The sequence below is a fragment of the Pseudophryne corroboree genome, chromosome 5 (genome assembly GCF_028390025.1).
Source record: "Pseudophryne corroboree isolate aPseCor3 chromosome 5, aPseCor3.hap2, whole genome shotgun sequence".
NCBI classification, from domain to species: Eukaryota; Metazoa; Chordata; class Amphibia; order Anura; family Myobatrachidae; genus Pseudophryne; species Pseudophryne corroboree.
In genome coordinates this window covers 271,754,322-271,826,410 of record NC_086448.1, presented here as the reverse complement: position 1 = coordinate 271,826,410, position 72,089 = coordinate 271,754,322, and the positions used below count along the sequence as shown (strand labels likewise).

The window sequence follows — 72,089 nt, the reverse complement described above, 5'->3', positions numbered from 1 at the left end:
AGGAACGTCCCTGTGTTGTGCACTTGGCTTCCATTGTGGACCCTTTTAACACGGGAAAACTTCCTAAAATGCTCCAAACACAGTAGTCTACCGGTGGAAGTCCTCAAAGTTCTCACGTGTAGCCGTTGCAGGCCCTACTTCGGCCTATATCCCCTGGGCCTTTAGGAGTAACTTACCGTACCCAGTGAATATCTGCCTCTGGAGATTTTCCTGAGAGACCAGCGAAAACTCCCTAAACCTTTATTGTACACAAATTACACTTGCATGTGCTTCACACAACGCGTATGATGACAAGATTTACGCACAAATATGCAAAACTTCTTATCACGTTGCGCCACGTATTGCCCACACAACCCTGCGGTCCAATTGTACCACTTATAGACACTTGCTATCTATAAGTTGTAGGATCACTGGAGTCTTCACACTGTGCTCCAAAACAGCCGGAGTGTAATACCACGAAAACTTTATCACACTCCGTTGCACGTATTCACCTAGACCGTGCTCACCACGTTCACCCAGTTTCACCAAGTTTCACCGAGTTCACCAAGTTCACCAAGCGGGGTTCAATACAGTCATACCTTTTTCAGCCCACACTAACACTCTATAGTTTTCTGATCAGAAAAATATCTTTTCCTGTTAACTGATAGCTTTCCCCAGAGGTAATACAGTAGAGAAGGTTTTATTTAAACTAAATCTTGGACACTGAACAATTTGTGCTATTATCACGTGGCTACCATCCCGTGCCTAAACTAAAGACAGCTATTGTGTAATTTGTACTTAGCGGTCGTACCCTTACGCACGTTGCGTAAACACGCCACGTGCGTATGTCTTTACGTTGCGTACGCAGTCCGCACTTTGTCCGAGACACTTGTACAAAGACTGTACATCCCCAATAGCACAAATCCCACACTTCTATCAATGTGAGCAATGTTAACTATAATCGCTCACTTAACACAGCACACAGCTTCTTCTGTATAAACCTTTACAACTAGGCCAGGCTGCGTGTGCGTTTTACACTTATTTCTTAAATATTTACTCTATATTTTAACTAAATAGCAACAAATTTCTCAGTACAGGTCTTTATAAATCTAGTAATCACTACTTATGGCAACAATGCGAGCAGGTATACAAAGTACAGGGGTACAGGTGTATGCGTGTGTTGTGTGCGCATTTGGCGCCATACAGAAATTCACAGACTTTAAAAATAGCTTTGTATATTTACCTTACGGATCCCACCAGCATCCCTACAAACCATGCAGAGCAGACGCCATCTAATCAGCGCTAAATTTAGGGTTTTCAGTGTATCCACCAACCAGGAGAAGGCTTACGTGGGATACCTTTCCGCCCTTTGCTGATAAAGTCTGCGTAAACCTGCTAGGCTGCGGGTACGAGGAAAAACCGGACGTTGCCCCCAATTGATAATGTCGATATTATCTTAAACCATAAAGCTATACCTCTAAACACACTCTTACCATTGAGCCGCTGCGGCCGCTAGACTTAATACACACGCTACGCACTTCATACGCTATTTGCGTACAGAGTCCCGTACCGCGTACGTACTTAGCGTACAAAACGCTGCGCTGGGGGTACAAAGTACACACAGCGCGCACACAATCAGTTGATAAACTTTAAACCTTGTTAGTGATACAATGCAATGATATGGTTACACTTTTAACCTTTATGCAGCAAAGCACTGCAATGATGTTATACCTTAAACCTTACACAGTGCTGACGGTATAAAGTACCCGCAGTGCGTACACCTTACCAATACACTCTTAAACCTTATACAGTTAAATACGCTTTAAACCCTAGCAGGGAAATGAGGACACAACACCGATATGTAGTTAACCGCTGGGTTCTAAGGCCACAGTGGATTATTTGAAAGGGGATAACAATACAAATTATACACTACAAGGCTAACAAGATAAATCTACAACAGAATAATGGCTACAGTCAATGTACATACGTGAGAGTATTCGCAAGCGCAACCTGGACCTGTCCTCCGCTCATCAGGTAGATAGCGTTCAGAGTCTGTGACAGTGACCTGGCCTGCAGCTCGCTCTTTATTCAGTAGATCAAAACATAATACAATAGACACTGTGTGCTCTTCTTCCATTGGTTAGTGGGTGGGACATATCCTGTGCACCGGGGACCATTGGTCAGCTCAAGAAGTGGGCGATGGCTAGGACTTGTGATGTGGTTTCTGTTGTTTGCATCTGAGTTCCCGCCCCATGACCAGTTAAACCCATCACATTAATCATACATAAATCTGGAATTATTAATAACTTAATGAGGTAATATTTAATAATTTTCTTATTCCCACCAGATTAATGTTTACGTGACTCTGAACAATATGATCCCACACATGATATGATTATCTATTTCAATCCTCAAGATATACATATATCCACATATCTCCATATATATATATATATATATATATATACACACATACTCCTGCTATTACAATTTGTTAGGAATTTATATATATATATATATATATATATAAACACCTACATCTCCATGAGTTTTAGACTATGAATGTTAATATCTTAGATTTCTAACTGTCTGGTCTTGTGTTTTGGTTAGTTATTGTTAATTGATTTTCTAAACAGCTTCAGTTCCTGGGTATTGTCTCTTCGTTTGTTTTTGCTTTCAGGTGAGACAATGACGATTCAGTACTCATTGTTTTAAATAGAAACTTGGCTATTTTAGTAAACAAAGGTGTTTGCCTTCTTCATAGAATTTCAAAGCTTAGTGTAAATAAGGCCATTGTATTTTAGTCTCTGGGAGTTTTAATTTATGTGTGACTGATTTTCATGCTATTTAAAGGTTAAAGCAGACAGTGTGGGATTTATACAATATATATATATATATATTAGATTTAGGATATGTCTTTGTGGCTTTTCCATGAGAGTACAAACTCCTCTGTAATTACTCATACCACGCTCAAACCGCGCAGGACCGCGGGAGCGACCATACACAATTTGCGAATATGTGCATGCACAGCCGAACACGCACGCACACGGAGGTCACGTATGTGGTGTTTGTATGTGATGTGTGTACTGCAATATTTTTCGTCTTTGACACCACATATGGCCCTTTTGATTCTATTTGATAATAAGTGGATTTGGGCCGAAGCCCTGAGGATGAGAATTCTTTATTAATTTTCCAGTTACTAATGGGTGCTTCTGATTTCCTCAAGAAATGTCTTTTTAAAGTGAACTTCCTCACAAATAGATTTAGATCTACATATAAGTCAAAATTATGTGCACCTTTAGAAGGTGCAAAAGACAAGCCCTTTTTTAAGACTTGTACTTCAACAGGATTAAGTTCCTTTTTTGAGATATCAAAGATGCCTTTTGTCTCTACACTATTCAAACATTTCTCATTTTGAAGTGGAAGGGGCCTACACACTCAGCGATGCTTGCAATTTTGACGATGATCGATCTGAATGATGATCGATCATTGTCCAAATTGACTTGCAATACAAAGCGATGGAGAACCAATGATGAACGACCGCGGGGCCGCGCATCGTTCATCGTTGGTACATACACACTGAGCAATATGAATGATTTCTCGTTCATTACTGAACAAGATCGTTCATATAGCCCGCACACATCGGCAAGAGTGTAGGAGCCCATAAGAGTTCTCATGCAGAAACCGGTGTTATTTAAAGTTTTGCTTTCACTCCTTCAGTAGTCATGCATTTCCTTTATAGCGATAGCATAAACATTCGCATGCATAGGCAGATGTTGTTAAAGTTCGCTGTTAGTAATCATGCAATTCCTCTATATCAGTCACATATAACGTTCACATGCATATACAGATGTAAGGCTTGATTTCTATTTAAATTCAATAATTTTTATTGAAGTTTTAAGTTTTTGCTTTAACAACTTACACAACAACTAAAACCAACAAAAACATACACTAAAATCAGCTTACAGACAGCTGTAGAGAGGAAAAAGAAAAAAAAAAGGTACATAGTACAACAAACGAATGAGAATTCAGATATAGCCATATATCCGCATAGCACTGGTGACCTAGCGCAAAAAAGTCCTAGTATACCACATCCAATTTAAGCATATGCTTGGCAGAGAAAGCACAATACATCATATTATAACGTACCGTGGCTGGCCGCGGGCTATCCACCTCTGAAATATCCCCAAAAGGGAGAAATAAATACAAATGTGAGCTTTATTTATCCCTGAAATATCTAGAGCCCATCCACTTACCCCAAACTGTAAATAATTTTTTTCCCGCTTTCCTAGCCAGGAACACAAATTTTTCAAGCGCAATGGTTTCATTGACCAAAGAGATCCATGCCTGAGGTTTCAGGGCTTCCCCAGCCAACCATAGTCTAGCGATGCAAACCTTAGCCAGAGCACATAGACTAATGACATACCGCCTACTGGGCGGATCCAAAGCCTCGTCGTCTATAGCCAGTAATACACACGTTACAGGCGTAAGTATGGGAGAGGGGATACCTGTATCCATTACAACACGCATAACTTCTTTCCAGAACACCAAAATCGTAGGGCATGACCAAAGCAGATGCCAAAAGTCAGCTCCCAGGCTTCCACACTTAGGGCAACCTGAGCCATGAGATCCCCCAATATGCGCCAGCCTCACTGGGGTCATGTACACCCTATGCAGTATAAATAATTGTATTTGCTGGTATCTAACGGAAAAAGTGGAGATTCGATGGGACCCCAAAGCATTCTTCCATATATCGTCCGACAACAGACCCACATCCAACTCCCACCTACCCCGAAGAGAAGCTAGAGGGTTGGTATGGTGCATCTGGAGTATGCAACCATATATCCTAGAAACCAGGTGGCCAGATTCCAACGTCTGCAACATTAATTTGACTGGAGAATCAGCGAGGATTGGAGGGCCATAAGGAAATTGGGCAACCAAGGCATGTCGCAGTTGAAGGAACCGAAAGAAAAACCCTGAGGGGACATTACGCTCTTGTTGAATCTGTTGAAATGGTATACCTTTGAAAAAGCTGCAAGGCATATGCAGCGAAACGCGTCAGGTTTCTTACCCCTGGAGCAGGATTTTTTCTCGAATTGGATCCGGACCAGCCCTTACCAATCTTCCAGCAATCCAGAGGAGTCCCAGAGAGGCACCATCCAAAACCACCGCATCGCATGAGGTACCCACTGCACATGGGACATTGCATTCCATCTTTAAATCCTCTAGCGGTATATGGAACTTACAAAGGACTCTCTAAATATCAAATAGAAGGGACTCTCCACAGTGGATCATAACTGGACTTTTAACACCCTTGGGCAATATTTGGAACAGATCCTATAGAGCATATATGATATATGTCCTGAACCATTATTCTGGGTAAAAAAATTCCTTTATTCTTTCATTGTATGCACATAGCACATTTAATTGTACGGAATACTACTGTTTTTTAATGAGATAGTACTTTTAATAAATTTATCAAATTGCACACATTTAGTGGATTATTGTTCTTTCCTCTTGAAGCGCAGCCTCCTCTCCTTTTTTCCTCTAGTGTTAATGTATTGGGAGTGACTTCCCTCTAAATTTGGCTGCTGCTTAGCCGAGCATCTCGTCTCATAGCGCCCGAATACCCTTGGATATATATTATCTTTTTCTGCATTTACACATTACTGAAATCCCCAAGGCAAATAACAGATATACCGGGAAACGAGGCCATAAACCCAGCAGCTTTCTTAAGGACTTCAGGGGAGTAAGGGGGAGGCACATACACGGCTAGAAGGAGTACAGGAAGATAAAATAATCTACAGTTAAAAAATACACATCTCCCCCAGGGATACGTTTGTACAGATTCCAGCACAAAAGGGACGGTCCTTCTAATAAGAACCGAAACTCCACGAGAGGCAGAAGTAAGCCCATCCCACCCAGGGTCTCTTCAAAGAAAGAATCCTACTACCCACTAAGTGAGTTTCCATAAGACAGACAATATCAGCGGTATAGTGCCTAATTTGACGAAGCACCAGGGACCTCTTAATTTTATCATTGAGCCCCCTCACATTACACGACATTACATTAAGCCCAGCCATAAGACGTCAGAGAGCGGAATAATCACCCCACCCCGCAGCAGCCAATTCCGCCAGGCAAATGCGCAAGTACCGGACACCAGTGCCTAAAAAACACAGCAACAATCCACAAACAGTGAAAACAAAAGCTTCTATACATAAAACAATTACAGCCCAGAACATCCCCCTTCCCCCTACCCTGTATACCACCCCCAACATGCAGCATACTTGGATCCCAAAACAAAACACAAACTTCTAGAGAATAAAACAAACAAAAATTTGTCGCACCATTAACTAGTGCAGACACACCCTAATCGGGGCCAAGAATATAATGGCTCTTGGGAAAAATTAAGGAGGTAGCTTCCAGCCACCAACCATAACACCCTTGAAAAAATTAAGGGTGAATCATAGAGATCCACCCCCTAGGCCTGTGTAATACACAAAATAAAACACATACGGATATTACAGGACCATATATATCAACCCACATATAACCCCCCCCCCTCAAAAAAAATATATAAGAGAGATGATCTAGTATACAGATATACCAATAGCGTATCTAAACAGTCGAAGCAGAGCAGCAGAGAATGAAAAAGAAACCAGAATCAATTAAACACTCCCTCATCATGCCACCCCGCAGTAAATAACATATATTCACAGCCGACACAACAAAAAGAGTCCTGCATCCAGAGCTATACGGAAAAGTCAAGGATCAGAAAGAGCACGTCTTGCCGGGAATCGTCTGTCCAGCCACATCATGGCCTCACGAGGAGTCGCAAATAATGTTGTTTCCCCATCAGCCACCACCCGCAGTCTCGAAGGAAAGAGCATGGCATACGGCAGGTCAAGTTCACGGAGCCTCCTCTTAACAGGCAAGAATTGAGCCCTATCTTTTTGTACATCTACCGCGAAATCCGGGAAGACCGATATAAGCGACCCATTCCATTTTAAAGGGCCTTTCGTGCGAGCAAGCTTCAGAACAACGTCCCGGTCACGGAAATGGAGGAATTTTGCAATAAAAGTGCGGGGTGGAGCCCCTGGAGGCAGAGGACGCATTGGAACTCTATGAGCCCGTTCCACGGAGAAGTAAGGCGAAAATTCTTCAGACCCAAAGGCGTCCCTGAGCCATTTTTCGAGAAATTCTTCAGGGGATGAGCCCTCCTCTTTCTCCGGTAAGCCAATGAAACGGACATTACTGCGCCATAAACGTCCCTCCATATCCATCAGTTTTTTGCGCACATCAGTCATCTGAGATTCCAACGCATCAGTACGGTGGCCCAGCGGGGCAACAGAGTCCTCAACATTGGAGATACGGGTCTCTGCCTCTCCCACCCGCTCCCTCACACGCTGGAGGTCCTGATGAATAATGGAAAGATCCAATTGCACCTGCCCGATTTTATCAGCCAAACGCGCCTCACTGGCAGTTACCGCATCCAATACTCTCTGTAAAGCAGCATCTGGTGGGTCAGAGGAGGCAGAACTATATGCAGGAGATGGAGGTGATGTCTCAGGTCGTACAGTCTCTCCCCTCTGCTGCTGAGGGCCAAGGTTACGAACAAACTTTTCCATCGCGCCCGCCGCAGCACTATACTGGCGGCCTCTTACCATTTTAGACAACACGATGCCGCTCCACCCGGCCAACAGGATATATCAAAGCAAATGCAGACAAAGAGGGGGGGGGGTGTTCCCACCAACACACTATGAGAAGGTCAGCGAGTATAGGAGAATATGTAGAGGAGGAGAGGAGAGGACCAGAATTCCCAGTGACAATTCCAGTTATCTGCTAAAGGAGCTTGCGGAATATGGGCTGGAGCAGGGAACCAGGCAGTATGACCCCAGGCAAATTTTGTGAGGCACGTAAGTTCTTCAGTACAGTGTCCCAGGCGTGGCAGGGGAGCCTGCACCCTGTAACAGTATGGGCAAAGTCAGAGTGTCTTAAGTGTAAAGCAGGAGGAGGAGGGAGATGGTGCACACTCAACTAATATATCCAGTATTGGCTCCCAATGTTAATCTTCCCCACAGCAGCAGACCCACGCTTTGTGTACCTGTATAAGTGCAGGCTTACAGCACAGCAGGGGGATCCAGGGGGGGTGCTGGGAGCGATCCGCAGGCAGGCAGCAGTAGCTGGTGCAGGGAGAACAGGGCGGCCGTTCAGGGGACGCTCCGGGCGCTCACACCGCCAGACGGAGCGGCAGACGCTGTGTCTCCTCTTCTCTCCCGTTCAGCGGCTGGCTGAAGTGGGCGGCGGCGCGTAGCAGGGAGACAAACTTCCGGTTGTGGAGCGCGAGCCCGCGGGCCCAGCACGCACCAGGGCACCCACACAGGAACGGCTCCTACAGCACAATAGCTGACAGCAGCTGGTCCAGATCCACTTCAGGGAGGGGCAGCAAACCTTTAGAAATCCGTGGCCCAAGTATCAGACCCAGGGGGGAATACAGGATATCACCTCAGGATGTATAGGCTGGAGAGCTGCACGATATAAGTGCTACTCCATGCCCTTCCTAGCCACGCCCCCTTGATTTCTATTTAAGTGCACAACATGGCCATGTTAGTATATATTATAAAATCTTTACCACATCCCCTCTCTGTAGCAAGATACATCCTGGATTCCCGACTCTGTAGCTTAATCCTGTTGTAAAGCCGTATCTGGACATGCAAGGAAGATACCAGATGCTTTTGCAGGGGTTGGGTACGCGTGACCGGCGGTCAGCATACCACCGCCGGGATCCCAACAGAGGAATGCCAGGGGGTGGGGTGGTGAGCGTAGTAAGCCCCTTGCAGGCTCGGTGGCAACCTGCGGTCGCCACAGGTTCGACTCCCACTCTACGATACCCACAAATGGGAATAGTCCCTGGTGGTCAGCATGCCGACAGTCGGGATTTTCAGGGGGCGGGATGTAGAGGATGTAGGGGGAGGTGTTGTGACCGCTGGTCAAATAACCGCATCCCCTTTTGCGGTATTCTCATAGATGTATAGCTTCAAATGTGCACTGAAAACCCAGCTCATTACTGACTGACACATTTTAAAAGATTAAGAGCAGGAGCTAGTTATTTCACTTCTGTAATTTTGTGAGAAAACCTGTTAAACATGCACTGTTTGGGGTCCTGAGGACCAAGTTTGAGAACCTATGCTATACAGAGCTTCAATTCTCTCAGTATTTCCTTTAGCACAGTGTCTCCCAACCTCAGTCCTCAAGGCACACTGATGCTGGGTACACATTAGTAGATATATCTGCAGGTCAATTGATCTGCAGATATATCTATGGGCGGACCGGTCAGTGTGTTGTGCATACATACTGCCCAATCCATCAGGACTGATGTCACGAACTGGGCGGGCGTTTACATACCCCCTCCCAGTTCAGCTGTCAATCACTGCCGTCTGCTGCATTATGTGTACGGGCTGTTGGCTGACCGCCCGTACACACACAGCAATGCACCAATATATTGGTAGATATATTGGTCATCGGCTGTGCTGCAGGGCCGACGCGATATGTCTGTGAACGATGGCGTTCACAGACATATCGTTCATACTCACTGGCCCGCGATATTCAATAGAACAGCCAATATATCGGACAGTGTTTATGCACCAAAACAGTCCAGTTTTAATGATAGCCGTACTTGAGCACAGGTGTCTTAATTAGTACTTCAGTTATTTTGATTTACACATCTGTGCTCAAGCATGGAAATCACTAAAACCTGGACTGTTAGTGTGCTTTGAGGACAAACATTGGGAAACACTGCTTTAGCAGTAGTGATTCTCCATACTTGTCTCATGTAATCCAAACAAAGCAACATGCCTTCAGCCTGTGTTTCAGAAGGGCTTGTGCAAGAGAGTTTATTAAACATGACAGGTCGGTTTACCAAATTCATCAGATTTTTCGGAAGGGTCGGAACTCAGGTGGCACCTGAAGAAGGGGCGGGGGGAGAAACTCCAGCACCCCTCCCCCCAAAAAAACATTGTGCTCTCTGTTTTTTTTAAACACAGGCTGTCTGAAGGTGTGTTACCTAATCCGGAAGCTTTCATTTGTTTGCAGAAATGTATAAAAAGCTATACACTAAATGCTTAATCTGAAATATATGTTAAATGATTTACATATCAATTAGTTACATAGGATTTCCCGCAAAAGAGATTACGGAACATTAAAAAAATTATAAACTTCAAATGTGTTTAGAAGGATCTAATTAAAGGTGAACTTTACATTTAAACGCATTTATTGCTGGGATTAACTCTGGACCTCAACTACGAGAAGAAATGGATGCATACTCAAATGCATCAACACTGTCTAGGACAGAGTTTCCCAACCACCGTCCTCAAGGCTCACTAACAGTCCAGGTTTTTGTGCTGTCCAAAATGGAGCACAGATAGTTAAATCAAAATAACAGAGGTACTAATTAAGTCACTTGTACTCAAGTATGGCTAACCTTAACACCTGGTCTGTTAGTGTACGTTGAGGACTAAGGTTGGGAACCCCTGTTCTAGGGGGTCTGTGCAGCACTATCCAGTATGCACATTTTTTTTGTTTGTTTGTTTGTTTTTTTACTCAGAAGCTTAAATACACATAGGTGCCATTTCACCATCTGCCCTTATCCCACCAACTCCTCCTGTCTATCGCTGTATGCAGGGCCGGTTCTAAGAGTTGTGGCGCCCCGGGCAAAATATGGGGGCGTGGCTTCAATTGGGGGCGTGGTCACGACGCTGCAAGAAAATAAATAAATAAATAAAAAGAATACTTACCATCCCCGTTCCTGATCCAGACCCCCTCCGCCGGCGGCACCACTCTTCTCCCCTCTCTCTTCTCTTCGATCTATGGGAGAGACGTTATTACGTCTCTCCCATAGAACAGCATAGACACTAGAGGTCAATTATGACCCCTAGTGTCTGTGCCACTATGCTGTGCGGTGCGCGATGACATCATCGCGCATCGCACAGCAAAGGTCCTCTACACGAAGGGAAACTAGACCGTAGCGTCTAGTTTCCCTTCATGGAGAGGACCTTTGCTGTGCGGTGCGTGATGACGTCATTGCGCACCGCACAACTAAGGTCCTCTCAATGAAGGGAAACTAGACGCTATGCGTCTGGTTCCCTTCAAAGCGGGGGGGCACAGCAGGGCACTGCGGGGGGCACAGTGGCGGATCTTGCCCTGGTGCGGCGCCCTCCGGAAGGCGGTGCCCCGGGCAAAAGTACCGCTTGCCCGTGGCAAGAACCGCCACTGGCTGTATGGCCAACTAAACCATGTGCCAAATCTAATCGAGTGAGAGTTTCAAAAAGTGAGAGATTTGGTAAGGTTTTGTAGTTTTTTTTAAGTGGCAATCATTTACACAGCAGGATCAACCTGGTTTTGCAGTGTAAATGATTGCCACTTTAAAAAAAGAAAAGAAAAACCTTACCAAATCTCTCTCTTTCTGAAGCTCTCACTCTATTAAAGGCCCTACACACTGGCCGATAATCCTCAAAGATATGAACGATCTCATTCATTATTGAACGAGATACCGTTCATATCTTTGAGTGTGGAGTCACCAGCGATGAACGATGCGCGGCCCCGCGCTCGTTCATCGTTGGTGCCCCGTCGGCTGTGCATTGCATGCAGGCCAATATGGACAATCTCGTCCATATTTGCCTGCACTTGTATGGAGCAGTGGGACGGGGGAGTGAAGAAACTTCACCCCCCCGTCACTGTCCCCCCGCCGCCGGGTCGCCCGTCTGCCGTATCGGCGGTCGGGCAGCTCGGCGGGGTATCGCCGTGTCTGTAGGGCCCTTTAGATTTGGCCCCTTATGTCTTAAAGGGCCCCATACACTACAACGATATGTCTGAGGTTGAAGTCGGATGTAATTTCCCTTGACCTTCCCGGGAGTGATTCCATATGATTTGGTACTTTTGTGCTATTTTTGCATAAGATATATCGCATGCGATTGATGATGCCACTATACATCGCATGCAATATACAGTATCGTACGGCATACAATTGTACCATGAGATATATCTGATGGGCTGGATAGAGGGCTATGGGGGCTGGAAGTGTCCTGAGAATGCCAGTCAAACTTCCCTGTGATACATCGCATGCGATATATCACATGTACAAAAAAAACCACACTTTTTTCATCCAATTCCATCCAATTCCGATATATCATTGGTGCAGCACCAACGACCTAGGGGATCCTATCTGACAGCCACGGGGACGCGCATCAGATTGGATACGATCTAAAACACATACGAATGTACACAATTTCATACAATATATCAGACGAATATATCGGAATTGTATGAAATTGTGTAAAATCGTCCTAGTGTATGGGGCCCTTAAGTCTGTCTCCCTCCGCATTTTCAGTTGGGGTCGGATTACCAATCAGCGAGTCACGGAATGGGGCGGCTAATGTATGGGGCCTTTACACTGTGTTACACTTATTTTATAATGTTTGTGGGCTTTGAAATTCAGATATTTTATTAGTATTCTTACCATTGATACATAGCTTTTATTTATTGTACACATTATTTTCCGTCTGCTCTGCACTCTTGCTTGTGTGCGTTATTATTATTTTTTTGTGCTTTTGATACAACACAGTAATTGAACATGATAACATATCACTGATTATATATTTGCTGAAGCTGTTTATTGGTTTCTTAGGATATGGACCACTAAATTGTATGTCTTGCTAGATGTGCAATGCCTGCTAGTGTTTCCTTGTGTGCTGCGAGTGGAGAGGTGTGCGTTTGGTTCTGGAGTGTGCACAGTATGAAAACACACACACAATAAGCTCAGCAGACAAACTTGAGCTCCACTCTGCATTTTCCCCATAAAGGGCAGCGCCAATACCAACACACAATATAGCCAGTCTCGCTGACGTTTTAATCCCTTTTTTTTTTGCATCTTTTTTTATTAAGTTTTTACACAAAATACATACAGTAGAAAACTCCAGTACAAATGCGTACATCCAGAAGATCACTTATATAGATCAAGTCAGCATGACTATGGAACAACATAGAGGAAAGTGACTCGCTGAACTGAACGAAGAGATAGTAGCATATTCCTCTTTTTCTACTAAAGATAGATGTATACATATTCTTAGAAAGTTGTACTCACTTTATCAAGTAAGAAAGAAGAAGAAAAAGGAAACAACCACCCTATTGCTTCATGTGTCTTGTGTCTTTCCTAATCAAAAACACACTATAAGCAAAAGAGATTCTGCTCAACCTCTCCTCAGAATAATCGGACATCAGTAACACGCCTGTGTACAGGTCAATAGAAGACAGACATTATCCAATAGCAAACAACCCTACAATTTCAGGGCATTGTTTGGTTGTGGAGTCAAACACTTTAATTAGGTCCGTTTGTAATGACTTATCAAGATGCATGATATAAACACACCACCTCTTGTAGAATTTACTTACTCCAGATTCTATGTCTGGATAGACTATGCGTCTGGCAAAATACAGAAGTTCCAACAATTGGTTTTGAACGTCAAAAAGGTGTGGAACTACCTGTTTTGCCCACTTTTTTAAAAGCGCTTTCTTCGCCACAGTCACAACAATTGTTTAGAAACGGGAGTAAATCATATTCAGTATGATCCCGCAGAAGAGGCACCCATATGTCTAAGTTGCAAAAAGGAGTGGGTAGCACATGCAGCGTACACACTAGACAATATAGTGGACGATGTGCCCAATTCCGACACATTGTTCACGATATCTAGTGTGTATGCACTATGGGCCTAACCGGATCCCTGTTGTGTGAAATCGCGTAGCGGGCAATTATCAATCGACTGCACATGTGCACAGATCACAATACATAGGCGCGAGGCCAAACTGCAAAAAAATCCTGCGTCTTTTTTGATCGCTAGGCGAACGTAGATTGGATTGACAGGAAGTGAACATTTGGGAGTGTCAAGAAAAACAGAGGCGTTTCCAAGCGTTTTCAGGGAGGGTGTGTGACGTCAGCTCCGGCCCGATCAGCCTGTTTTTTTCCACACTGTAGGAGTAAGTCCTGGGCTACACACAGACTGGAAAAATTATTTGATGGTGAGTGAGTTGTGAACGGATTTGCAGCTGGCCGGCTTTTGCAAAGCTTTTTGAACGGCGTATGCAGACTTGTACAGGGCGGATTTTCACTGTGGCTGGGCGGCGACTATCTGATAGCAAGACCTCTGCAAATTTGCAGAAGTGTGATCAGATCTAAATTAGGCCCAATGTCCCTCCACTTGGGCTCTCAATGAGTATAGGCACAGAGCTGGTACAATGATGTGTGGACAGAGAACCAACACAAACTGTGTTGTCATTTAGTTGTGTTAATATGTAAATGGAAACAGAACTGCCCTAAATTATCTAACAGATCATGCTTAAATATGAAATGCATACGAGTATGCAGAAAATAGGATGCTTGCTTGTGGGTCCCTCGACCTGGAACAATACCACTTGAGCTTCTTGTTGAGGCGAGAGGATATCATGTCGATTTGTGGCATTCCCCACTGACGTGTCAAGCACCCGAACACCTCCGGGAGAAGGCCCTACTCTCCCGGGTGGAGGTCATGTCTGCCGAGGAAGTCTGCTTCCCAGTTGTCTATTGCCGGAATGAAGATCGCGGACAACGCAAGAGCGTGTCTTTCTGCCCAGAGGAGAATCCTTGTTACCTCTGACATTGCTGCTCTGCTCTTCGTTCCGCCTTGTCAGTTTATGTACGTTACTGCCGTCACATTGTCCGACTGAACCTGAATTACTGATCTTGTAGAAGATGCGATGCTTGTAGAAGGGCATTGTATATAGCCCTTAGTTCCAGAACGTTGAACGGAAGAATGGCTTCCTGACTTGACCATTTTCCTTGGAACTGTTCCCCCTGGGTGACTGCTCCCCAACCTCTGAGGCTTGCGTCTGTGGTTAACAGAATCCAATTTTGAATCCCGAACCTCCGGCCTTCGGTCAGATGAGAAGTCTGAAGCCATCACAGAAGAGAAATCCTGGCTTTTGGCGACAGACGGATCCTCTGGTGCATGTGAAGATGCGATCCGGACCATTTGTCCAACAGATCTAGCTGAAAGGGCCTTACGTGGAACCTTTCGTACTACAGCGCTTCGTAAGCGGCCACTATCTTTCCCAGAAGGAGAATGCATAGACGTACAGATATCCGGGTTTTTGAGAGAACATCCCGCACCATTGACTGGATCACCAATGCCTTTTCCAACGGAAGGAATACCTTCTGTGCCTCCATATCCAGTATCATCCCCTGGAACGGAAGTCTCCATGTTGGTTCCAGATGAGATTTTGGTAGGTTCAGAATCCACCCGTGATACTGGAGTAGACGGGTTGAGAGGGCAATGTTGTCTAAAAACCTTTCCCTGGAAGGTGCTTTTATCAGCAGATCGTCCAGGTACAGAATTACAGGCAAACCTTAGATAAGTCTGATGAGGCGGCCAAATCGGAATATGAAGGTACACATCCTTGATATCCAGAGACACCGAGAATTCCCCCTCTTCCAGACCTGAGATCACTGCTCTCAGAGGCTCTATCCTGAACTTGAACACCCGTAGTTACGGGTTCAACGACTTGAGATTTAAAATGGGCCTTACCGAACCGTCCGGCTTTGGATCCACAAACAGGTTGGAATAATAACCTTGGCTTTGCAGCTGAAGTGGAACTGGAACAATGACCTAAGTCCGTACCAGTTTTGAATTGCTTCCTGTAAAGTCATACTTGCTTCTTGAGAAGCTGGTAAGCCTGATTTGAAGAATCTGCGAGGCGGGAATTCCTGAAACTCCAGTCTATAGCCCTGGGTTATAAGATTTATGATCCAGGGATCCTGGCAAGACATTGCCGATCTGTGACTGGAGAATCTTAAACGGGCTCCCACCTGTCTGTCTTCCAGGCAGCGCGGTCCACCGTCATGCTGAAGGCTTAGAGGAAGCAGAACCGGGGTTCTGTTCCTGTGAACCTGCAGTTGCTAGTTTTCTGGGTTTACCTCTATTGCCTTTGAAGGCCATAGAAGAACCCTTGGTCTTGTTCTTAAGCTTCGCTGTCCGAAAGGACTGCAGAATTGGAGCAGTGTAGGATTTTCTAGCCAGGGGAGCTGCGGAAGGAAGGTATGTAGACTTACCCGCTGTAGCCTTGGCTATCCACATATCCAGTTCATCTCCAAAAAGGGCTTCTCCTGTGAAAGGTAGGCTTTACACGCCTTTCCTGGAATCCGCGTACGCAGTCCACTGGTGTAGCCACAAGCCCCTGCGTGCCGATACTGCTATAGCAGTGGAGCGTGCATTGAGTAAACCAATTTCCTTTATGGCCTCCACCATAAAGTTAGCCAAATACTGTATATGCTGAAGGAATAAAATTATCTCCCCCCTGGATAAGGAATCTAACCCCTCAATTAGTTTACCTGACCATTTTGCAATGGCCCTAGAGATCCATGCACAAGGTATAGTGGGTCTCTGGGCCACCCCCACAGCTGTGTACAGAGATTTGAGAGTGGTCTCAATCTTGTGGTCTGCAGCATCCTTCAAGGAAGCTGCCCCAGGAACAGGTAAAACTATCGTACGTGACAGGCTAGAAACCGCTGCCTCAACAATCGGTTAGTTTTCCCATTTCTTTCTGTCATCCTGAGGAAACGGGAAGGATGTGAGTAGCCTTTTTGGGACCTGAAACTTCTTGTCAGGGTTCACCCAAGTTGCTTCAAATAGGGAATTTAGGCCCTCATTCCGAGTTGATCGGTCGCAAGGCGAATTTAGCAGAGTTACACACGCTAAGCCGCCGCCTACTGGGAGTGTATCTTAGCATCTTAAAATTGCGACCGATGTATTCGCAATATTGCGATCACAAACTACTTAGCAGTTTTAGAGTAGCTCCACACTTACTCTGCCTGTGCGATCAGTTCAGTGCTTGTCGTTCCTGGTTTGACGTCACAAACACACCCAGCGTTCGCCCAACCACTCCCCCGTTTCTCCGGCCACTCCTGCGTTTTTTCCGGAAACGGTAGCGTTTTCAGCCACACGCCCATAAAACGCCGTGTTTCCGCCCAGTAACACCCATTTCCTGTCAATCACATTACGATCGCCGGAGCGATGAAAAAGCCGTGAGTAAAAATACTTTCTTCATAGCAAAGATACTTGGCGCAGTCGCAGTGCGAATATTGCGCATGCGCACTAAGCGCAATTTCACTGCGATGCGATGAAAAATACCGAGCGAACGACTCGGAATGAGGGCCTTAATTCCTTAGATGCAGGGTAAGTAGCTGACGATTTCTTTTTTACATTAAAATAAGATTCCTCCTCGTCCTCTGACACCTTATCAGGAATGTGCAGGACATCTCTAATAGCTTCTATCAGGGCTTGTATCCCCTGTGATAAAGCTGCATTCCCCCCATTCTGAATCCACCTCACCCTCCTCTGGGTCTGATACATCATCATCGGTATCAGCCTGCATAATTTGGGCCAGAGTGCGCTTCTGTGGACAAATAGCAGGGGTCTGAGAAGCCAGAATGACCATTGAATCTCTATTCATTAGGTCATCTACAGATTGCCTTTAATATTGCGTCTCCTTTTCATTTTGGGATAATTTGTTTGAAATATTTGAAATCATCCCTTTTAATGACTCTAACCATACTGGTTCAGATCCACTAGCCTGAGAGTGTGTACTATCCTGAGTACACGGCAGTGAGCCCCCAGATTGAGAAAAACACTCTGCTGTGCATGATACACACGCCTTTGACATAATAAATGTGAAAGAACACACAGACACATACAGTGATGAATAGGTTAAAAGCACAGTTAACCCACACAGAGCCCTTCTAGGGAGACATAGAGTATATTGGAACCAGCCACACAGCGCCCCTATAGCTAAAGTACAAACTTAGCTGGGTCGCAAACTAAGTACCCCAATAGGGCTTAGTACACCAAAATATTGCCTCCCCCCTTGCTATGACCACCTGGTACCGCTGAGGTGCTCTGCAGTCCATGTGGAGGAGCTGCGCTTCCCTGTCAGGCTGCCTGTGTAAGCTGCAGATGGGAAAATGACGCTGGTGAGCTGCTGCGTCCGCTCATAGTGAAGGCCCCGCCCCCGTAATGATGCACGGATTTCCAGGATTTTATACTGGCTGAGGTGCAGAATAAAGTCTACAGTGGGTTAAAACCCCTGTAAGGTATGCCAGTTTGTGGGTAATAGTAATGGCTCCAGCCGCCCCTCACAGCAGTCACACCGTGCATCTGAAGCCTGGAGCGCAGCGTGCATGCAGCGCTGAGCTCATACCCTTATGCTGCCATTACAGCCAGCAACTCGCTAACTGGGACACCGGCCATCTACTCCCCACTCTTCAGTTTTCTGGCTCTGTTAGGGGTGGTGGCGTGCTGCGGGTCTGTACCCTCGCCGTGGGTGGGGCTTGCGAATAGGACCCTCCGGAGCTCAGTGTCTTGTCAGCGGGGAACGGGACCATTAACCTTAGGGAGGTTGAGCACCCCCTATATGTCCCATGAAGCAGGCAATCTGGTGCCAACCAGACCTGCCTGAAAATAATAAAATAGAAAATAAATGCAGAAAACTCTTCAGGAGCTTCCCAAGCGTGACCGGCTCCTCCCGGCACATTTTCTAAACTGAGTCTGGTAGGAGGGGCATATTAAATTCTTAAAGTGCCATGGCTCCTAGTGGTTCCGTCTATACCCCATGGTACTAATGTGGACCCCAGTATCCTCTAGGACGTACTGCAAGAGAAATTTTTGTGTTTTTTTTTGCCCACAGACACAGTTTCTAACGTATATAACCCCAGGCGTGGGTCAAACATTGTTCTATTTTTGTGATTCCACAATTTCAATACAGTAAATTCATACTTATTTCCCATGAACAAACTATGGTATAGAGCATTTGTTATCTGTTTAGCATACAAGCCAATTTTACAGTGAATTTTATTGCCTCTTAAAATGAATATACAATATTGTAGAGACTGATGATCAGTGTTGGTAGAAAGCAGCAAATAAATGATTATTATAAAGGCACGCTTTCACCAACCCTATCCTTGCCTTGGTACTAGTGTTCCCAGTTACACCCCCTTCAGCCGCAACAAGTGTAGACGCTGCCAATTTGTGTATGACTTTGGATCGCCCATAGTAACGTGCACTCAGCTTTGGAGCATGCGTAGAAGAAACACACGCAAGATCTGTTTAACTGAGTTGAGTTAAAGTCTGCACCTACTCCTATGGGGGATATTCAATTACCCGCACTCGCTGCTCGGGTGTAAAAGTATAGCTGGAGGGGGGGCTATTAAATTAGCCCTGATCAGCCAGCGCATGCAAAATCCCAGAAAACAGCCCTGTTTTCACCCAAAAATGGGTGTTTCTAACGAAAAGACAGGTTCTGCTGAACCTGCGTGTTTTTTGGTGAAAAGGATGTTTTTCACAGGTAAAAAAACATTGATGAAACATCAGGGAAAATCGCCCGAAGCTTCAGCGACAGTAATTGAATATCCCCCTATGTCTTTAAGTCAAAAGGCAAAGTTACATGTTCAGCACTTGTAATGGGAGGGGCTCAGGGCTGTCGTAACAGCAGTGTAGGCCCCTGGGCACTGCAAATGCACTGGGTCCCCTACCCATCCATCAGCAGTAGGGGTGGGGGTGTAATCAACGGCAGCTGTGATGTCTGGCGGGTGGTAGGGGGTGTTCTATCTTCCGCTCAGCATGTAGGACCTGGAGCAGTAAATTTCTGCTATTTACTCCTTAACTGCACAGATGGTGGGAGATGGGGCGGGAGGGAGATCACTAAACTGTAGAAGAGGGCATTGGGCTGAATGAAGGGGCCCTGGTACATGACTTCCAGGGTGGTAGGGGTTGTTTAATACTTAGGGGAGGGGTGGATAGTGAAGTGGACTTTATATTTATAATTTTCCGGTGGGAGGGCAGCTTGCTTGACTGCTGGGAAGAGCAATTAACAGGTTTGAAAAAACAGCTTTGAAGTCGGGTATCTCCAGTTCCCCAGGGCCGATTTTCAAAAATCTGGTACCCACAGAAAGAAGGGAACCTTACACTACTGGGGCCCTTGTGCAAGTGCCCAGTGAGCCCATACGAATAGACAGCCCTGGAAGGGCCTAATTGTCAAACACTCAACCAGCCACTCACTTAACATAAAAAGTTTTCACCACCCAAATTTTTTTCTTAATATACTTTTTAACGATGTAATGCATGGTCTCGGATCTGTGTAGTAGCAGTATGAATCCATGGCAAGATGCTTTGATGTCGCTACATGTACTCTGTGGGTTTTTGGGTTTATTTGCACCACTTTGCCCAATAAGCAACCACTAATACAGGGCGGCTGAATGTAGTGAGCAGCAGAGAAGTTTATAAGAGGAGAAATATTATATGAGAAACACTTAAGATATGTAAATACAAACCTTATCTTTATTTTATCTTTTACATTTACCCAAAATAAAATAAAAGATTCTAGAATAAATATATATGTTAAAACTGTAAAACTACTGAGACTACTAAGAAACTGCAACTCATCCGTCTTCTTGTACTTCTTGTATAGCCTCTTTTAATCTATTCATGATTGGAATTGGGCCTGAGTAGTTGTTGGTTTCTAGGTCTCTTAACATCTTTTGGTACTGAAGAGGTAATCTGTTCTGCTTTGCTCCCATGCACATGACCTGTGGATACACAAAACAAATTAGCCTATGCCCCAGGGACATGCGGTGAGCTAAATGGAGCTATACAAAACACAACATTGTCTATTAGCCAAGAACAGAATCAGCAACTGAAAAGACAGATAAATAACATTTACTTGCAAACAAAAGAAAAATAATCTAGTATTTTATGAACTGTCAATGAATAACATTAGTGGTTTTTCTCAAGAGAAACATGCTATCAATTATTTTTGGATGCTTTATAAAAACGATCCGCACCCTCTCACTGAAGGTCCTAGTGAGTCAAGCGGTAGTCGTTGCAGCCTTTTAAAGGAAGGACAGCGTTGCAGAATCTTTTGTTGTAACTTTGGGATAGGAAGGATCCTTTTTTAGCACAGGTTCTATCAATTGAAAAGTCAATACCATGTATTATAAATGGCTTCAAAGTTTATGTAAAAATTCATCACAATAGGTTAAAATATTACAGTGGTGAAAAGGGAGCATCAACTTGCATGAGGCATATGGAAGTATTGCATAAACCAGTTACACATTTTTATGGGCATGCTGCCCACTGCTTCAGCCTTGTTTACGCCAATGTTTTTCCCAAGTAGTGCTTTCTTAATTTTTTCTTAACGCAATGAAGACACTGTATAGTCATAGTGATGGCATTCCATTCTTTATTTTATTATTATTTATTTATTACTAGTTATTTATATAGTGCACACATATTCCGCAGCACTTTACAGAGAATATTTGCCCATTCAGATCAGTCCCTGTCCCAGTGGAGCTTACAATCTATATTCCCTTCCACGTGTACACACAGACACATTCACGCTAGGGTTAATTTTGTTGGGAACCAATTAATCTGCCAGTATATTTTTGGATTGTGGTAGGAAACCGGAGTACCCGGAGGAAACCCAGACAAGTACAGGGAGAATATACAAACTCCACACAGTTAGGGCCAAGGTGGGAATTGAACCCATGACCTCAGTGCTGTGCTATATAAGAAATTGTTAATAAATAAATAATACACAAATAAATAATTACAAATACAGTAGCTTCAAAATTTGTGAAGGAGAAGGTGAACTATATAGTCAGAGCAGCAGCATTCCATTCTTTGACTGTGCGTGTCAAAAGTCAAAAGGCATTTTGGCTTTTGACACACACAAAGAATGGAATGCTACCGGCTATACAGTTCACCTTCTCCTTCATAAACTTCAAAGCCATTTCTAATTATTTATTTATTATTTATTTATTTAACAGTTTCTTATATAGCTCATTACATAACATTGGAAACAACAATGATAAAACTAAACTGGGTAATAACAAATAGAGTTAAGATAGGTACACACTATACAATTATCTGTCAGATAATCTGCCAGATCTAGCTGGTTGGAATGAAAATCTGCTAATAAATGAGAGCAAATTACAATCCATCATTTGTTCCCAAACACTGCAAAACTGTTAAAAACAGTCATTCATCCAAGTTGGTTAAATTTGTGTTTAACCAATTTGTATGAATGACAGGTTCTGTTCGTTTTCCAGTGTTTGGGAACAAATGATGGATTGTAATTTGCTCTCATCAATTACCAGATTTTCATTTCAACCAGCCAGATCTGGCATATTATCTGCCAGATAATTGTATAGTGTGTACCTAGCTATAGTGGTAGGAAGGCCCTGCTCGCAAGCTTACAATCTATAGGGAAATAGGCACTGATACACAAGGATAGGTGCTATCTATGGAATAACTGTCCACCAGATTGCAAAGGTTATTGGTGGGCTGTATGATATGATCAAATAGTGATGTTGGCCAGGGGTCAGGAGGATGGGAAAGTGAAGAAAGAGAAAATATGTGAGGATATTTGTGGACTGTACAGCGGGGATGTAATTGTAAATGGTACTGGATTTTCAATCAGTAGAACCTGCACCAAAAGGATCCTTCCTTTAGCCTAAAAAAACATAAGGTGTGGATCGGCACACCTTAAGTGTCTTTGGACCATAAAATGTATACTATATTTAGTAAGAGTAGCCGCATTGTCACTACACATTCCCATAGTTAAATAATAGATTGTTAAATAATATACCATATCACATCTCTTATCATAATATCAGAAAATCTCAATACAGTAAATTACTGTATACAGTGTATCAAACAAAATAAAATACATTTAATATTAATCTGTATATCAAGGAACATAGATATTGTATATTGTAATTCCATAGTAACAATCTAGCCATACAGACTTCTGTAAACGGCGGTGTTCAATAGATTGGAACTCAATTCTGTCCCATCACATAATCTACATGGATGGGTCATGTGACCCGTTGGAGGAGATTGGATTCCCAACAATGCAGTACAGGGGTTGAAAATTAACTATTACAGAATGGATGAGAGATTAGACAGGTGAGAAAGTTGGGTGAGAGAGAGACAGAGAGAGAGAGAGACAAATAGCCAGAGAAAAAAAACAATTAGGTTAAAGTTAAAAAACACTAACTTGAGTAGTTAGCAATGAATTCCTCAAAAAATAACAACTGAAAAGTGTAAAATCCTAGATAGACTCTAAACTTCTCAGATCCTAATTACAACAGGAAAATTACTGGAATGTTCAGGAGCAGGTGATTATATACTAGGTGGATAGGGTCATGGTGAAGGGTTCAGGTTTCTTGTATTACTTTCTTATTTTATAGAAAGGTCTTACTTTTCTAGCTACGTTATTAGAATTTAATGTAGCGATTACCTGCTTGTACTGAGGAGATGTCAGTCCATAAACATATTTATTCATCTGATAACACCGGCAGACAAGATCTCCTTCTGATGTCTGAACGTTGATCTCTATCGGTTGATAAACCCCACCTCCAACACCCTCCTGGCTAGAAAGTATAAAAATAAGAATTGTAATGTACGTTCAATAGAGGCAATATGTTTAAAGCAACATGCTATTTAAGCAAAGTAATCAGAGGAAAGTATTGGAATTCCTTGTAAGTAAAGATCAGTAGAGTACTAAGAGGTGATAAACTGTTATATATAGCAATTTAAGACATCAACAGTATCAATAACTCAAGTAACTTTAAAATAAGGGCAGTATTGTGAGTGGTCCCTGTAAGTGGTCCTTACATGTCCAAAGAATCCAAGCTGGAAATGTCCATTTTCCACACAACTCCCCAGACTTCATCTCCCTTACTCTCAATGACAGTAGCTACTCCTCCATGCCATCGAGAGTTCCGGTTGCCATTGTGGGTGCCAAATGCAAGCTTGTGGTCCTGAAATATAGAGATGAGAACTGTGAAATATGATTCCACCATAGTATGCAAATACTGGATGACAGCAGCTTACAATCCATTCATCAGACATGGTTCCAATACTTCTTTGGCCAATAAATCATATGCTCAAAAATTAGTCTTAATTTATATTAGCTTACTAAAAAGAGAAGAGTGCTGTACTTGTCTTGGGTTCTACAAATTAACAAATGCAGGGAAAGCGTTCAGATCTTTGGCATAAATTGTTCCCAGTGCTACACCAAACACTCTATACAGTAGAATGAATTGGGTGCAGTCATCGTAGCTCTCTCCACAGCGGCATATTCTTCATCAGCTCCATGTTACAGGCTATGTTTGAAAAATGGAGCTTGTTGGTTGTACTTTATCTCTCTCTACTCCACCACTCAATGAATGATGCATTCCGCCCTGTAAATTCCACAAAATGCATAATGGCAAAACAACACCGGTACTATCAACAGAACTTTGCCCATATGTAAAATGCCTATTCTGCCAAGAAACTAATAATTAAGTTGTAATTTAGGGCCTGGTTGTGACGGGATGCCGGTCACTATAACGACGCCGGGATCCCGACCGGCGAATAGCCCTTCAGGGACTATTCCCACTCATCGGCATCCATGACACCCATAGAGTGGGAATAGAACCTGTGGAGAGCGCAGCGAGCCACCGAGCCCGCTGCGTGGCTGCTGTTGCGCTCGCCCCCCCCTCCCAACAGCCACCTGAAAGTAGGGATGACATCGGTATGGTGACCATCGGTCTCTCAACCGCCGGTCACTCAAACCTATCCCTGTTCAGACAAGGGCACAAATGCCATTGTCGCTGTGATTCCGCACGCAGTGGCTGTGTGAAAGCATGCCTCCAGGATTTGGACTGAGATGTCTCAGATCTGCAGCTTTTCCACCAAGACGCAACCATCAGACACATCGGTAGATGACCAATCTTCTATGTAACCGTATGGTGGCGCAGAACGGCCATTGCAAGTAAAACTCTGGAGCCATGTTTACTGCATACAGGATCGCAGTCACATGCTGTAACACCCCCCCAAAACGGTCATGACATGCCTGCATTTGAGTTGCCACTCGCCCATTATCTCCCACAAATGCTCCCTGTCACTCACTTTGTGAATATAACCTCACTCCGACCACAGTCGCAAGACCATTGTGGCACATGCATAGTGCATACGCAGTGTCAAGAAAAAAAGTTCCACAGCATAAAACACCGACATTGCGTCCACTCTGAATCCGCCCATAAGATTCATGTAACGATGTGACCAGCTCTCAATATGGATGGTAAAAGCAAGTCTGTTTTTACCTTAGATTTTACTATTTCAGCATTGTGATTAATGTTACAGTATCAAATGTTAATCTAAATTACTACAATACAAAGATTCTGTATAAATACAGTAGTGCTCATAAGTTTACATACCCTAGCAGAATTTGTGATTTTCTGGCCATTTGTCAGAGAATATGAATGATAACTCACAAACTTTTCTTTCACTCATGGTTAGTGGTTGGGTGAAGCCATTTATTGTCAATCAACTGTGTTTACTATTTTTAAATCATAATGACAACAGAAACTACCCAAATGACCCTGATCAAAAGTTTACATACGCCAGTTCTTAATACCGTGTATTGCCTCCTTTAACATCAATGACAGCTTGAAGTCTTTTGTGGTAGTTGTGGATGAGGCTCTTTATTTTCTCAGATGGTAAAGCTGTCCATTCTTCTTGGCAAAAAGCCTCCAGTTCCTGTAAATTCTTAGGCTGTCTTGCATGAACTGCACATTTTGAGATCTCCCTAGAGTGGCTCAATGATATTGAGGTCAGGAGACTGAGATGGCCACTCCAGAAACTTCACTTTATTCTGCTGTAGCCAATGACAGGTCGACTTGGACTTGTGTTTTGGATCACTGTCATGTTGGAACGTCTAAGTACGTCCCATGCGCAGCTTCCGGGCTGATGAGTGCAAATTTTCCTCCAGTATTTTCTGATAACATGCTGCATTCATCTTGCCATCAATTTTGACCAAGTTTCCAGTGCCTTTGTAGCTCACACATCCCCAAAACATCAGCGATCCACCTCCGTGTTCCACAGTAGGAATGGTGTACCTTTCATCATAGGCCTTGTTGACTCCTCTCCAAATGTAACGTTTACGGTTGTGGCCAAAAAGTTCAATTTTGGTCTCATCACTCCAAATGACTTTGTTCCCATAGTTTTGAGGCTTGTCTATGTGCTGTTTGGAGTATTGTAAGCAGAATGCTTTGTGGCATTTGCGTAGTAATGGCTTTCTTCTGGCGACTCGACCATGCAGCCCATTTTTCTTCAAATGCCTCCTTATTGTGCATCTTGAAACAACCACACTACTTTTTTTCAGAGTCCTGTATTTCAGCTGAAGTTATTTGTAAATTTTTCTTTGCATCCAGAACAATTTTCCTGGCAGTTGTGGCTGAAATTTTGGTTGGTCTACCTGACTGTGATTTGGTTTCCACAGAATCCCTCATTTTCCACTTCTTAATTAGAGTTTGAACACTGCTGATTGGCATTCTCAATTGCTTGGATATCTTTTTATATCCCTTTCCTGTTTTATAAAGTTCAATTACCTTTTCCCACAGATCCTTTGACAATTCTTTTGCTTTCCCCATGACTCAGAATCCAGACACGTCAGTGCAGCACTGGATGAAAGATGCAAGGGTCTTTCAGGAGTCCAGAAACTCACTGACCTTTTATACACACAAGCTGATTACAAGCAAACAGATCACATGTGAGGATGGTTACCTTTAGTAGCCATTCAAACCCGTTTGTGTCAACTTGTGTGCATGTTATCAGGCCAAAATCTCCAGGGTATGTAAACTTTTGATCAGGGTCATTTGGGTAATTTCTGATGTCATTATGAGTTAAAAAGAGTAAACACAGTTGTTTGACAATAAATGGCTTCACCCAACCACTAACCATGAGTGAAAGAAAAGTTTGTGAGTTATCATTCATATTCTCTGACAAATGGCCAGAAAATCACAAATTCTGCTAGGGTATGTAAACTTATGAGCACAACTGTATAATAAGAAAATAGCATTTTCTTATATTTCATTGAACATATTACTACAGAACTCATTGGCTTTGTTGGGTATTGCTTTCATAAACATGGGGGCTTATTCATAGGTGGACTCCTTTCCGACTGTTACACAGAAAGGCAATGTTTTGAAGACTGCACATGACGTAAGTAGCAGTGCGCTGTAATCTGCAGCATGACTGACATGTTGCTGCTGTTCTGGGTTGTGGAGTAGGAGCATTGCACAAAATGAAGATATGTCGCCTCCATTTTGACACCTCCTGCGGTATTTAAATACTGTCGCACAGCCACTGCGCAGCAACATTTGTGTTAACCTCTAAGTCTGGCCCATGGTTCAAGTACTTGATATTTTGGGCTATGTTTCATAAACATCTCCATTCATGTCACATCACAACATTTTAAAGCTGTACTATTGGGTACAGTGAAACGAGCCTCACCAATTGATGCCCTCAGAGGAGCTGTGGGGTCTGCCCCATGCAGCAGTTTATCCCCATTACTTTACCATTCATCAACTTGCCCAGGATGAGAATCACAGTGAGGCTACAACCCAAGGAGAAGCTGCAATCACAGAGACTGCAAACTATTATTGCCCATCACACCCTCAGCCCCCACTGCAGTTCATTTTAAAGATTTGTACAACCATATTAAAAAAGGAAATAATCTATGTAGTCTTATAGGCCCTACACACTGGCCGATCCGCCGCCGAGCTGCCCGACGGCGGATACGGCCGACGAGCGACCCAGCGGCGGAGGGGCAATGACGGGGGGAGTGAAGTTTCTTCACTCCCCCCGTCACCCGGCTTCATTGAAGTGCAGGCAAATATGGACGAGATCGTCCATATTGGCCTGCATGCACAGCCGACGGGGGACCAGCGATGAACGAGCGCGGGGCCACGCGTCGTTCATCACTGGAGCCTCCACACTGCACGATATGAATGTTATCTCGTTCATTAATGAACGAGATCGTTCATATCGTGCAGTCATGTCGGCCAGTGTGTAGGGCCCTTTACGCTATAGTAATAGAAGAGCAGCAGAGAAAACTCTATGAGCATGAAATACCAGGCTCCAGTAAGGGGATGCAGTGGGCCAATGAAAACTGACCGCATGCCATGGTCAGGATGGTCAGGTCTAAAACTGTTATTTTTTTAAATGGAAAAATGAATAATGGTGTAAAATTTTCTTTGGGTATTTGAAAAGGCCCAAACTAGACATTAAATCATATTGTTTGTAAAATTGGATTTTATTTATACAACTTTCAGATAGAAAAGTCTGAAAGTCCCGGCAATTACCCGGCATTTCAATCCCAGGTAGTTTTGCCGGTCCCTGCCTGACCCCCCTTTCACACAGACAAGCAAATTACCGGGTCGAGAATTTCGACCCAGTAATTTGCAGATCAACACAAGTATTTTGTCTGTGTGAAAGAGTGAACCCGGGTCAAAATTCCAGGGTAGAAGTCCCGGGAATTTAAACCTGGATCGACCCTTTCACACAGAAAAAGGACCCGTGTTTTTCATGAAATTACCAGGTGGAACCGCTTCATCCGGAAATTTCACATTCTGTGTGAAAGGGGTATCATTGTTCTTCCCATTGAAGTTTACCTCCTGCCAGAGCTACACCCATTCACCTTTTCCTAATGATTGCACAGCTGGCTCCATTTGTGTCATTATGGCCATTTATGAAAGGTTTTTGTGACTTAAAGTATTCACAATTATAGAACCCGGATGCGTATACTTGTGTGCTGCCCCCAGTGAGTACAAAAATGGGTAGGTATCAATGTGAAAAGCACCTGCAATAGAAAACTAATGCTGTGTAGGCACGCCTGAGGCAAGTCTGAACTGAAATGCCCACTGGCAGTTGGCCATCCCATTCTGATCTCAAGTTCTGTGACTGCAGTGCAGAAGCCAGACCTCCAAATGTTTTGCTTAACTCTGAAGACATGCAATCTCCTGGGGGGTGTAGTATGTTATGCCGGCGGCCAGCATACCGGCGCCGGATACCCGACCGTTGGCATACTGACAGCTGGGCGAGCGCAAATGAGCCCCTTGCGGGCACGGTGGCGCGCTACGTGCGCCACGCTATCTATTCTCCCTCCAGGGGGGTCGTGGCTCCAGGGGGGTCGTGGACCCCCAAGAGGGAGAAAAGCTGTCCGTATGCCGGCGGTCGGGATTCCGGCACCAGTATGCTGGTCGTCGGGAGCTCGGCCGCCGGCAAACTGAAAACCACCCCTCCCGGGAAACCTAGGAGGCAAAGTGCAAAAATTAAAGCATAGACCTATAACAGCAGGAGGGGATCAGTATTAAATACCTACAATCAAAATCCCGACATCAATTGACCGACTGTCAAAATCACGACAAGGTCAAAATACCAACAAGGTGAAATACCGACATATAAAATTCAGACAAGGTCAAAATATCGACATTTTCAAATGTCAAAAAGTCGACAAGAGTTTTTCATTTTTTTTTTGTGTGTATGTTGACATAGGTCCACATGGACACCATATAAATGTACCGCGTCCCCTCGCTCGGCACACTATTATATTCCCCTTCCAGGTCCACTGGGATGGTAAAGTATAAACAAGTCGGTTTCAATGAAAAAATCATGAAAAATGAATGTTGACTTTTTGACTCGTCGACATTTTAAATGTCGGTATTATGTCCTTGTCGGTATTTCAAATGTCAGTATTTTGACTGTCGGTCAATGGTTGTCCGCATTTTGACCGTCTGGATTTTGATTGTAGGTAAATTGACCGCATCCCATAAGGAGAACTGTCGGCATTGGTTCCTGGTGCCCAGCATCCTGGAGCCAAACAACCTGAAGAAGGCCCTAGGGAGCACTTCCTGGGGTTCAGAATGGATGAGTGTAATAGCTAATAGCTGGCAGTACAGATTAGTGGGCATTCCATGCCATGGCAGTAAATGAAATGTAAATGGCAGAATCCAAAATGCTCCTCATACAAGACAAGGATAAATTGGATTGGTAAAACCAAAACCATCCTCCGAAACATTGTGGAAACCTATAAAAAGCAGGGTTGAAGCCTTAATCCCATGTAAAGGGTCTTAAGTTTAACAACACCACTACCAGCTGTACTATGGTGTGAAAAAGATTTGCCACTTCCTGATTTTCTTCTATTTTTTTGCATATATTTGTCATACTTAATTGTTTCAGAAGGTCTAACAAAATGAGTGGTGTCAGCATTCTCATATGGGTGGTCATTCCGCGTTGATCGCTAGCTGCATTTGTTCGCAGTGCAGTGATCAGGCTAAAAACGGCAGTTCTGCGCATGCGTATGCGGCGCAATGCGCACGCGCGTCGTACGGGCACAATGAACGATGTAGTTTCACACAGGGTCTAGCGAAGCATTTCAGTCGCACTGGTAGCCGCAGAGTGATTGACATGAAGTGGGCGTTTCTGGGTGTCAACTGACCGTTTTCAGTGAGTGTTCGGAAAAACGCAGGCGTGGCTGGGCGAACGCAGGGCGGGATTGTGACGTCAAAACAGGAACTGAACAGTCTGAAGTGATCGCAAGCGCAGAGTAGGTTTTGAGCTACTTTGAAACTGCACAATAAATCTTTGTAGCCGCTCTGCGATACATCCGTTCGCACTTCTGCTAAGCTAAAATACACTCCCAGTGGGCGGCGGCATAGCGTTTGCACGGCTGCTACAAACTGCTAGCGAGCGATCAACTCGGAATGACCACCATTGGCATAGCCACTGTGGATATACTGACAACACACCAAATGAGGGGTTCTAAGGATAGGATCAGTTTTGATCTAGAGGGGATGGAATTTACTGATACGAATGAAATGCAGATAACAGCTGCTTCTTACTGACATGAGAAATTCTGCTTCCACTCCAGGTGTGTCACCTGCAATTTCTAATCACAGAACACAAACCAAATAATAAACATGTTGCATTTAGTAGATACAATTATTACATCATAGTAACAAATGCAACTCATGATGCTGTAGTTACAAGTAAAGAAGGAAATAGCAGCTGCTGAGTCATCATGAAGGCAGGACAGTCACTTCCTTCATCAGCATGGGGAGAGAGAGAGAGAGAGAGAGAACGCTGCACCAGATGGCAGCCCACACACCACAGTACACTGCAATCTACATCAGCTCAATGGGACACAGGACTACACAAGCCTCTACTGCATTAGAAGTGCAGCGCTTGTAGAAGAGATGTACAGTATATAACATTTTAATGGCACCTTGAGCATGGCTATGGAGTGGAATGCAGCAGACGGGTTGTCTAGAAGGATCCGCTCTTTTAGCAGGTTGCTCCCATAAGCAAAGTAATAGAAGTGGTCGCCCCCTGGCTGTAGACCAGCTGAGCTCTTTCCTTCCATTGCCGCTTCTATGTGTGTATTAGGAGAGGTTGCCTTGTCGACATCCAGCGAGCTTGTCATTCATTACAGCTCCCTTTGCACGGTCAGTGTACTTCCAGGGGCAGGATCGCTGTCAGGCGCCACCTAGTGGGTCAGTGTTAGAATTGCACACACCTCCTGCTGTTCAGGTGACTGGTATCGCCTCTAAAAACAAGAGGGAAAAGTCTAGTGCTGTATATAACAATAAAACAGCATGATGAATAAAACTAGGCACAATGTGATACACATCGTTCCTGCTCATTCATGAATTAACAAATGCTTTCAAACTTTCTAAATCAATGGTTCAACTTGTTTTATTTCTGTTACATCCTATTTATAAAAGGCAGAATCCGATAATTGGTTTCAGTTGCATCATTTGTTATTCAAAAACAAAACAAACACTAATTAATTAATTAATTAATCAATTAATTAATTGAATGAAGGGAATAATAATATAATTTCTAGCACAGCATTTGAGTCTGATTTGTCTGGTGACATACCACTATTGCACAAGTCATGACACTAAATCTATTCTTACAGCCTTACATGTGAAAAAAGCATTTGTGGGAGTCACATAAGAAATACAGTATGCACCACATAACGGGATGCAGTCAATTTACCTCCAATCAAAATCCCGACGGTCGAAATCCCGACACCAATTGACCGACGGTCAAAATCCCGACAAGGTCAAAATACCGACATGGTCAAAATACCGACATTTAAAATACCGACAAGGTCAAAATACCGACATGTAAAATGCCGACAAGTCAAAATACCGACATGAGGTTTTCATTATTTTTTTCATTGAAACCGACTTGTTCATACTTTACCATCCCAGTGGACCTGGAGGGGGAATATACCAGTGCCCGAAGCACGCCGAGCGCAGCGGTACACTTATATGGTGTCCATGTCGACCTATGTAGACATACACACACAAAAACAACGAAAAACGCATGTCGGTATTTTGACCTGTCTGTATTTTAAATGTAGCAAACCTACTATCAAGTAGCAAACCTACTATCTCTCTTGGGAGACACCCCCGCATACTTGGGAGACACCCAGGCCCGGCGCTACCCGCTCAGCAAAGGGATGCAATGCAGGTAGGCGCCAGGGAGGAGAGGCGCTTTCCCTGTACTGCATCCCCGCTGCTGCGCCGTCCTGTCCCCCCCCTGCTGCCGGCTGCTGTGCCTGTCACTGTATGACAGGCAGCGGCGACGGCAGATTAAAGCCTCCTCTCCTCTCCCTTTGACATTCTCTACGGTAACAGTTCTCCTCCCCCAGGCGGCGCTAACATACGCTACCCATTGTTTTCTCCCCGGGCCTCCCCTCGCTGGAATTACACTTGTTCCGCCTCTTTTCGGCCGCGGCCACTCAGACATCCCAAGCTGTGGCATGTGCGCATGCACAAGAAAATAGCAAAGGGGGAGCGCGGCATCAGCGACGCTGAGACCTGAGTTGCCGCTGCGGAGCAAGTGTAATACCAGCGAGGGGAAGCCCAGGGACAAAACAACAGGGAGCGTATGGCAGCGCTGGCTGGGGGAAGAGAACTGTTACCATGGAGAATGTCAAAGGGAGCGCAGTGAAGGCAGCTGAGTACATCCTGCCCTGACTAATCGGACGAAGGGGGCGGAGCTTCACGGGCGGAAAGGGGGCGGAGCTTCACGGGCAGAAAGGGGGCGGAGCTACACGGAACCAGAAGAGTAGACTGCAGTACCACAGAGGAGCGGGAAGATCCTCTACAAATGTAAGTAGTCTCTCTCTCCCCCCCTCCCTCTCCCTTCCTCCCTACCAACTTGACACTTGCCTGCCGTACTGTATAAAATGGGGACACCTGCCTGCCGTACTGTATAAAATGGGGACACGTGCCTGCGTAATGTGTAAAATGGGGACTCTCGCCTGCGTAATGTGTAAAATAGGGACACTTGCCTGTGTAATGTGTAAAATGGGGACTCTCGCTTGCATAATGTGTAAAATGGGGACACTTGCCTGTGTAATGTGTAAACTGGGGACTCTCGCCTGCGTAATGTGTACAATGGGGGCACTTGCCTGACGTACTGTGCAAAATGGGGACTCTTGCCTACTGTAATGTGTAAAATGGGGACTCTTGCCTGCGTAATGTGTAAAATGGGGACTCTCGCCTGCGTAATGTGTAAAAGGGGAACACTTGCCTGCCGTACTGTGTAAAATGAGGACTCTTGACTGCGTAATGTGTAAAATGGAGACTCTCGCCTGCGTAATGTGTAAAATGGGGACTCTCGCCTGCCGTACTGTGTAAAATGGTGACTCTCGCCTGCGTAATGTGTAAAATGGGGACTCTTGCCTGCCGTACTGTGTAAAATGGGGACTCTCGCCTGCGTAATGTGTAAAACGGGGACTCTTGCCTGCTGTACTGTGTAAAATGGGGACACTTGCCTGCCGCACTGTGTAAAATGGGGACTCTTGCCTGCCGTAATGTGTAAAATGGGGACTTTTGATGTTTGTTTTTTCCCCCCTGTGGTGGCCGTGATGATATCAGATGAGACCACGCCCATATCAACGAGGCCACGCCCCCTTGCCGGGAGTGCGCCCATGCTTTTTCTTTTTATAGCTATGGGGGGGGGGGGGGCGCTTTTTTAAAATGTAAATGGGGGGGCGCATTTTGAAATCTCGCACTGGGAGCCAAATTGGCTAGAAACAGCCCTGGACCACATCCTTTTATTCAGCGGCGCTGTCCCTTTGTAAAGTATGGGAGGGCGCAAATTTATAGTTTGCAGGAGGGCGCCGAACACCCTAGCACCGGCCCTGGAGACACCCCCACATACTTGTAGTGACTCTTCTTATCTTCAAAAGAAACAGGGTGCAAAAGTGTAAAGGGTATATATATATAAAAAGTCTTTAACGCATGTGTTACAAACAGTACAGCATACCTCCCAACTTTTAGCTCAGCCGAGAAGGGGGCGTGACCTAAAGGAAAGGAGGCATGGCCTCACGGGAAGTGCCACGATCACAAGCCACGCCCCCATTTTCGTCATTATGGGGGCATGAACAGCGCTGTGAGAGCTGCTGGTCATGCCCCCTGTCCCTCTCTCTGGCATGCGCACAGCATCTATTCACCACTGCTCTGCTCAGAGCAGCGAGTGACAGGGGGGGATCTCCCAACTGCGACCCGTGGGTGGGACAGCGGGACAGACCATGAAAAACGGGTCTGTCTTGCCAAAATCGGGACAGTTGGGAGGTATGGTACAGTATATGCCCCAAAGTACTGTTGTGAGATGCACTGGTGTATCTATAATGGGTGCAGTGTGTGTGGTGCACACCAGACCCTGGGTCAAGGGGGCCCACATCACACACTCTGCACCCATGTTCAATTACTTATTTGTCCCGTGTTGGCACTGCAGCAGAAATTACCCGGAAAATGGTGCGGCAGCTGTTTTCCCAGTGATTTGCACATAGGCAGCTATTTTCCCGGTGATTTGCACCATGTTCTCAGATTAGTCACTGAGAACATGGTGGGCGCCATGTTTCAGGAGACCTGCACGTGTGCAGTAGACTCTAGCACAATGGGAGTGCCTACTGCGCCACAGAGAGGAGGAGGTCCGCACAGAGTTTGCACACAGGCCTCCTACTCTTTTAAACTGCCCCAGATCTGACGGTATCAGAAAAATCATGGGTGTACCTGGGCGGTGACTGGGAGGTGGCTAGTAGTGCAGGCAAACATGGTCCATTCAGTGGACGTTTTATTAGGCCTGTCAAGGCAAGTGGCTACATTTGCAGACCCATGCATAGGAGGCCATAGTCAGATGGAGAAATTGTATCTGCAAAGTGATGGTGCAAGTTTCAATGGTGCAACTGATAGTGGAATATAAGAGTGACCTAATCAGTATCACTGTAAGCACGGACGTTAAAAGTGGGTGTTTAAGGCCTTGCACATTCAGCCAAATGGATGTACACAAGGGACGGAGTTTGTAGTTGAATTTGCATAAAGTCACTGATGAGGCAACCGCCAATAGACACTGCTGCATACTGTTTTCTGTGCGGCTCAGAATCTGTCCCATTATGTGCAATTGGTAGGGAATATCGGTCGTAAGATGCACTGAGGCAGGGTCTGATGCGTATACTCTGTAACGTGCTGCAGAATATGTGTGTGATATATATATATAAAGTTATTATTAATAATAACATTAATAATAATATGATATAAACTTAAAAAAAACTTGTGGTGACAAAAAGACATAAGACCTAACTCGCAGTACAGTCTAAAACCAAAAATAGTGTGGAAAAGAACTGCTATCCCAATAGATGGCGCTGTTGGTTCTTACAGAAGCAAACCGTTATCCCAACAGTGGCATCATTATAGTCTACATTATGGCCCTCATTCCGAGTTGTTCGCTCGTTCTTTTTCATCGCATCGCAGTGAAAATCCGCTTAGTACGCATGCGCAAAGTTCGCACTGCGACTGCGCCAAGTAACTTTACTATGAAGAAAGTATTTTTACTCACGGCTTTTTCTTCGCTCCGGCGATCGTAATGTGATTGACAGGAAATGGGTGTTACTGGGCGGAAACACGGCGTTTCAGGGGCGTGTGGCTGAAAACGCTACCGTTTCCGGAAAAAACGCAGGAGTGGCCGGAGAAACGGTGGGAGTGCCTGGGCGAACGCTGGGTGTGTTTGTGACGTCAACCAGGAACGACAAGCACTGAACTGATCGCACAGGCAGAGTAAGTCTGGAGCTACTCTGAAACTGCTAAGTAGTTAGTAATCGCAATATTGCGAATACATCGGTCGCAATTTTAAGAAGCTAAGATTCACTCCCAGTAGGCGGCGGCTTAGCGTGTGTAACTCTGCTAAATTCGCCTTGCGACCGATCAACTCGGAATGAGGGCCCATATTCTGAACTGAGCGTTCATATATATAATTCATATACACTTTAATGGAAATAACTGTAACGCTTTTCTTTTCAGAATAAAACTGAGAGTATCAAATATTTAATTTATTTGGTACTCTATTTTCATATATAAAAAAAGAAAAACCCATTGCTTTTATTTGTGGAAACTTCTACAGTGCCTGTTATCTCCTGCACAAAATCCTCAGAAATATGGAAAGGTCAGTGACTGGGTCACGTATTGTAATGGGTATAGATAGACAGTGTTTAGATAGTCAGCCAATAGGTTGTCACCATATGGTCAACATGCATTAGGTCGACAGGTACAAAAAGTCGACAGGTTTAAAATGGTGACATGACATTTGTCGTCACACATATGGTCGGCACAATTTGCCATTTTTCAAAAACACTTCAACTTTTGCTTGACTTACCATCCATGTGCACTACGAATGGGAATAGTAGTCTGTGCCGAGTGCAGCGGCAGCAGAGCCAGGCACCTTGCCCAAAGCACGGTGAGCCCACAAGGGTATACGTTTGCACTAATTGTGGTCAGATATGATGAGGCATGCAAAAAATGATAACCCCAAAACTAGTGTCAAACTTTTTTATGTGTCGACCATTTCCATGTCGACCTTTTGTACATGTTGACCTTTTATACTGTCTGCCTTTTGATCCTGCCGAACTAATGCATGTCGACCATATGGGCTTAGACCTATTGACTGTGTCTAATTACTGTAGATATTTTATACCACACCCATTGTTATGGGCACAGATACGCCACCACTTCACTGGGTACAAAAGATCCGTTTGAAACAGGCCTCCTGACTCAATCCATACACTAATGATCTCGGCTTTCACGTGCAGGCCCGGTGACAGGGGGGGTCAAAGGGGACACCAGTATTGGGCACCGAGTGCAAGAGGGGCCCCAAGAGTCATGGAGACAAGACATGGGCCAGCAGGCTATCAGCAGCATCAATTAATGTTTTTCATAGTGCCCGCTCCGCGTAATCGTCCGGCCGCACTAAACCCCCCCCCCATTACCTTTCTCTTGGTCCCGTCAGAATGGGATCCTTTATTGCGCAGCACCTCTCTCCTCTCCCAGCATCCAGCAGAATGGTTAGTGCATGCTTCAGCCTCACTTCCTGCACAATGAGGCCTCTTGCTGTCCCCGGGGACTGGCACGTGGTAGTCCCAGAACCTTCTCCTCATGCGCCGGCTCCAGTGGGTATTTCTGTCTTTGATAGTCCACTGTCTCCAATGAATGGTGCATGGTTTGCAATATACCCCACTGTCATCAATGCCATACAGGGTACACAATATATTTATAATCAAAGGCACACCACATACTATATAATAATTAATAAAAATGCTATACAGGTATGGATGGTTCTTTTAGTGTGGTGACACACAGGTAGCGTGTGTGTGTGTGTGTGTGTGTGTGTGTGTGTGTGTGTGTGTGTGTCTTGGGGGGCTCAGGGGTCTTTGTCAGCTACGCACACACACACACACACATATATATATAATGCATGCGTACGCTGTGTGAAAACCACATAAGACAGCAGACATCTAAAAATCCGTTTGCGACTCACCATCGAATAATTTTCCCAGTCTGTGCAGTCTGTGTGTAGCCCAAGACTTACTCCTACAGTGCGACAGAATCAGGCTGGTCGGGGCCGGAGCTGACGTCACACACCCTCTCGGAAAACGCTTGGTCACGCCTGCGTTTTTCCTGACACTCTCAGAAAATGGGCAGTTACCACCCACAAATGTCTGCTTCCTGTCAATCACCTTGCGTACGCCATGCTATTGAAATTTTCACACCATCCTGTCGCTGTTTGGCGATGCGCTGCGCATTGTGGTGCATACGCATGCGCAGTCATTCGATAATCGGCCACTGTGCGATTTACCATAACAGCGATCAGGTCTGAATTAGGCCCAGTCTGTCTGTCTGTCTGTCTGTCTGTCTGTCTATCCATCTATCTACAATATCAATTTCAAAACTATTGCTCTTTGGGGTTTATCCTGGAACTACATGCTTTAGGTGTTTTGATGCATGAATTCAGTGGGTCATTTTATTTTTCTCTGACGTTCTAGTGGATGCTGGGTACTCCGTAAGGACCATGGGGAATAGACGGGCTCCACAGGAGACTGGGCACTCTTTAAAGAAAGATTAGGTACTATATCTGGTGTGCACTGGCTCCTCCCTCTATGCCCCTCCTCCAGACCTCAGTTAGAATCTGTGCCCGGCCAGAGCTGGATGCACCTAGTGGGCTCTCCTGAGCTTACTAGAAAAGAAAGTATTTGTTAGGTTTTTTATTTTCAGTGAGATCTGCTGGCAACAGACTCACTGCTACGTGGGACTTAGGGGAGAGAAGCAAACCTACCTGCTTGCAGCTAGCTTCTGCATCTAAGGCTACTGGACACCATTAGCTCCAGAGGGATCGAACACAGGGCCCGACCTCGATCGTCCGTTCCCGGAGCCGCGCCGCTGTCCCCCTTGCAGAGCCAGAAGACGGAAGATTCCAGAGAAAATCGGCGGCTGAAGACTCCGGTCTTCAATAAGGTAGCGCACAGCACTGCAGCTGTGCGCCATTGCTCCCACAGCACACCACACGCTCCGGTCACTGGTGGGTGCAGGGCGCTGGGGGGGGGGGGGGGGGCGCCCTGGGCTGCAATTTGTATACCTTACTTGGCAAAATGCACATAATACAGTTCTAAACTGTATATGTGCCTAATCCCCCGCCATAAATATTATTAAAAAAGCGGGAGAAGCCCGCCGCTGAAGGGGCGGGGCTATCTTCCTCAGCACAGCCAGCGCCATTTTCTCTTCACAGCTCCGCTGGAAGGACGCTCCCCAGGCTCTCCCCTGCAGTATACACTACGGAAAGGGTAAAAAAGAGAGGGGGGGGGCACATAAATTTAGGCGCAATTGTGATAATAAGCAGCTATTGGGGGAAAATTAACTTTGTATTAGTGTAAATCCCTCTGTTATATAGCGCTCTGGTGTGTGCTGGCATACTCTCTCTCTGTCTCCCCAAAGGACTTTGTGGGGTCCTGTCCTCAGTCAGAGCATTCCCTGTGTGTGTGTGCGGTGTGTCGGTACGGCTGTGTCGACATGTTTGATGAGGACGCTTACGTGGAGGCGGAGCATAAGCCGATAAGTGTGATGTCGCCCCCTGCGGGGCCGACACCAGAGTGGATGGATATGTGGAAGGTATTAACCGACAGTGTCAACTCCTTGCATAATGACGTAACAGCTTTGGGACAGCTGGCATCTCAACCCGCGCCTGCCCAAGCGTCTTAGAGGCTATCAGGGGCTCAAAAACGCCCGCTACCTCAGATGGCAGACACAGATGTCGACACGGAGTCTGACTCCAGTGTCGACGAGGATGAGACAAATGTACAATCCACAAGGGCCATCCGATGCATGATTACGGCAATGAAAAATGTGTTGCACATTTCTGACATTAACCCGGTTACCACAAAAAAGGGTATTATGTTTGGGGAGAAAAAGCAGCCAGTGACTTTTCCCCCATCTGATGAGTTAAATGAATTGTGTGAAGAAGCGTGGTGTTCCCCAGATAAGAAACTAGTGATTTCTAAGCGGTTACTAATGGCGTACCCTTTCCCGCCAATGGATAGGTTACGCTGGGAGACATCCCCTAGGGTGGACAAGGCGCTCACACGCTTATCAAAAAAGGTGGCACTGCCGTCTCAGGATACGGCCGCCTTAAAGGAGCCTGCAGATCGAAAGCAGGAGGCTATCCTGAAGTCTGTGTATACACACTCAGGTACTATATTGAGACCTGCTATTGCTTCAGCATGGATGTGTAGTGCTGCCGCAGCATGGTCTGATTCCCTGTCAGATAACATTGATTCCCTTGACAGGGATACTATTTTGCTAACCATAGAGCATATTAAAGACGTAGTCTTACATATGAGGGATGCACAGAGGGACATTTGCCGGCTGGCATCTAGAATTAATGCAATGTCCATTTCTGCCAGGAGAGTATTATGGACTCGGCAGTGGACAGGTAATGCTGATTCTAAAAGGCACATGGAAGTTTTGCCTTATAAGGGTGAGGAATTGTTTGGGGACGGTCTCTCGGACCTCGTGTCCACAGCAACAGCTGGGAAGTCGACTTTTTTACCTCAGGTTCCCTCACAGCCTAAGAAAGCACCGTATTATCAAGTACAGTCCTTTCGGCCCCAGAAAGGCAAGCGGGTCAGAGGCGCGTCCTTTCTGCCCAGAGGCAGGGGTAGAGGGAAAAAGCTGCACCAGACAGCCAGTTCCCAGGAACAAAAATCCTCCCCTGCTTCCACTAAGTCCACCGCATGACGCTGGGGCTCCACAGGTGGAGCCAGGTGCGGTGGGGGCCCGTCTCCGGAACTTCAGCGACCAGTGGGTTCGCTCACAGGTGGATCTCTGGGTTCTACAAGTGGTATCTCAGGGATACAAGCTGGAGTTCGAGATGTCTCCCCCTCGCCGTTACCTCAAATCAGCCTTGCCAGCTACTCCCAAGGAAAGGGAGGTAGTACTGGCGGCAATTCACAAGCTGTACCTCCAGCAGGTGATAATCAAAGTTCCCCTCCTTCAACAGGGACGGGGTTACTATTCCACAATGTTTGTGGTACCGAAACCAGACGGTTCGGTGAGACCCATTCTAAATTTGAAATCCTTGAACACTTATATAAGGAAGTTCAAGTTCAAAATGGAATCGCTCAGGGCGGTTATTGCAAGCCTGGAAGAGGGAGATTTTATGGTATCACTGGACATCAAGGATGCTTACCTACATGTCCCCATTTACCCACCTCACCAGGAGTACCTCCGATTTGTGGTACAGGACTGCCATTACCAATTCCAGACGTTGCCGTTTGGTCTGTCCACGGCACCGAGGGTATTTACCAAGGTAATGGCCAAAATGATGATACTCCTTCGAAAGAAGGGAGTTATAATTATCCCGTACTTGGACGATCTCCTTATAAAGGCGAGGTCCATGGAGCAGTTGTTGGTCGGAGTAGCACTATCTCAGGAAGTGCTACAACAGCACGGCTGGATTCTGAATATCCCAAAGTCGCAGCTGGTTCCTACGACGCGTCTGCTATTCTTGGGCATGATTCTGGACACAGAACAGAAGAAGGTGTTTCTCCCAGAGGAGAAGGCCAAGGAGTTGTCATCTCTGGTCAGAGACCTCCTGAAACCAAAACAGGTGTCGGTGCATCACTGCACGCGAGTCCTGGGAAAGATGGTAGCTTCTTACGAAGCAATTCCCTTCGGCAGGTTCCATGCAAGGATCTTTCAGTGGGATCTGTTAGACAAGTGGTCCGGATCGCATCTTCAGATGCATCGGTTGATCACCCTGTCCCCGAGGGCCAGGGTGTCTCTGCTGTGGTGGCTGCAGAGTGCTCATCTTCTCGAGGGCCTCCGAGGTTGGGGGGCAGTCACTCAGGGAAGAAACTTCCAAGGACAATGGTCGAGTCAGGAGACTTCCCTACACATAAATATTCTGGAACTAAGGGCCATTTACAATGCCCTAAGTCAAGCAAAACCCCTGCTTCAAAACCAGCCGGTGCTAATTCAGTCAGACAACATCACGGCGGTCGCCCATGTAAACCGACAGGGTGGCACAAGAAGCAGGATGGCAATGGCAGAAGCCACAAGGATTCTCCTATGGGCGGAGAATCACGTGATAGCACTGTCAGCAGTGTTCATTCCAGGAGTGGACACCTGGGAAGCAGACTTCCTCAGCAGGCACGACCTCCACCCGGGAGAGTGGGGACTTCATCCAGAAGTCTTCCAGCTGATTGTAAATCGTTGGGAAAGGCCACAGGTGGACATGATGGCGTCCCGCCTCAACAAAAGCTAAAAAGATATTGCGCCAGGTCAAGGGACCGTCAGGCGATAGCTGTGGACGCTCTGGTGACACCGTGGGTGTACCAGTCGGTTTATGTGTTCCCTCCTCTTCCTCTCATACCAAAGGTACTGAGGATAATAAGAAAGAGAGGAGTAAGAACTATACTCATCGTTCCGGATTGGCCAAGAAGAACTTGGTACCCGGAACTACAAGAAATGATCTCAGAGGACCCTTGGCCTCTGCCGCTCCGACAGGACCTGCTACAGCAGGGGCCCTGTCTGTTCCAAGACTTACACGGCTGCGTTTGACGGCATGGCGGTTGAACGCCGGATCCTGATGGAAAAGGGCATTCCGGTTGAAGTCATTCCTACGCTGATAAAAGCTAGGAAGGATGTGACAGCAAAACATTATCACCGCATATGGCGAAAATATGTTGCTTGGTGTGAGGCTATGAAGGCCCCAACAGAGGAATTTCAGCTGGGTCGATTTCTGCACTTCCTACAGTCAGGAGTGACTATGGGCCTAAAATTGGGATCCATAAAAGTCCAGATTTCGGCCCTTTCTATTTTCTTTCAAAAAGAACTGGCTTCACTGCCTGAAGTTCAGACGTTTGTTAAGGGAGTGCTGCATATTCAGCCCCCTTTTGTGCCTCCAGTGGCACCTTGGGATCTCAATGTAGTGTTGGATTTCCTAAAATCACATTGGTTTGAGCCACTTGAGACCGTGGAGTTGAAGTATCTCACGTGGAAAGTGGTCATGCTTTTGGCCTTGGCTTCGGCTAGGCGTGTGTCAGAATTGGCGGCTTTGTCATGTAAAAGCCCTTATCTGATCTTCCATATGGACAGGGCAGAATTGAGGACTCGTCCCCAATTTCTCCCTAAGGTGGTATCAGCGTTTCATTTGAACCAACTGACAATGCTAAATTCCTTTGTCGTATAAACAACCCTTTATGAAGCTAAGAACACTGTACGCTGTTTACTTAAGAAGTACCGTAATGGTACGCTAGTTGCGTAACGATCGCTCAGCCGTAGGCGAGACGCTCAAGCGTCACGTTCGCTCACGGCCCAGTGATCACAGGACACGTTATTGGCTATGACTAGAGTAATGATTCGCTATGGCGTAGCGGACGCTCGAGACCACGAGGAGATCACTAGCGGCGCAGACGCTCACAACGCTATACCTTTATGTTAAAACCTTATACCAATGAAATACACTGAATACCTTAATGTGAGTACAGGGTGTAAGTGCAACCTTGTGTAACCTGACTAACTACAAAGCTGCTTGAGCGTCACCGACGCTCAAGTGAACACTTAACACTATAGAAAATACACAGATACTGGTTTAGGTTCCAAAGCCTATTAACTGTATTATATCTAGTATACTTGTAAAAAGGGGATAACAGTACAAATGATACACTACAATATAACAAAGACTTCCTAACCAAAATACAATACTATCTAATACAATACAATACTAGTCTAGGGGAGATACGAGAGAAAGAGAAGGGAAAGAGAGAGAGAGACGGAGAGAGATGAGAGAAATTGGCTCACAGAAAGACAATGATTACGGAGAGAAACTTACGCACAGGGTAAACGATCGCATGCGCCTGGACATCCAGCACCCGATTCTCAGCGATGAGAACCGTTGAAGAGTGAGAGCTGGATGTGGTCGGCCTGCCTATTTATGCCCCACACACAATGCAATCTCATAGTCCCTACAATCCCATTGTCCATTGGATGAAGGAATTCGACCCTGTATCACAACAAAAGGTCATAGGTTGATTCATACAGGTGGGCTGTGACGAATTCAAACAGCTCAGGTGGGTGGGGAACTAAGTTTCCCGCCGCATACCTGAGTATGAGTAAATAGTAGAAATGGACATAAACTTCTTATGTCCATAACTATTCGCACGAGCGATTAATACGCTCCAAACCAACACCGGAATATTGCTAATTAAATACTCTTCCGATGGGTACCAAACACTGCTGTATGATTCCTGTTAGACCCTTCGTACAATACAAAGAGGGATTACTTTAAACAGGGACCTTCTATATTAACCAAACTTTCAGAAACTATCAAAGGGATCATGATCTATAAACTACATTAATTGTGAAAATATGTAACGAATGAGTCGCACGCTACGACTACATAAACTCTACCGTAAATACGCATACCGCGCCTGCGAGTGCACGCTATTGCGGGTATGCGCCTTCACGGGAGAGCGTACGCATGCGCAGCACGGACCAGTGTGCGGTGCAAATATGGCAACGTGTATGGGGATATTTTTCTGACTTTGACAGTCCACCCTTTGGCAGTCAATAATAACTGCCACCTTCTAAAACATTTCAAAAGGAGAAAAATATATGTCAGGGGTTAATTCATTTCCATGGTTGGGTGAGGGAGGAGAGAGGAGTAGGTGTGAAGAGGGTATGACCTAGTGTGATAGCAGAAGCATGTGTGTATGAGTCCATGTTTGGAGGGTCATGTATCATCGTGCCGTACGTGTTGTAAATCAAGCTTCGAGGTATTGCGAAGTATACATTTGAATTCCTTCTTATCCTGTGGTACAGGTCTGTGGATGGGCTGTCAAACTTTACCGAGCTCTTTTCGGATTTTGAACAAAATGGGGAGCACATTTTAGTTGATGATACATGAATGGGGGAGGTATGTGGTTGCTGATATCTGTGCCTGTATTCCCTATCGTCTATGTGTGTCATTACCTGAGGGTTGTAGAGATGAAGATAAAGAACACTTACGAAAAATGCAATGATATTCTATGTCAGGGAAATGTACATCTGTTGTTGAAGTTGTGTTCGGTATCTGTTGAGAGTCGTCTTCTTTGCGCTGTATTGCTCCTTGGGCATGAGCAAATAGCTTTGTCTGAGCCATCAGATTTACAAAAAATGTTGGGCTAGCGTGAGTTTAAAAGTACTAGGGAAACTGGGGATCCATGGCAAAGTTCATCAAGTGTCCATATTTAAAGTTGTCAAATCTTCTTCTTTGGTCAATCCGTTGTCTGTATACATCTCGTCTCGTCAGCTTCCTCGTCCAAGGGGGTCTTTGTATCTGGGAGAAAAGCAGAAAAACAGGTGAAAGAAACGGACCGTATAATCGCATTTTCATCACATCCTGGTTTCTATCATTGGGTCATAAATCAAATCCAGGTTAATTACGGTTTCCTCACTCCTCAAGCTCATCACTTTTGTACTTTGTTTGCACCTCATTAAAGCCTGCCCGCATCTAAATATCAATCCAATCGATATAACGACACCCAAGATACATAGTAGAAACTTTCCAACATTCATTATGACTCCTTGAGCCCAGTCTCCTAAACCGGAGAACCAATTTCGCGGGTTCAACCATGACACCCAACCAGTCAGCTCATTACCTACAGCAGCAAGGGTGAGATTGTGTTTTCGACGAAATTCCCACTTCAATTGGAGAATATCGTCCATCTTTTGGTCTATGACCTCTACCGGATCCTCGGTGCTATTTGTGATATACGTGCAACACTTTATGCCGTACTGTGTTGCCAATGTAACACAATATCCGCCTGTTACTGCTGTAAGATAATTAAGAACCATCCTATGCTGAACTAGTTCTGTTTTGTACGCTTGAAGTTCTCTTCCAGTGTATCTGAACGTGTCATCATACATTTCAGTGATATTATCTAACAAATTGGCGAGTGCAGAAATGTATCTATAATTCATCACTCCTCGAGCGGTGCAAGTGAAATCTAACGCTACCAGAACCTGAATCCCGGTGGATTCATGGATAAGATCAGAGGCCGGATGCTCTAACCTTTCTGACAGTTGTCGTTTAACTCGGTGCTCGTAATGAGTGTGAGTATAAGGAGCTTGGGCACCACGGTGTATGTCTTTCATTTTGTCATGTGTTACAGTCATCACTTCAGGCAATACTTTTCCAATATAACACAATCCTTCAGAGTTTGGGGCAAGCCACTTGTACGCCTTTCTCCCGCATATGAAATATGCATCATCGGGGAGAACATAAGGGACGGAGAAGGACATGACCATGTTACAAACCTTCCAGGTGAAATCTCCTGACCCTAATTCTTCCATCTGCTTAATGCACGTATCAGTTTGTACGATATGTGCACAGTATCCTGGTGATACCTCTCCAACTCTAGTAATCCTATTTCCTAAGGTATATCGATACCGGAAAGATTTTCCTCTACTGGCTATGTGGCGTACGAGCTCTGTATCTGTAGGCATTCTATCTGCTCTGTGTGAAAAGGTCATGGTAAGGTTGCTCCATGACACTTCCCAATTTCCCGGTTTTCTGGGATTGGAGATGTTAAAACATATGAGGGACCTATCCACATGGTATTGGTGGAGCTTCAAACTAGGAGGGCTGGAGATGTTAAACCTCCGATCCACCGGTCTCCCACCACTTAGCTCAAGTACCTCCCCTAACGTTAAAGGAAATGGTACTAGCCCTGATTTGCTGTGACCCTGAGGTACTTGAGAGCATACCCAACAATCTGTTTTGTTTAACACATTACCCACTAAAGAGTGATAGTCACTCAATGGATGCCGGTCCATATGGATATTAAAACTGGATTGGCATTTCTTTATGCATCCATCTTCAATTAGATTATCACAGAGCCTACAGATACAATTTTCTTCAGCTAACAATCCATCACAATTTCTTCTATCGGATCGTTTCCTGATACTCGCCTTTGCTTGTTGGTTTGGTTGATCTTGGAAAACTACGCCTCCATCATCATAATCGGAACCCATTCCAGATCCTCTCTCGACCTCTATGGTACTCTCGCCGGAACAGACTGCTCTGGTCAACATCATGGTTAACATCAAAATCCGGATCACAGTCTCTTGGGGCAAGTCCATCTTTGAGGAGGAAATAGAGAAGAATGAGAAGGGGGAAAAAGAAATTTTAAGGGAGAGGGGATGGGAAGTGGAGAAAAACAATAAAAGGGAGAGGGGAGTCGACAACTGCTTCCGGTCTTCAAGGCTCAGGTGCCGCCTCAGTCCTCCTGGAACAGACACTCCAGTGATACAACCTCTACCGTCTGTTCCTTATCACGGGACTTCTCTGGATCAGCAACCTTTTTGCAGTGGGATGAATGGACCCAAGTCTCTCTCTCAGCAACCTTCAATGCTGTGGTGCTAGTCAATAAGACCTGGTATGGTCCTTCCCATCTATCAATAAGACAACCTGAGCGTAGAAAATTTCGTATCATTACATAATCCCCAGGTTCAATGTCATGACAATTACTATCTGGTAAATCAGGAATCACCAACTTCAGATTATCATTTTGATTCCTCAACTGTTTACTCATGTTAATCAAGTACTTTACAGTTACTTCATTGTTACATTTCAAATCATCCTGAGGGTTAATCATGACATGCGGTTGTCGACCAAACAAGATTTCAAAAGGAGACAGATTAAGAGGGGACCTGGGAGTGGTTCTGATGCTATACAAAACAATGGGCAAAGCTTCTGGCCACGTCAATCCTGTCTCTGCCATTACTTTACTCAATTTATTTTTAATAGTGCTGTTCACTCTTTCGACCTTCGCGCTCGCCTGTGGACGGTACGGAGTGTGCAGCTTGCTATCAATTCCCATCAACTTACACATTCCTTGAAAGACATCACCTGTAAAATGGGTACCCCTATCACTTTCAATGATTCTAGGGATACCATATCTACATACAAATTCCTGCACAATTTTCTTAGCTGTAAACATAGCGGTATTTGTAGCTGCTGGAAAAGCTTCGACCCAATTCGAGAAAACATCTATACAGACAAGTACATATTTCAAATTTCGACATGGGGGTAATTGAATGAAGTCGATTTGTATTACCTGGAAAGGGCCGCCGGCAGGTGGGATATGGGATGGTTCTGTAGGTATTGCTTTTCCAACATTCTTTCTCAGACAGGTAAGGCATGACATTGCTCTTTTACTCGCATGAGAGGAGAATCCTGGGGCGCACCAGTATGCTCTTACCAATTTGCACATCCCCTCCTTGCCTAGATGAGTCAGCCCGTGAGCTGCTTCAGCCAGACATGGAAGGTATGCCCTGGGGGCCACTGGTTTACCATGTCCATCCGTCCAGAGCCCTGAGGACTCCTGGCCATATCCCTTTGCCTTCCAGACTGCTCTTTCCTGTGTGGAACACAAATTCTGCATCTCACACAACTTCTGTGTGTTGATGGTATTAAATACCATCAGTTGTGTGGTGTCTGTCTGTATGGGGGTAGCAGCTGCAAGCTTTGCGGCTTCGTCTGCTCGGCTGTTACCAAGGGATACTGGGTCTTGGCTATATGTATGTGCTTTACATTTGATAACAGCCACTCTGTCGGGTTCCTGTATCGCTGTTAGAAGCCTTTTTATATATGCTGCATGCGCTATCGGTGTACCAGCTGCCGTCATGAAATTTCTGAGGCGCCATAGGGCTCCGAAATCATGTACTACCCCGAAGGCGTATCTAGAGTCGGTGTAGATATTGGCTGACTTACCCTTAGCCAATTCACATGCTCTGGTTAGGGCGACCAGTTCAGCAACCTGGGCTGAGTGAGGTGGGCCTAGCGGTTCCGCTTCTATGGTGTCTTGGTCATCTACGACTGCGTATCCAGTACACAAGTCTCCCGAGTCTGACTGTCTATGACAACTACCGTCCGTGTAGAACGTGAGTTCTGCATCTTCCAGTGGATTGTCACTGATGTCAGGCCTTGCGGTAAAATTTTGGGTCAAATATTCCATACAATCATGTGTATCTTCCTTTGCATTAAATCCTCCTTCCCCATCACTCTCACCTTCCACCCTTTGTGTCTGACCAGGCACACCTGGGAGAAATGTTGCAGGATTTAATGCACTGCATCTCCTTATGGTGATGTTTACTGGGGCCATTAATGCCAATTCCCATCTTGTAAACCTTGCAGATGAGACGTGTCTGGTTTGGGCAGAATTCAATAAGGCAGATACCGCATGCGGTGTATGGATTGTGAGGTTGTGACCTAGCACGACATCTTCGCTTTTCGTCACTAGCAATGCTATCGCCGCAACGCTACGCAAGCATGTGGGGAGGGATCGTGCTACCGTGTCTAGCTGGGCGCTGTAGTATGCTACTGGCCTGCTGGCGTCACCGTGTTTTTGTGTTAGTACACCTGCTGCGCACCCAGCACTTTCTGTTCCGTATAGTTCAAAGGGTTTCCCATAGTCTGGCATACCTAGTGCTGGTGCCTGCGTTAGGCATTGCTTGAGTCTCTCAAATGCTGTTTCGGATTCGTCTGTATGCGAAATCCGATCAGGTTTGTTTGAAGAGACCATTTCCTGCAAAGGTAACGCCAATATGGAAAACCCTGGGATCCAATTACGGCAATACCCACACATTCCTAAAAACGTCCTGATCTGTTGCTGGGTTTGTGGCAGTGTCATGTCTCTAATGGCTTGGATTCTATCAGCGGTCAGGTGTCTCAGTCCTTGTGTTAGACAGTGTCCCAAATATTTTACCTTAATTTGGCATAATTGCAACTTGTCTTTGGAAACCTTGTGACCTGTGTCTGAAAGATGAAACAGGAGCTGTTTCGTATCCTTCAGGGATGCTTCCAGTGAATCTGAACACAGTAATAAATCGTCCACATACTGTATCAATATTGATCCACTGTCTGGTTGGAAAGACTGTAAACAATCATGCAAAGCCTGAGAAAATATACTTGGACTATCTATGAAACCTTGGGGTAACCGAGTCCACGTGTATTGGACTCCTCTGTATGTGAATGCAAACAAATATTGGCTGTCAGGGTGCAGAGGTACCGAAAAGAAAGCGGAGCAGAGGTCAATAACAGTGAAAAATTTGGCAGTGGGAGGAATTTGCATTAGGATGACAGCTGGATTAGGCACTACGGGGAACTGACTCTCAACTATTTTGTTAATCCCCCTTAGATCCTGCACTAGCCTGTAACCCCTCCCCCCACTCTTTTTAACAGGGAAGATGGGACTATTTGCTGTGCTGGACGTTCTTACTAGAATGCCCTGTTGTAGCAAGCGCTCTATTACGGGAAAAACTCCTAACTCCACCTCTGGTTTCAGAGGATACTGTGGGATTTTTGGAGCTATCCTACCATCTTTTACTTGTACAACTACTGGAGCTACGTTTGCCATTAATCCAGTGTCCTGTCCATCTTTTGTCCAAAGTGACTCTGGTATCTGGGATGTCATCTCTTCTACTTGGGATGGGTTCCTATTTGTCATAATGGAATGTGACATTAATTTTGATGGGGAGTCTAACATGTCTCGTACTTCCTGAGCGTGATTCTCAGGGATGTCCAAGAATACACCTTCAGGAGTACAATAAATGACGCAACCCATTTTACATAGTAAGTCTCTTCCCAGGAGATTAGTTGGTGCCGATGCAGCCAGCAAAAAGGAATGCTTGGTATGCAAAGGCCTTATTGTAATCTCGGCTGGTTTGCTAACAGGGTAGTGCTGGACTACTCCTGTTACTCCCATGGCTGGAACTGTCCTACCAGTGGTTCTCATGCCCACTGTCGAATTTATCACTGACTTGGCCGCCCCTGTGTCTACAAGAAAGTTTAAAGTTTTACCAGCTACATTGATTGCAATCTCTGGTTCACTTCCAAGACTGGCAATCAACTTAACTGGCTGCAGATTACAGGTATGGCCACACCCCTAGTGGGTATGCTGACCTCCCTGAATCCCGCTGGCAGCGACTACTTGTGAGGGGGTTAGCTGGGGACTACCAGAGGCATGCCAATCTCTGTTCGGGGAATATCTTTTTGTTTCCCCTGTATGTGGCTCGAAACTCCGCCTCTGTGGACCCTGCTCCCAATGTCGTGTGTTGTGTCGTTGTCTAGGGGGTTGAAAAGATCTTTGTACACTCTTTGTTCTACAGTCTCGTGCATAGTGTCCCGGTCTGTTACAAGAAAAACATGTTATTACACTTGCCTTACCCACAGGATTCGGTGGTACATACGCAGGTTGCCTTGTGGTCAGCGCCTGTATACTTACGGACATCAACTTATCACTTTGCGATTCCCTGTGCCTAGTGATGTTTCTGTCGTGATCAATAGCAGCCTCTCTCAATGTGGACACTGACAGACCTCGCCAACATGGTTGTGTGGTCTGTACCCTAGCTTTTAATGTTTCTTTCAAACCATCCATCAGTACAGATACTGCTACTTCTCGATGGTTTGGGTTGGTCTTAATGTCTTCTATACCAGTGTACTTTGCCATTTCTAATAGTGCCCGGTGAAAATATTCTGTTGCCGTTTCGGACTCCTTTTGCTTAATGGAAAATATTTTATTCCATTTAACAACGGCTGGGAAATACTCTTTTAGCTGTAAATTTATCCTTTTTACATTATCCTTGTTGTACACGTCTGTAAGCGGTACATCTTTATCCAAGGCGCAGTCAACTAAAAATTGAGTTGCATCGACATTGGAAGGTAAACAAGCTCTTAGCAGTATCTGCCAATCCTTGTTGTTGGGTTCTACAGTGTTACCTAGATCCCTGATGTATTTTTGGCTAGCAACTAAGTCTTTCCTGGGGTCAGGAAATTCGGACACTATTGTTCTTAATTCCATTCGGGAAAATGGAGTGTACATGGCGATGTTTCTTATGGGAGTGGCTCCAGACACATCTGTTTTTCCATTGGGAACTGCTATTACCCTTACAGGAGCAATTCTAACAGCCTCATTCTGCGTAGATTCTACAACTTGTGGTACAATTGTTTCAGTGTAGTGCATGGTGCCGTACTTACCCGTTGACACGACCTCACCTATCCCTCCGCTAGGGGCTTTCACTAATCTCGTGGGTGTCGCTGTGCCTACTGTGGTCTCTGCTATGGTGGCCGCAAGAGAGAGAGCTGAAATTGTTGCCGAATCTTCTTCTTGATCACACTCCTGAGGAAGGTTCAAAACAGGGTACAACTTGCACGGGTTAATAATAGCATGAGTTACTTGGTTAACATCATTTACATTTACAGGGTTACTAAGTGTTTGTGTTTTACAACCCAGTGCGTTTCTCTCCGCAATCAACTTCTCTCCTGCAATGTATGGTGGAGGAGGGGCTGTGGCTATCAGCTTACTGACTGCCCCAGATCCTGCCGCCAGAGCCAAACCTCTCTGTATCTCACCTTCCTGGTGCCATAACTGTAAATAATCATGATGCTGAATTCGTCTCTTTGTTGATTTTACGAGACATATCCTCCTCCTTAAATTTTGTAACACGTCTGGACTGAAGCTACCTATTCTTGGGAATTTGTCCCTGTCTTGTACAGTCATTCTCTCCCATTCATCACATAAAGATTCTGTGTGACTTCCGTATTTTTCACACATCACATATCGTGCCGACCCGACTGGCCGGTTCCCTAAATCAACCCGAACCGAGGTTGATCGCCCCCTACCTGAGCAACTGGCCCCCATAGTCTGCAGGTGTTGCTTAGTCCTCCTTGGATTTCTGTATCAAGGTTTTCAGCAAGCCTTTACAGACAACCAAATTACTCCACAGTAGGCCGGCGGTGGCGGTTTACCGAGTACCCCACTCACTCGCCCACCTCGACCAATACGACCTGATCACACCGACGTGGTGCTGGCGTACTCGATACAGGGCCCTACCAAAAACCTTCTGTTTACTGGAACATATGAGGGTTACCCGCAGGACACTTACTCTTTCCAGTAAAGGTGGGGTTGTTAGATAGTTCCTGAGTGACCAGCGAACTTCCCTTTAAAAATAAAAAATTACACAAATCACGTCAGAATGTACAAATAGCGTTTGTGACCACTTTACTCTAATGGTATTAGGTCAGATTACTAACTACTGCACACAATTACGTGCGGTCCAATCGTTCAGTACATAAGCACTACCTGTTATGTACTGAGAGATTTAATGGAATCGATGTTTCCGGCCGCGATTCCTTCAGCATGAGCTTATGGCCTATATGGGTTCTGCACCAACACCCCAGGCGTTGTGCCACTGGACTTTTATAGCGGACCTCTTTGTCTATTTTACCTGTTACCTTATGACCTCCTGGTCTGTTACCGTCTGTTAATGACCTCCTGGTCTGTTACCTTATGACCTCCTGGTCTGTTACCTTATGACCTCCTGGTCTGTTACCTTATGGTCCGCTATACTCTAATGCTCAAATATTATTTAACCAAGGATGCCTCCCTAGCCACCATATATGTCACTTACACGTATGTCCCTTGACGAGTACCCGACTTTCCTTTTGGTTCCACCTTAAAGTTGTATAAACTTATGTATGAAAAACACACTCACTCAACACATGTACACTTTTGTTTCTATATCTATTTCTGCGCAGAAATTGTCTTCAGTCCAACAGTGTTACCAATTAGGAGCAGGATCTGTTAAACTAAATTTCAGATTTTTCCAAAAATAGATTTGCGTTATTTACCGCTTCGCGTTATCTACCGCTGTGCGTTACTTATCGCCTTTGCGCTAATTATCGCTTTGCGCTAATTCAACTTTTCGTGACTTGAGCTACGTTGCGTAACCAGACGCTACGTTGCGTAATGTACGCTGCGTGCGTCTGCCGTTTGGATTGCGTACGCAAGTCTTTTGTTAGGGACACGTGTACGCAAAACAAAGGTCCACCGTAACACAATTTCTACCTTTATCAATGTAGGTGATCCCTGATCATCTACCGCACACCACACTGACTGTCTTATCTCCCAGACAAGCCGTGTGTTGGTCTATACTTTAACTATTACCTCTACTATGAAATAACAGCAAATCTCTTTTTGCACTTTCTATCAACTATAAAACTTGGCAAACAGGAATAGTGATATACGAAATTTGAAAAAGAAATGCAGATAAATGTATGCGTGCGTGTATACGCAAGACAGAAGAGAAATAAAACAGTTTTAAAAGACACAAGCGTTTTGTTCTTACTTCCGGTTCCCGGATTCCTTCAGCACTCTTTATCTAAGCGAAGCAGACGCTTATCCCGTCAGCACAGCGAGACAACCTCCCACCCTTTGCTGGGGGGATAATGTCTGCTGATCTACCTAGTGCAGATATGAGAAGGATAGGACGAGCCTCCAATTGACAATGCTAAATTCCTTTGTCGTATAAACAACCCTTTATGAAGCTAAGAACACTGTACGCTGTTTACTTAAGAAGTACCGTAATGGTACGCTAGTTGCGTAACGATCGCTCAGCCGTAGGCGAGACGCTCAAGCGTCACGTTCGCTCACGGCCCAGTGATCACAGGACACGTTATTGGCTATGACTAGAGTAATGATTCGCTATGGCGTAGCGGACGCTCGAGACCACGAGGAGATCACTAGCGGCGCAGACGCTCACAACGCTATACCTTTATGTTAAAACCTTATACCAATGAAATACACTGAATACCTTAATGTGAGTACAGGGTGTAAGTGCAACCTTGTGTAACCTGACTAACTACAAAGCTGCTTGAGCGTCACCGACGCTCAAGTGAACACTTAACACTATAGAAAATACACAGATACTGGTTTAGGTTCCAAAGCCTATTAACTGTATTATATCTAGTATACTTGTAAAAAGGGGATAACAGTACAAATGATACACTACAATATAACAAAGACTTCCTAACCAAAATACAATACTATCTAATACAATACAAGAAATATACAGAAGATAGTGGGCGCTATTAATAAAATTAAATAATTAATATAATTTAGTTTCTACTAAGTAATAACGTTCTATTTCTCTAGCTGCCCACAAATGGGGATCTGGATATCCCCTAAACTAGAAACAACAAACAAATACAATAATGTGGGCGCTCTGAAAAATACAATTACCGACAACTGCTGGTTTTATAAAATATAAAGATATTTTTATTATTAATATAACTCCTGGTTTCTATATCTCATGTGTATCATAATAAAACATTTATCCCATTATTAAAACATTCAGAGAGAACTAATGTCCCAATACTCAAGACTTGCTGACAGTCCTGCAGGTAAGCTGGTGATTAATAGAGTTAGTACATGAATGCCAGCTGTTAGTAATTAGTAATATTTAGCATGCAATTTTGGCTTGGTGCCAAATTAGTATAGGCAGTTCGTTATATGTATAGCTTTCAATACTTCACCAAGTCCGGACTGGTTGGTTGGATCCAATATTAAGTGGCATATATTGCAAACAGTTCTGCGTCTGTGTTGTATCTGGATTTAAATCTCACTCATATTTCAGACAGATCGCTCGGTGTTTCCCCAAAGCTGGGGTGTTGTTTCAAGAGGTATTGGTGTTTTTGTACCTTCTTGCACCGCTTGGCCGTCTGATGGAGTGGTGGGGCAGCAAGCCCTGGATTGCAGAGGACGCCGTGCTTAGCCGCAGTTCGCGGCTTCCGGGTTCGGTGCTTCCGGCTTCCGGTTTTTGCGTTCCAACTGCGTTCCACGTCCAAAGATCAGTCACCTGACGCGTTTCTCCGCCTCTTTAGGGGGCGGTTTCATCAGAGGTACCTCTGATGAAACCGCCCCCTAAAGAGGCGGAGAAACGCGTCAGGTGACTGATCTTTGGACGTGGAACGCAGTTGGAACGCAAAAACCGGAAGCCGGAAGCACCGAACCCGGAAGCCGCGAACTGCGGCTAAGCACGGCGTCCTCTGCAATCCAGGGCTTGCTGCCCCACCACTCCATCAGACGGCCAAGCGGTGCAAGAAGGTACAAAAACACCAATACCTCTTGAAACAACACCCCAGCTTTGGGGAAACACCGAGCGATCTGTCTGAAATATGAGTGAGATTTAAATCCAGATACAACACAGACGCAGAACTGTTTGCAATATATGCCACTTAATATTGGATCCAACCAACCAGTCCGGACTTGGTGAAGTATTGAAAGCTATACATATAACGAACTGCCTATACTAATTTGGCACCAAGCCAAAATTGCATGCTAAATATTACTAATTACTAACAGCTGGCATTCATGTACTAACTCTATTAATCACCAGCTTACCTGCAGGACTGTCAGCAAGTCTTGAGTATTGGGACATTAGTTCTCTCTGAATGTTTTAATAATGGGATAAATGTTTTATTATGATACACATGAGATATAGAAACCAGGAGTTATATTAATAATAAAAATATCTTTATATTTTATAAAACCAGCAGTTGTCGGTAATTGTATTTTTCAGAGCGCCCACATTATTGTATTTGTTTGTAATACAATACAATACTAGTCTAGGGGAGATACGAGAGAAAGAGAAGGGAAAGAGAGAGAGAGACGGAGAGAGATGAGAGAAATTGGCTCACAGAAAGACAATGATTACGGAGAGAAACTTACGCACAGGGTAAACGATCGCATGCGCCTGGACATCCAGCACCCGATTCTCAGCGATGAGAACCGTTGAAGAGTGAGAGCTGGATGTGGTCGGCCTGCCTATTTATGCCCCACACACAATGCAATCTCATAGTCCCTACAATCCCATTGTCCATTGGATGAAGGAATTCGACCCTGTATCACAACAAAAGGTCATAGGTTGATTCATACAGGTGGGCTGTGACGAATTCAAACAGCTCAGGTGGGTGGGGAACTAAGTTTCCCGCCGCATACCTGAGTATGAGTAAATAGTAGAAATGGACATAAACTTCTTATGTCCATAACTATTCGCACGAGCGATTAATACGCTCCAAACCAACACCGGAATATTGCTAATTAAATACTCTTCCGATGGGTACCAAACACTGCTGTATGATTCCTGTTAGACCCTTCGTACAATACAAAGAGGGATTACTTTAAACAGGGACCTTCTATATTAACCAAACTTTCAGAAACTATCAAAGGGATCATGATCTATAAACTACATTAATTGTGAAAATATGTAACGAATGAGTCGCACGCTACGACTACATAAACTCTACCGTAAATACGCATACCGCGCCTGCGAGTGCACGCTATTGCGGGTATGCGCCTTCACGGGAGAGCGTACGCATGCGCAGCACGGACCAGTGTGCGGTGCAAATATGGCAACGTGTATGGGGATATTTTTCTGACTTTGACACAACCTATTGTGGTGCCTGCGGCTACTCGGGACTTGGAGGATTCCAAGTTGCTGGACGTAGTCCGGGCCCTGAAAATCTATGTTTCCAGGACGGCTAGAGTCAGAAAAACTGACTCGCTGTTTATCTTGCATGCACCCAACAAGCTGGGTGCTCCTGCTTCGAAGCAGACTATTGCTCGCTGGATCTGCAGCACGATTCAACTTGCACATTCTGCGGCTGGACTGCCGCATCCTAAATCAGTAAAAGCCCATTCCACGAGGAAGGTGGGCTCTTCTTGGGCGGCTGCACGAGGGGTCTCGGCTTTACAACTTTGCCGAGCTGCTACCTGGTCGGGATCAAACACGTTTGCAAAATTCTACAAGTTTGATACCCTGGCTGAGGAGGACCTTGAGTTTGCTCATTCGGTGCTGCAGAGTCATCCGCACTCTCCCGCCCGTTTGGGATCTTTGGTATAATCCCCATGGTCCTTACGGAGTACCCAGCATCCACTAGGACGTCAGAGAAAATAAGAATTTACTCACCGGTAATTCTATTTCTCGTAGTCCGTAGTGGATGCTGGGAGCCCGTCCCAAGTGCGGACTTCTGCAATACTTGTATATAGTTATTGCTTAACTATAGGGTTATTGTTCTGAGCCATCTGTTGAATGAGGCTCAGCTGTTGTTCATACTGTTAAATGGGTATAGTTATCACAAGTTGTACGGTGTGATTGGTGTGGCTGGTATGAGTCTTACCCTGGATTCCAAATCCTTTCCTAGTAATGTCAGCTCTTCCGGGCACAGTTTCCCTAACTGAGGTCTGGAGGAGGGGCATAGAGGGAGGAGCCAGTGCACACCAGATATAGTACCTAATCTTTCTTTAAAGAGTGCCCAGTCTCCTGCGGAGCCCGTCTATTCCCCATGGTCCTTACGGAGTACCCAGCATCCACTACGGACTACGAGAAATAGAATTACCGGTGAGTAAATTCTTATTTTACCTATAGTGCAGCTGTACTATATGGTTCATAGATTTGAAAGTATATTAATTACTCACTGACACATTTTAAAAAGGTCCGCAGGTGGAGCAAATTATTTCACTTGTGATTCTGTGAGGAGACCTAAAAAACATGCACTGTGTGGGGTCCTAAGGGCCGAGTTTGAGAACCTGTGTCCTAGACCAGTGGTTCTCAAACTGTGTGCGTAGGCACCCTGGGGTGCCGTGGGACACTGGCAGGGGTACCCTGGGTTGGTGGTCCAGGATCAATTCAAATTATTTCTGGTCAATGTAATAGGCAAAACCAGTGCGGGCGGCTGGTGGCTGTCAATTCTCGCTTTGTGACCCCCATACCCAGAGCTCCTGCACTTAACATAAAGAAAACTGAAGGCCCTCTGGTATGCCCAATCAGGTCAGTCCTTTGTAATGCCAGATCTATAAGAAAAAAAGACTACAATTGCTGACCTTATTGAATCTGCAGATCTAGCCTGTATTACAGAGACCTGGCTAGATGAAAATGCAGCACCTATATTGGAGGCTGCGGTCCCAACAAACTACTCTGTCATCCACAACCCAAGACTGGACCGCGGGAGTGGTGGGGTGGATATCAGCTTCAAAAAAGAACTTAAACTTAGGGTCCACCCTATTGAAATTACTTGCTCATTCGAGTGCATTGCTGCCCGAAGTTCGACAGGATTAGGTTTCAGAGTACTTCTCATTTACCAGACCCCTGGAGATGGAAAGATATTGCAGACACTGCAGCTGGCCTGGTTCTGGAACATCAAAGATGGCTCATCCTCTGGGATTTCAATACATGGGTGGATGATGAGCTCTCACGCCTTGGCCAAGACCTTCTGTGCACAATGAATGGTCTGGGCTTCATACAGGTCATTCCTTCTGCCACACATAAAAGTGGTTACACTCTTGATCTTGTCTTTCAGATTGGATTAGAAGTCACTGACCTAAAAATAAACCCAGTCACCTGGTCAGACCACCACGCCCTTTGGTTCTCAGTTGCAACCCCTCAAATTAGATCTCTGCCCATGGAGTTGACCAGGTATCGTCCAAGGAGGGGTATGACTCCCCAGGCTCTTGCAGCAAATCTGGATCTCTCTGCTATACTGGGTGCCTGTGAAGATCCCTGTTCCCTAGTCTGTTATTATAACAGGGATGTTATGGCTGCAATTTATATTATCGCCCCTGTGCGTATAAGACCTCGTAAACCACAACGTCGAGCTCCCTGGTTCGACAACGGTGTTAGTAAGCTCAAGAAAAGGGGGCGTAGACTGGAAAGACGATGGAGGAAGACTAACCTAGTGGATGACAAAATAAAACTAATAATGCATAACGAAGAATATCAATCGACAATCACCAGTAAGAAATCACAGTTCCTGTCAAATGAGATCACGGCAGCAAACAACAGGCCAGCTCAACTTTTCCACACAGTGGAGATGCTTTGCAAGCCAGCATGCCTGCAGCCTGATGAATTCCTCTCCCAGGCAAGATGCAACGAGTTTGCAAAGTTCTTTGCAGATAAAATATCCACCATCCGGGCTGGACTCTCTAAAATGCCATCAAAGGAGTGCCAAACTACAAAGCCTGCCGATATAAGCCACCTGCCTTCATGGACCAGCTTTGACCCAGTGGATGTAAAGGACATTGCTGAAATTGCTCGGATTTTGCGTCCCACCACCTGTAACTTGGACCCTGCCTCAACCAAGCTTCCAATATGTTGTATGGATCTAATTGGTCCTGTCTTTGCAAAAACTGTTCAATGCTCTTTGCAGACAGGCATTTTTCCTGGACACAATTGTTAGACCTCTTCTTAAAAAAACTAATTTTGATCCCGACTGCATGACCAACTACAGAACGGCATCAAACCTTCCTTTTCTAGGAAAGGTTATTGTGAAAGTGGTGGCAAATCAACTGGAAACATGCCTGCCAACCCATGATATTTATGATCCATTCCAATCAGGATTCAGGAGAAGACATAGCACTGAAACAGCCCTGGTGTGTGTGTTAAATGATCTTTTGATGGCAAGAGACAGAGGTGACTGTTCAATATTAATCCTTCTGGATCTCTCTGCAGCATTTGATACCGTGGACTATGGGCTTCTGATTGAGCGGCTGATACATTTTTGTGGACTGGATGGCACAGTCCTAAGCTGGTTCAAATAATTTCTCACAGGCAGGTCACAGAGAGTATCGTCTGGAGTATACCCATCACCATCAGTGCCATTGCCATGTGGTATCCCACAAGTTTCTATACTATCCCCCATGCTTTTTGCAGTATACATGCTTCCGCTGGGTGAAATAATCAGGTGCCATAGTCTGGTCTACCACTGCTATGCAGATGATACATAACTGTACTTGTCCTTTGCTCCGGGCACTGATAACCCAATCGGAACCCTAAATGGCAGTCTAGCTGAGCTCCAGGAGTGGATGAGTGCCCATTGGCTGCCACTGAACCCGGATAAAACAGAGGTCCTTATGATAAGACAGCAACATCAAAGGACAAGGCTGCAGCATAGCCAACCAACTGGAGTTACACTCGGGGATTCAGAATTACAAATCACTGATCAAGTGCGGAATCTTGGCCTTGTCCTGGATGGTGGCTTGACACTTAAACATCAGATATCAGCCACAATCAAATCCTCATTCTTTCACCTGAGGAACATAGCCAGAATCAAGCACTTAATTCCCTCAGATGATCTGCCAAAAGTCATACATGCATTTGTATCATCTCGATTAGACTACTGTAATGCCCTCTACCTTCGTCTCCCAGCAAAAGAATTGCACCGCTTACAGCTGGTGTAAAACACAGCTGCCAGGCTGTTAACCAACCAGCCCTGCTCTAGCCACATAACACCCATCCTCTACTCCCTTCACTGGCTGCCTGTAAGATGGCGAATCATCTTCAATATTGGCTTACTGAGTTTCAAAGCACTACATGATCAGGGCCCAAGGTACCTGAAGCAGCTTCTGATTCCATACTACCCCACTCGATTACTGCGATCTATAGATGAAGGACTTTTATCAGTACCTAGAATCTCCCGTAATTCATCTGGGGACCGAGCTTTTAGTCATGCGGCACCAACTCTATGGAACTCACTTCCCCGCACAGTGCGAGAGGCCCCAACTATAGAATCCTTCAAAAGTAGACTCAAGACTTTCCTGTTTACTCAAGCATTTCCATAATGTCCCTTTAGTATCTACATGCGTCTGTATTCTATGAAAAGCTGTTCTGTACTTCATTATTTTCTGTACCATATTATGCTATGTATCTGTTAAGTACCTTGAGTCCTATTGGAGAAAGAGCGCTATATAAATAAAATGATTATTATTATGATGATGATTATTATTATTATTATTATTATTATAAACTATTTGGACAAACAGAAGCAAAGCTTGTCCCTCACCACCTAAGGATGACATATGAACACAATTTACCTAATTTAAAATGTATTTTTCAAAATTTCTCAATAAGAAACTTAAGTCTAAGGGTGCCGTGAAAACAATTCTGATACTCTAGGGTGCCGTGATTTCAAAAAGTTTGGGAACCACTGTCCTAGATACTACTTGATGGGCACATTACTTGGATATTGGAAGGAGATAACACTTGCATGATACACCTCTTTTATCTTTCCACTTTCCCCTGTACACTCTACCCAGCTGGACCTCTGTGACCTGGCTATGAGTATCTGTACCCTAACCCTCACCCTAATAGCATAACCCTCACCCTTATACCCTAATCCTCACCCTTAATCCTAACCCATAACACTAAGGGGGAGATTAACACCCTAACCCTCACCCTTATTTCTAATCCCCTAACACTAAAACCCTAGCCCTCATCCTAATTCTCTAACATTAATACCTTAACACTCACCCTTAAGTGATTTGAGTCCTATTAGAGATAATGCACTATATAAATAAATGTTTTTTTTATTATTATTATTATTATTATTATTATTATTATTAATAAAAATAATAATCCTAACCCCAAACACTAATACTCTAACACCAATACCCTATCCCTTAATCCAAACCCTGACCCTAATATTCTAGCACTAATATCCTAACCAAATCCCTAATCCAACTGTAACCCCTATCCCTAATGACCACAACCTAAAAGGGCAGATTAGATGGGCCAAATTGTTCTCATCTGCCTTCAAATTCTACGTTTCCATGTTTCTGTCACAGGGGCAGATGTACAGTTGTGCTCATAAATTTACAAACCCTAGCAGAATTTGTGATTTTCTGGCCATTTGTCAGAGAATATGAATGATAACTCACAAACTTTTCTTTCACTCATGGTTAGTAGTTGGGTGAAGCCATTTATTGTCAAACAACTGTGTTTACTCTTTTTAAATCATAATGACAACAGAAACTACCCAAATGACCCTGATCAAAAGTTTACATACCCTGGAGATTTTGGCCTGATAACATGCACACAAATTGACACAAACGGGTTTAAATGGCTACTAAAGGTAACCATCCTCACCTGTGATCTGTTTACTTGTAATCAGTGTGTGTGTATAAAAGGTCAGTGAGTTTCTGGACTCCTGAAAGACCCTTGCATCTTTCATCCAGTACTGCACTGAATTCTGAGTCATGGGGAAAGCAAAAGAATTGTCAAAGGATCTGAGGGAAAAGGTAACTGAACTGTATAAAACAGGAAAGGGATATAAAACGATATCCAAGCAATTGAGAATGCCAATCAGCAGTGTTCAAACTCTAATTAAGAAGTGGAAAATGAGGGATTCTGTGGAAACCAAATCATGGTCAGGTAGACCAACAAAAATTTCAGCCACAACTGCCAGGAAAATTGTTCGGGATGCAAAGAAAAATCCACAAATAACTTCAGCTGAAATACAGGACTCTCTGAAAAAAAGTGGTGTGGTAGTTTCAAGATGTACAATAAGGAGGCATTTGAAGAAAAATGGGCTGCATGGTCGAGTCGCCAGAAGTAAGCCATTACTACGCAAATGCCACAAAGCATCCCACTTACAATACTCCAAACAGCACAGAGACAAGCCTCAAAACTTCTGGAACAAAGTCATTTGGAGTAATGAGACCAAAATTTAACTTTTTGGCCACAACCATAAACGTTACATTTGGAGAGGAGTCAACAAGTCCTAGGATGAAAGATACACCATTCCTACTGTGAAACACGGAGGTGGATCGATGATGTTTTGGGGATGTGTGAGCTACGAAGGCACTGGAAACTTGGTCAAAATTGATGGCAAGATGAATGCAGCATGTTATCAGAAAATACTGGAGGAAAATTTGCACTCATCAGCCTGGAAGCTGCACATGGGACGTACTTGGACGTTCCAACATAACAATGATCCAAAACACAAGGCCAAGTCGACCTGTCATTGGCTACAGCAGAATAAAGTGAAGGTTCTGGAGTGGCCATCTCAGTCTCCTGACCTCAATATCATTGAGCCACTCTGGGGAGATCTCAAACGTGCAGTTCATGCAAGACAACCCAAGAATTTACAGGAACTGGAGGCTTTTTGCCAAGACGAATGGGCAGCTTTACCATCTGAGAAAATAAAGAGCCTCATCCACAACTACCACAAAAGACTTCAAGCTGTCATTGATGTTAAAGGGGGAAAATACACGGTATTAAGAACTGGGGTATGTAAACTTTTGATCAGGGTCATTTGGATAATTTCTGTTGTCATTATGAGTTAAAAAGAGTAAACACAGTTGATTGACAATAAATGGCTTCACCCAACCACTAACCATGAGCGAAAGAAAAGTTTGTGAGTATTCATTAATATTCTCTGACAAATGGCCAGAAAATCACAAATTCTGCTAGGGTATTGTCAAAGTCGAAAAATATTGTGCTTCACGTTGCCATATACTAACCCCATGCACATGCCCGCTGCTTGTGCATTCAGTCTGCCGTACGTGCACATGTCCGCAAATTGCGTACGCTCGCTCCGGCGATTACGCGCGGTATATGCGTATTTACGGTAGAGTTTATGAGCTTGTAGCGGGTGACTCGTTTATAGCATAGTTAACTAAAATAGTGTGTTTTGTAGGTATTAATCCCCTTAATAATGTCTGCAAGTATGTTTAGTGTAAATGGTTCAGGGACCTGGGAATTCCTCTTTTCACGATACAAAGGGTCTGACAAAGATTGAACAGTGGTGTCTGGTACCTAACTGAAGAGTATTTTATTAGAAACAATCCGGTGCTGGTTAGGTAGAGATTAATCGCTCCTGCGTATAGTTATGTCTATGAGTAGGTTATGGACATTTACTGTATTTGCGGTTCATTATCCATGCGGCGGGAATCTTGAGGATACCTCCCATCTGAGCAGTTTGAAATAGTCACAGCCCACCTGTTCAAATCCACCTATGACCTTTTGTCATAGTGCAGAGAGACATTCCTGTGTCCAATGAACAATGAGATTGTAGGGCCCATTGTATTGTACAGTATGTTGTGTATATAAAGACCCCCATAGCCAGACCAGTCTCACTTCTCTCCAAAAGGTTTTCCCCATGATGACTGAGAGCTGGTTTCTTTCCAGATAGCGCATGCGATTCATTCCCAAGTGTGTAAGTTTTTCTCTGTGGCCATTTCGTTACTCTGTATGTATGCAATTGTTCTTTTGTAGCTAACCTATAAGTGTTTGCCATTTATCCTCTTCCTGTTTATTTGTATTTACAATCGTTTGCTAGTGTTTGTATTTCTGCTTAGTTATTGTGTTTAGGTATTAATGTCAGGTCTGTAGTGTATGAACTGTATCTGTTTTCCCCTTTTTACGTACTAAATATCGTCAGTAAAGGTGTTGGAACCTTAGCAAGGAGTGTGTGTTTCACTAGTTAGTATAAAGGGATTTTGAGCGTCTCAGTCGCTCAAACAGCTTGCATACTCACAAAGGTTCAGTGTTACACCATTATAGTACCACGGTATTAAGGATTACAGTGTAAGCATATTCTGTGTTTAAAGATTATAAAGGTTACTGTCTGTGTGTACGCTCGCTGTGTGTATTCCGTACACCCAGCGCAGCGTGTGTACGTAACTAGCGTACCACGTGTGAGGTCTTTGTACGCAAATAGCGTACAAAGTGCGTAGCACGTGCACGAGGTTTAGCGGCCATTACGGCTTTTCGGTATTAGTAAATAGCTTATGTTAAAAGGTAAATATTTAGCTTTATCAATTGGGGGCAAGTCCGGTCCACCTCATATCCGCAGTCAGGCGAATACGCGCAGACTTTATCGATCAGCAAAGGGCGGAAAGGTGGTATCTTGTAGTGCTGATCAGATGAGCGTCTGCGTCTGATTCTCTTGGGTTGTAGGGATGCTGGTGGAATCCGAGGAAGGTAAGAACGTTACACTATTGTCTTTTTAAACGGTTTTTAATTTCTGTTAAGTAGGTTTGAAAGTATTTTAATCGCTCTGCATAGCTTGATAGTTTTATTTTTAACTCAGGCCTAAAATAACTTCAGGGGCTTATATGGTGATTTTTTTTGTGACAATAGAAGCCGCATGGTCTGTCCTCCATTTTGTGTAACCCTCATGGATGTGGAAGGGGGAGGAGCAGCGGCCATTTTGGGAAGGTCAAAAGTTTTGTTTTTTTCTGAATGGCTGATTTTCAGTTGACTCAGGAACAATCAGCCGTCCCTCGTCAAAAAGAAATCACCATTTGAGTTACCAATGCATTTATTTAACCCATGCATAAGCAATTATAAATAGTTCAGATGGGGTTTAATGTAAGTTAATAGTAAAATGAATATTTGATTTAAGAGCGATGCGCAGATAGAACGGGGTTTTGGGGTTTTTTTTTTTGTTTCTTTGCGTCCAGGGTTCTGGGATTGTCTGCTTGTTGTGGGATGGCCATTGAAGTGCAAGTTAACCTGTGTGGCTGCTTTTTCCTAGCAGTGAAGAGACTCACCCTCACACACAGTCAAGGGCACATTCATATGCAAATTAGAGAAGTGAATGGGTCTAATAGATGTAATAGTGATTAGTACATAGATGTAATACTATATATGTGTGCTTACAGCAATGTATGCTCTGCAAGATGGCTATCATACTATTGGAAGCATTGATTATTAGATTAATTAAGAATCGTATTGTATCTGTGTATTTTCACATATCTCACTTTCCTGTTTGCCATTTATCATTGATAACGTGCTGAGAAGATTTGTTGCTATTGGTAGTTAAAAAATTAAATTAAATACTTAAAGGGAGTAATTGTAAGGCACACATAGCCTGGCCTAATTAAAGGTTGCTACAGTGGAATACTGTGTGATGTGCAGTAAGCGATTATAGTTAAATATTGTTTACATTTATAGAAGCGTGTTATTTGCGTTCCTGTGAGCGTATCTGGACTTTGTGCATACGTATCTCGGGCAACGTGCGAGATTACGTACGTGACGCAAGGGCATACACACGTGGCGTATATTACGCAGCGGGCGTACGGATACGCCCACTAAATTCAAATCACACGATAGCATTGTTTAGTGTGGGCAGGTATAGTAGCCACGTGATAATAGCACAAGTTTGTTCAGTTTCCAAAAGTTGTAGTTTAAAGAGAACCTTTTTCTATTGCAAAACCCGGGGATTGAACTACTGCCTGAATGAAAGGAATTTCTGTACAGAAAAAAATCAGTGTGCATATGAGTGAATAGGAGTGTATGTGCAAATAAAGGTATTCTTTTGTGAACCCAGAAATCGGGATCCCGTCGGAGACCACATCAGGTGAGTGGACACTTGGTGGCGTGGGACTGGCTTGCTCACGTTAACATTGTATAAGGTAAAGGAGCAAGTAGTATTCGCAGACAAAAAGAACTGCGAAGGTTAAAGCGCAGCCCAGGGGGTTGGCGTAGTACCCATATAGGCACAAGTTGAGAAAACGCTCCGGCTGAAGGTTTCGCAGCCTAATCAACCGATTCCATTGGTCGCACGGCGAATAAATAATAGTTATTTATACGAAGTGCGACTGGACCGCACGCTACTGTGTACATTAGTTAGGTCACCTTGATACCCACTAAAATTTGCTGTGGGATCATAGACGCTATTTGTACATTTTAACGTGATTTGTGTAGGTTTTTGTTATTTTAAGGGAGTTTCGCTGTTCACTCAGGAAATCTCCAACAACTAATATTTACTGGGAAGGGTAGCATACTCCCACACGCCCCAGTAAATAGAGGTTACAAAAAGATCCCGAGATTGGGTACGACCAGTGGTGGGCACATTGCTGGAATTCGTATTGGCCAATAGGGGCGTGAGTGAGTGAAGGCACTCGTTGAACTTTCACCGTCGTCTTATCTCTGGGAACTTTGTTTTGTAAGAATTCGCTGAGACAGCAATATCTGCAAACAATGGGGGCCAGTTGCTCAAGCAAGGGACGACCAACAAGGGTTCACGTTGGTAGTTGTTGGCCCAAAGGGTCAGCACGGTATATAATGTGTGAGAGACACGGATCACACACTCAGGTATTATGCAAAGAATGGGAACGAATGACTGAGGATGATGGGGGACAGTTTCCCAGGGTGGGCAGTTTGAATCCTGAGGTATTGCAAAATCTAAGAAAAAGGATAGGTCTAATAAAATCTGCAAAACAGAGGATTAGACATAATGATTATTTACATTTATGGCAACGGGAAGGTGAGATACAAGGAGGATTAGCTTACACAGCTGACTCTCACGTTGGTAAGAAAAACATGGCAAATAGAGAACAAATGGCTGCAGAGAATGACACACTGGTATATGATAATTGTGCACTTAGCAACTGTATTATTAATGATAAGAATAATTGTAACAAATGTAACAATGATAGAAGGAAAACTGATAAATGTACAAATCCTAACCCGTGCAAGTTGCACTCCATGTTAAACTTCCCTCAGGATTACAAGCAAGAAAGTGAGCCCAGCACGATATCGGCACCATTTCCAGCAGCCATCATACAAGACATCCAGGTGGACGCGACCCAATCGGTAAAGGCAGTAGTCAAACCCCCTAACGGAGGGTCAGGTGAGGTCGTGTCCACAGGTAAGTACCGTGTTATATATCATACACAGACAAATGCACCTCATAAAGTAGTAGTTTATGTATTAATGGATGGTTTAAAGGTAGTATTGAGAACAAGGGTACAGACCACCAACCCAAACTGGAGAAATATCTTGGTGGCTGCATTAAGAAAGTCCGCTGTTGGGCATGATCAAAACATCAGCAAGCACAGGGAGGCACAGGGAGGTAAGAAGCCTCAGATCCCTGTGGGTAAGTCAAAGGTGATATGATGTTATAATTGCCAGAGGGAAGGTCATTTTGCACGAAATTATAGGTTTTGAAGATATACACAAGGTAGATAAACCCCCTAGACAAAAACACGAGCAAAGTCAGGATACACGAAATTGTAATCAGGAATCACCTAGGAAGAAGTTTGGCCCGCACCTGTAATGTGCAGTCAGTAAAGTTGATCATTAGTCGTGACAGTAAGCCTGAGGTTACAGTTAATGAAATTGAGAAGTCAGTTCCTTGTAGACACAGGAACGGCCGGGTAAACTTTGTAATTTATCTTTGAATGTTTTCTTCTCATCTGTAACTTTCATCGGCAGAACTCAAACATCACATGGCTACTTGGTCTTTTCAGAAGTCTACCTAACCCCAGTATGTCTTACCGGCATCGTTGTGTTTGGCCAGACGCAAAGGGTGGAGAGGGAAAATACTGGTGGGGGGGAGATTATGCAGAGATACTGGTGGACATGTTGATGTGACAGCCTGTTGATGAAAATCTGATAATGTTTTTTTTCCCTTTCCAAATTGTTCTCTCTCTCTTTTTGTTCTTTCATGTTTTACGGATGGTATGTCACACAAAAGTTAGACAAATGGTAATGCAAGATTTATTCTCCTTACAGAAAGATCGCTGAGTCGGAAAGAATATTACATCACCGGAATGTTCGTTTGGAAGACTGAGAGACAGCACCATTGAGATGACATCTGAGCAAGAAGAACAACAAGACCAGAGGACAAATCATCATAACAAGTTTTTTTTTTCCCCTTCAATTATTTTTCTGTACCCCCATTACAACTTTCTCTTTCTCCTCCTGTAAGATGGACTCGCCCCAAGAGACTGCAGTCCGTATTTTCCTGTTTGACCCTGTTGTTGACCAGAGCAGTCTGTTTCGGTGAGAGTACCAGTGAGGTCGAGAAAGGATCTGGAATGGGTTCTGATGATCAGGATGTATTCGTAGAATTCCAATAGCAACATAATCACCGAGCAAAGGCGAGTACCAGAAAACGATCTAGTAGCCATGTTATTGATAGACATTGTGAAGGATTGTTAGCTGAAGAGAACTGCATCTGTAGGCATTGTGACAGTATAGTTGAGGACGATTGCATCAATGAATGTCAGTCCAGTTTCAATATCAACATGGACCGGCATCCATTGAGTGACTATTACTCATTGGTGGGTAAAGTGTTAAATCAGACAGACTGTTGGGTATGCTCACAAGTACCTCAAGGCCATAGAACTAGTGCCATATCCTTTAACGGTAGATGAGGTACTTGAGTTAAAGGGTGGGAGACCGGTGGACAAGAGATTTAATATTTCTAGTCCTCCTAGTTTAAAGCTCCATCAATACCATGTAGATAGGTCCCTAATATGTTTTAACATTTCCAATCCCCGAAAGCTGGGAAATTGGGAAGTGTCATGGAACAACCAAACCATGACATTCTCATACAGAGCCGACAAAATGCCCCTAGACTTATACGCCAAATAGCCGACAGTGGAAAATATTTCCGGTATAGGTACACTCTAGGAAGTAGGATCATGCGAGTTGGAGAAGTATCACCAGGATACTGTGCACATATCGTACAACCGGATACGTGTACTAGACAGATGGGAGAATTAGGGTTAGGAGATTTCACATGGAAAGTTTGTAACATGGTTATGTCATACTCCATCCCATATGTTCTCCCCGATGATGCATATTTCATATGCGGGAGGAAGACGTATAAGTGGCTTGCCCCAAACTCAGAGGGATTGTGTTACATTGGAAAGGTACTGCCTGAAGTAATGACTGTATCCCATAACAAAATGAAAGACATTCACCGCGGTGCCCAAGCTCCTTATACTCACACTCATTACGAGCACGTTGTTAAAAGGCACCTGATAGAGAGGACAGAGCATCCGGCCTCTGATCTGATCCATGAATCCACCGGGATTCAATTCCTACTCGCGTTAGATATCACTCGTACCGCCAGAGGAGTGATAAACTTTAGGTATATAAATGCACTTGCGAACCTGATAGACAATATCACCGAAATGTATGACGACACGTTCAGGTATACTGGGAGAGAGCTACAAGCCTACAAAACAGAGCTGGTTCAGCATAGGATGATTCTCAATTACCTCACAGCAGTGACAGGCGGGTATTGTGTCACCCTAGCAACTCAGTATGGTGTAAAGTGCTGCACGTATATTACAAACAGCACTGAGGACCCGGCCGAGGTCATAGACCAAAAGATGGATGACATTTTGCAATTAAAGTGGGAGTTTCGAAGGAGGCATAATCTTACTCTCGCTGCTGTGGGTAATGAACTGACCGGCTGGGTGTCATGGTTGAACCCACAAAATTGGTTCTCTGGTTTAGGAGAATGGGCCCAAGGCATTATCATGGATGTCGGGAAATTTCTCTTGTGTATTTTGGGAGTCGTCATATTGGTTGGTCTGATATTTAGATGCGTTCGCACTTTAACAAAGTTAAACGTAGTACCAGAGTGATGAGTCTGAGGAGCGAGGACACTGTAATAACAACAACTAATTTAATTTATGATCCGTCAATAGAGACAATGTTGTGATGAAAATGTGATTCCACGGTCCATTTCTTTCACCCGTTTCTCCTTTGTTTTCCTCCAAGGTACAAGGACATCCACTTGGAAGAAGAATTTGACAACCTCTTTTATACAGACCATTGATGAACTGTGCCACAGACACCCAATACTTTTAGTGACTTTAACTATCTACTGGAAACCCAATACTTTAGAGACTGTAATTTTATGGACACTGGAAAAGCTTTTGCTCACCACTTATAGCAAAAGCATCGCGAGACATCAGACAACACGTACATCAGACAAGACCTCAACAAGACCCCAATCGGCGATTGTATACTAAACCTCACATAGTTATATGACTGCATTTATAATGCTTGTTTCTTATCTTCATCTCTACAACCTCCAGGTAGTATCCCACATAGTCGACAGGTGATTTTCACATATTAGCATCCACATACTCTCCCCCTTCATGTATCATCAACTAATGTGCACCCCATTTGTTGTAACCAAAAGCCGAAAAGAGCTCGGTAAAGTTTGACAGCCCATCCACAGACCCTTAATACGGGATAAGAAGGATTCAAATGTATACTTCGCAATACCTCGAAGCTTGATTTAGAACACGTACGGCACGATGATACATGACCCCTCAGACATGGATCTCATACACACATGCTTTTACTATCTCATTAGGTTATATCTTTTCCCACCTTCTCCTCTCCTCCCTTTTCCCAATCATAAAAAGGTATTTACATGATGACATATATTTTTCTGTTTGAATTGTTTAGAAAGTGGCAGTTATTGGTGACTGCCAAAGGGTGGACTGTCAAAGTCGAAAAATATTGTGCTTCACGTTGCCATATACTAACCCCATGCACATGCCCGCTGCTTGTGCATTCAGTCTGCCGTACGTGCACATGTCCGCAAATTGCGTACGCTCGCTCCGGCGATTACGCGCGGTATATGCGTATTTACGGCAGAGTTTATGAGCTTGTAGCGGGTGACTCGTTTATAGCATAGTTAACTAAAATAGTGTGTTTTGTAGGTATTAATCCCCTTAATAATGTCTGCAAGTATGTTTAGTGTAAATGGTTCACGGACCTGGGAATTCCTCTTTTCACGATACAAAGGGTCTGACAAAGGTAGAACAGTGGTGTCTGGTACCTAACTGAAGAGTATTTTATTAGAAACAATCCGGTGCTGGTTAGGTAGAGATTAATCGCTCCTGCGTATAGTTATGTCTATGAGTAGGTTATGGACATTTACTGT

At 44.6% G+C, this 72,089-nt stretch overlaps 1 protein-coding gene across 1 annotated transcript; it reads right to left on the bottom strand.

Annotated features, from left to right (window-relative positions):
- Positions 1–20,371: 20,371 nt before the first annotated feature.
- Positions 20,372–31,501, bottom strand: GGCT (gamma-glutamylcyclotransferase). Its single transcript, XM_063922332.1, has 4 exons — positions 31,168–31,501; positions 23,733–23,878; positions 23,356–23,488; positions 20,372–20,641 (listed from the first exon to the last, which is right to left on the bottom strand). The coding sequence occupies exons 1-4, from the start codon at positions 31,363–31,365 to the stop codon at positions 20,495–20,497; spliced, it is 624 nt and encodes a 207-aa protein (XP_063778402.1). The 5' UTR covers positions 31,366–31,501; the 3' UTR covers positions 20,372–20,494.
- Between the last annotated feature and the right edge of the window lie 40,588 nt (positions 31,502–72,089).

Bases quoted from the DNA above. Each gene is read 5' to 3' on its own strand.
- GGCT (XM_063922332.1), bottom strand. From the start codon at position 31,365: ATGACAAGCTCGCTGGATGTCGACAAGGCAACCTCTCCTAATACACAC. The intron at 23,489-23,732 runs GTAAGGACCACT...TATACTTTCTAG, and splicing joins AGCTTGGATTCTTTGGACAT to CCAGGAGGGTGTTGGAGGTG. The intron at 20,642-23,355 runs GTAATCGCTACA...GTGTATCCACAG, and splicing joins CATCTCCTCAGTACAAGCAG to GTCATGTGCATGGGAGCAAA.